This window comes from Gymnoscopelus braueri (genome assembly GCF_963280865.1).
Source record: "Gymnoscopelus braueri genome assembly, chromosome: 10".
In the NCBI taxonomy this organism is placed as follows: Eukaryota; Metazoa; Chordata; class Actinopteri; order Myctophiformes; family Myctophidae; genus Gymnoscopelus; species Gymnoscopelus braueri.
The window spans coordinates 22845729-22917817 of NC_137611.1; the positions used below are offsets into that span (position 1 = coordinate 22845729).

General features: G+C 40.6%; 3 protein-coding genes and 1 pseudogene across 5 annotated transcripts; 1 reads left to right on the top strand and 3 right to left on the bottom strand.

Annotated features, from left to right (window-relative positions):
- Nucleotides 1-5029: 5029 nt before the first annotated feature.
- On the bottom strand, nt 5030-30063 carry LOC308094272 (kinesin-1 heavy chain). The gene is made up of 26 exons (XM_080440819.1): nt 29664-30063; nt 23504-23591; nt 22906-22979; nt 22479-22583; nt 22250-22298; nt 21758-21813; nt 21572-21659; nt 20843-20967; nt 19446-19550; nt 18268-18413; nt 17848-17996; nt 17277-17464; nt 16993-17061; nt 15134-15340; nt 12488-12631; nt 11138-11326; nt 10622-10739; nt 9665-9720; nt 9060-9169; nt 8631-8732; nt 8292-8352; nt 8082-8153; nt 7817-7921; nt 6991-7207; nt 6594-6729; nt 5030-5623 (listed from the first exon to the last, which is right to left on the bottom strand). Exons 1-26 carry the CDS (start codon nt 29790-29792, stop codon nt 5620-5622), a joined length of 2892 nt encoding a protein of 963 aa, XP_080296945.1. The 5' UTR covers nt 29793-30063; the 3' UTR covers nt 5030-5619.
- Nucleotides 30064-33436: 3373 nt separating this feature from the next.
- Nucleotides 33437-42422, bottom strand: LOC308093457 (sodium- and chloride-dependent GABA transporter 3-like; annotated as a pseudogene). The gene is made up of 15 exons: nt 42264-42422; nt 41953-42087; nt 41503-41654; nt 40968-41050; nt 40689-40758; nt 38626-38688; nt 38329-38463; nt 37458-37561; nt 37092-37216; nt 36831-36944; nt 36487-36561; nt 35836-35938; nt 34737-34837; nt 33713-33780; nt 33437-33568 (listed from the first exon to the last, which is right to left on the bottom strand). The product of its transcript is annotated as a sodium- and chloride-dependent GABA transporter 3-like (transcript).
- Nucleotides 42423-43217: 795 nt separating this feature from the next.
- On the bottom strand, nt 43218-51195 carry pold3 (polymerase (DNA-directed), delta 3, accessory subunit). 2 transcript variants are annotated; one of them, XM_080440849.1, is made up of 12 exons: nt 51071-51195; nt 50718-50773; nt 49396-49495; nt 49217-49256; nt 48647-48779; nt 47829-48084; nt 46438-46510; nt 45520-45664; nt 45054-45169; nt 44729-44820; nt 44489-44567; nt 43218-44177 (listed from the first exon to the last, which is right to left on the bottom strand). In XM_080440849.1, the coding sequence occupies exons 1-12, from the start codon at nt 51125-51127 to the stop codon at nt 43969-43971; spliced, it is 1356 nt and encodes a 451-aa protein (XP_080296975.1). In that variant the 5' UTR covers nt 51128-51195; the 3' UTR covers nt 43218-43968. The 2 variants fall into 2 exon arrangements, with proteins under 2 accessions (XP_080296975.1, XP_080296974.1); XM_080440848.1 differs by having other exon boundaries at nt 44489-44570.
- An 11695-nt stretch (nt 51196-62890) lies between these two features.
- On the top strand, nt 62891-63946 carry LOC308093458 (cytosolic 5'-nucleotidase 1A-like; the record flags this gene model as incomplete). Its single annotated transcript, XM_080439795.1, has 1 exon — nt 62891-63946. One exon carries the CDS (start codon nt 62891-62893, stop codon nt 63944-63946), a length of 1056 nt encoding a protein of 351 aa, XP_080295921.1.
- Nucleotides 63947-72089: the final 8143 nt, after the last annotated feature.

The following is a 72089-nucleotide window of genomic DNA, read 5'->3' on the forward strand; positions in this document are numbered from 1 at the left end:
TTTATAATGTAACAGTGAAACAGTCAACCTTGAGTCCATATTTATAACATAATGCAATGTGTTTGATCAGTGACCTATGGAGTGGTGCATATCAGACAAGATAAGATACTGTCTAAATGTATAGGCTCATTTAAAAGTTGATACGGCATTGACGTGGATTGTTTTATGCAAGTAATCTTTTTATTGTAAGGCCAGAGTACACCAGAGTGATACAGTACAGCTGTAAAAAAAAACTGAACATTATTATTGTGAAGACAAGTACCTTATTGTAGTAAGGTAGGCTACTGTCTACCAAATTCATGCAGTTTTAACATAATTCAGCACCATGTGTTTCACGTTTCAATTCAATTGTACAATGTGTGGCACTTCACTCACTTTATCGAAGTCAGTATGAACCCCTGGAAATAAATCTTGCCCACCTGGACTAGTATGATATCATTAGTCAAAGGTGTATAGAATAGTTTACAATATGTTTATATCACATTATGGTCTTAGTGTTACAACAGCAACAACTTTACTGGCACCGGCAAGATCCAGTAAGGTTCACAAGTCTTAGTAATGGAGTCCCAGTACCAGCACAACCTACAGTATTGAAATCTGGGATATTTTGTTGGACGGAGGTTGTCTGATCCAATAGAAGCTGGTCTGAAGCAGTTTTTACATGCTGAATGAATGAATTTGTGTGTGTGTGTGTGTGTGTGTGTGTGTGTGTGTGTGTGTGTGTGTGTGTGTGTGTGTGTGTGTGTGTGTGTGTGTGTGTGTGTGGTGCAGTACTGTATGTATCAGTTATTGCAGAGCTGTTCTGTTGTTGTAGTAACACCAAGACAAATTCCTAGCAACCATTTGTTGTTTAGCAATTACCTTTTCTGATTCTAATTTAAACATATTGTTCAAATTCCATACACCTTTGACTATTATGATAGTGTTCAATGCATGCTGCATTGATGTGCATAGTGTACTGGCTGTTGCTGTATACTTTGGGTTCTATAGTCATATTATATTCAATAAATATTGAATATAATTAATTATCTCATTCCTACAACTACTGTATACACTCAATCTGGATGAAACTTTATGTTACATAACATGTTTGGTATAGTGGCCATATTTGTAATAAGCAAGTCAGAGTGATCTAGATGGATTCAATTATAAATATGAGCATTCCAATGTGTTTCTAATGCTCAAAAAGCATGAAGTAGACACCAAGTTTGCCAAAAATGACAAAGATTAAGGTAAGTAAAACAAATTTTCAAAACTAATATTTCTTTGAAATATGTAAAATAGAGGTCCAGCCACACCCAGTCATAAATATAAGCATTCCAACATGTTTCTAATTGTCAAAAAACATTCTTTATACACCAATTTTTCATTTATAGCTCATCTGGTTCAAAAGTTATAGACACAACCGTTTTTTTTTCAAATTAGAAATATTGCACTTTTCTATGTTTCCCTAAACATAAGTATTCTGGACATTTTGAGCACCTCAGTAAATCTGTAGCTCCAACGGTTTAGCAAATAGAGCCATGTTGGAAGTAGTGCACCAGTTATGGGCATTTTAAAAAGGGCGTGGTCATTTTCTGGTATTTCGTCCCGGATAGAGAATTAGTCAAAGTTCCTAAGTTGTTCCCTGGGGTCATATTAGCCAAGAACAGTTGGCTAATATAACAGATATTCTCTCCTAAATTAAGTGCATACATATCTTAGCCAGGTCCTCTACTAAATAGTAATAATATGTTGCAGGTTTTTTGATTAATACAAAATTATACAGTAATTGTTTTTATTTAACAGGGGTCTCTACAACTCTTCAGTAAATTGAAATACATTTTCAGGTGGGACAACAATTTCATCTAATTAGGAGAAAGAACCCATCATCAGCTTGAATTTTTGTGTTTCCATTTCCAATTTTGTCTGCACATGGCCTAGGAAGGGGGGTGTACCAGGCTACTTTTGCACTGTCCCAAGTCCCAAATAACTATAACGACACTCTTATTTTGAAGTCCCCCACCTGGAAGTGGCATGCTTATGTAGGTAGTTTGACGAGCGAGAAACTGACTTATCACTGTTGCAGGACAGCCTCTTCTATTCGACTCGGTACGCGCTCCCAGTTTCCTTTAATCTACATCATATGTCCCGGAGGAACAATTGCGCTTTGATTCGTTAATTAGTCGTCAGGCAACCAGCAGTCTTGTCTAAACAAACGTTCTACCTCTGTCATTGTAGCTGCTGTGTGGACTGCAGTGTGGGGCACTGTTCAGTGTTTACCAGACAACCATTCACAGTGGGACCATCGCTCCGGGCTATGGGATATACACATTTCACCTGCTTCCAGGTGTTTCCAGCGCCGCCAGGACACCACCACCACCTAGTGGCCAGCGTTTACATTACATTTGTGTTGAACCGAAGAAGGCAAATACTTGTTTAGACAAGAGACAAGTAGATAACACAATCATAAAATTACAAGGCAACTTTGTTCAATGTCGTACAACATAGTGCACGACGGTAGCCTGCAATGAATGTACAAGATAAGATAAGAAGTCAGATTCGTCTGGTCCCAGGCTAATAGTCATGGTGTGTACCAAAGGGTGACAAAAAGGTATCCACATCTATTCACCTGAGCAAAACTCCAATTGTTTGCATCCCTGGCATCTTTGATGCGTCACCACTAGCGCAGGACTATCACGTGATCTTGAAAATGTAAGGTATAATAAAATAACTTAAATTGCAAGATAAAAAGGAATAGTCTTTGTATACATTAAAGTAGAAATTGTAGGAAACATGTTCGAGTCGAGACCAATGTTTATAAAATCCAAGCCTACTCTTGATGGTGCATTGTCACTAACAATTCCATATGGTGCCCATTATGTTTGTATATGGCCTATAGGTTAGTGAAACGCTTGAGATGTTGATTATACATAGCGCTATATAAATTGTTAGTCTATCTGTTATACAAAAAAAATGTTATTCATCGTATGGAGCTGCTGATATGCTACTGTCATGATATAATGGATTCACTTTTCAAATGAAAGAGAAAAAAAAAGACCAAAAAAATACGTTTTCTCATAATTATTTAATCACACATACATTTACATCATGCAGTCAATCCAAAAAGGTGAAATTAACCTTTCCCATTTCCCTCCAAATCAGAGCCCTGCTATTGTGTCCCCGTTCTCTAGGAATGATCCAGTACCTTCGTCCACAGATGGAATCCTTGAAATTGTCCTTTTGTTTGAGTTTTATTTTTTAGAAACTATTACACAGTAATAAAAAGTGGCTATTTTTTTATTTTGAGTTAAAGCAAACAACTTTCAATTTGGATAAACACCATAAACATTTATTTTTATTTTTTGTGTTTTAGTTCATTTCATTATTCTCTTCCCATTTCATATCCAGTATTGGGTAGGAGCTATGGAAAAAAGGTATACATTTTGTAGACCATGCTGTGATGCATCACTTTATCTAAAAGATCCAACAGCAGGAATAACCCTCTTAAGAGACACAATACATTGTCCTGTCATAGTTATGGAGGAGCCACTCCTCCCACAGTGGGAAACTAAAATGCCCATACTAGTCCCAATTTATCAACTGATAACAGCTTTACTAAGTCCATTTGTTTAGCTTTAGAAACGTCTTGTTCCTCATTTAAAGTAGCCACACATATGGAGTGTTTTCTACCACAGGAGAGTATTCTGAAGTGCTATTGACCATAATGTTACTTTTCAGAACAGGTTTACTTTGATGCCTTAATGTGGCAGGACTACAACTAAAAAAACAACAAAAACAACATGTCACCCTGGCCAAACCTAACAGTTATGACTGATATACTGTTATAATTTATTGCACTTGCACAAGTTGTTAGTGTTTACATGCTGGGAGGGGGTTACAGTCTCAGCAAGCTCGCTGCAAATGCTTAAGGAGTTTCAAATGATTAAAAACACAGTGTGGTGAGATAGAACATGGGAAAATATTTTAAAATGGGAAAAAAAGGAAGACAATAAAATAGAATCCTAAACCCCTCAACTACTCTTAAATTACCCTCTCCTCTCAATCATGATATGGGATTTCTTACATATCCAACTTCTGCCTTGCCATAAACCCTGCTCCTCTGATTGGCCGATCAGTGGCAAGGGTCTGGCAACTCAAATGCAGCCCCACCCTGTCACATGACATATGCATCCCAATTTACACTCCAAAGCTATGGAACAATGCAACAAATACAGTACTGTACATACATCCAGCTGAGCACATTGCCATACAGTTGTGCAAGTACAGTTAATAGGCCCAACATCTACTATAACGAATGACAGGGGCACCGTTTAGGGTAAAAAGAATTCGGTCAAAGTGAGGCACCCTTAAAATGATCAATTCATTTACGTTTAATTAACTTGACATGGCGAATCGATGCACTATTCCTAGGCGGGCAAGTTTACATTAAAACTAAATAATGGTTCCAGCCATCCATCAAATATCCAAGCAAATTAAGGGGACACAGCTTGTGAAAGAGCAAGTTACACCAGCCTAGCTAAGACAGGACAAGCATTTGTGGAGGTGCTATCTCAGCCTATACAACCTGCAGTCTATGTGCTCCAATGTGCAGAGATATAAATAGGATCCAGTAACAATGCATATTAAACCACCTAGAGAAGTTAAAACGGTACATATCTACTTGGATAGGATGTGTTCTTTATACCGGATCATTCTCCTCCTACGTTCCTTCCTTGTTCTTTACAATACATCCTTCGTGTGAAGTCACCAATGACGAGTATACATAATTCTTTTTTAATTTAATGATAATAAAAACAATTGGCCTCCACAGGTATTTAGTTAAATACATCTACACTGTCGCACGTCTTGGCATTTATTTGTTTTCCTCCTCTGTATTCTTTCCCTCTTCCATTCCCCAAATCCCGTAGACCTCGCCGGGAAGCGTGTGCAGTAGTGCCAATTTTACATCTGTACAACAAGACCGGACAAAAACAGTAGTGCTTGATGCCATCGAGTCGTTTCAAAACTGGAAAAAAAATTCTCCATCTTGTCCTTAAAGAAGCATGTACAGTAAAATCTATCCAGAGAAAGTGTGGTTAACAACCGATAATAATGACGATGAAATTGTACAGAGGTTAGACTAGACCGAGCTATTCTCGTGGCAGGGTCACATATATATATTTATATGTTTTCGCTTGTTTTTCCAAAACCTCGCTACCGTTACATTCAGCCTGGCACGGTGCAGGAGAAAACGACCACGGACGATGACAGGCCGTGCAATCAAACGAAACCGAAACTCAGCAACAGCGATTTCGCTCGACGAGACAGCGCTCAAGACTGCGTTTGGTTTTCGGTGGATAATGATATCTTAGCGTGTTGTAAATTAAATTTCATTTTTTTTCTTTTTATATCCAGAGATAAGAGATAGGAGATATGAGGAGGTGGGAGGAGTGGGGATAGGGTGGGGGGTGGTGGAGCTGTACAGGTCAGGAATATTTATATATATATTTATATTTATGAGGCTCCTTGGCCGTCTTCTAAAGCTGTGGCCAGGAGCTGTTTGCTGTAATGGAATGACAGGTTGTCGGGGATGATTTCAGCTTCTTCTTCTGTGATGATCAGCTGTCCCTCTGCTCTTTAGCTGCAATGGGGACAAGGTTGGAGTTGTAAAGAGCTTCAAATCTTAAGACTTTCACGACTTGTCACAATTGTCTTCTAAGGTTAACTTCAGAATAATAATTCAAAAATATTTATTTTTACACAATTTTCAGCTCAGTTTCAAATCCATAATGTTGCCATATTGGCACAGTTTTTATTTTCTTTGATACTAAGTGAGTGGCTGCCATGTCTCCTCTTGTCAAAACACATGAACTTTGTGAACAACATGCTGTGTTGGTTGGTTTTGAGGAAAGAGACCAGCTTGTTCATTTATCATTTCAAGTATCTTGGGTTAACTGTAATAGATCATCCCAGCAGTCGCTGGGTTGTCAAATGTATCGATAGTCACGCTTTGTAACAACACGCTGTGTGAGTGTCCGTCTGATCTCCTCCTTGTCGTTACCGGTCGGCTCACTCAGAATCTATAGCAAGCTGCTGTAATACAATATTGCAATAAAATACAACACCACCACAATCGTAAAGTGTAGGGCTATGTGATGTCAATTCCCAAGCCCATTGCATGGCTCAGTTTAAATAATGTTAATCACATTGTCATATTGATTATTACTAATGCAATACAAGATGGATTCGGTCCCTCTGTAAGTAAATACAACAGGTTGTTGTTATAGGCTACTTTTAACTTGCGCGTCTCTGACCTACAGTATACCGGTTCAGTCAGTCTACTAAAATCAAACTGGATTAAGCTTGTCCACAGGTCCAGACCAGGTAAACTTGACCTAACTCTACTCTAGGTGTTATTTTTATTTTTTGCCAGACCCAGGGGGTCGGCCTACAGGAGGCTTTGTCGGTCGGTCGGTCGGTCTGTCCCTCTTTTCCTACCCAGCCATTCAGATTTCAACCACTAGGGGTCTGGCAGAACCAGGTCTCCTGGTCTTGTTTATATAGAAGTAAGCAAGTCACCCTGATGGAGACAGACAGGACAAGAGACTTACATCTTGTCCGGCTTGTTGCCACCCCCTCCCCTGATGGCCACTGTCTGGCTGTTCTGGTAGAAGCCCCCTCCAGTGCGGTTGAAGTTGGGGTGGGTGGGGGAGGCCACTGGTTGCTGTCCGGGCCGGATGGGTTTGGCTGAGAGGAAAAGAGAGGAAGAAGGTAGGAGGGTATAGGAGATGAGTGGTTAAGTTTAAGTAAATGTACAATTATAAAAGTGATTGCTATTTGCAGAGTTTGTGGTTTTGCAGTAAAAATGTTTTCAAAGCAGTTGGCTCTCACAGAATCTTTAAGTTAATTTATGTCAAACAACACAGTGGAATGGAAGTGGAATGACTTTCATGAACTGGTTTGCTGATATATTAGGTTCATTCTGAATCCTGAAGGTCCTCTACTCACCGATCTGGGCAGAGTGCCCCCTCCTGGCCATGTTCTTGGCCCTGACAGCCTCCTTGATGCGGTCCACCTCCTGCTGGTAGCGCTTGCGGTCGCGGGCGGCATTCTCCTTGGCCTCCTTCAGAGCAGACTCCAAGGCTTTGACCCGCTCAGCTGTAGCACGAAGACGTTTCTCCAGTTTAGGAAGCTCACAGCGCAGGTCTGCATTGTCACGAACCAGCTGCACAGAGGAGGAAGACAAGGTTGGATGTGGTTTTAATGATGATCACACTAGTGGTGTGCACATCCAAAACCCACATAGGCCAGGTACTGGATAAAATAAATAGTGGTAATAAAATAGAATTGCTTAGCAACGATGTTAGATTAGTCCATTCGCTAATAAACAAGTAATTATTTACGTTGTGTTGCAACTATGTTAACTGCCGTTTACTTTACTGTTTACTTCGAGAGTTGGGGCCGCTACGTGACCCGAACACGATGCACCACCGATCTGACCAATATGCCCATATATGGAGATCTCTGCATCTGCCAATCCTTGTCCCTTTTATGGCCATATAAGGAGATCCCTGATGTCATCAGTATATGCCCATATATGGGCATTCCCCTGTTTGTGCCCATATATGGAGCTGATTTGTTTGTGCCTGATGCCATGACGACACATTGTGGTTAGACAACACACTACATATTTGGGCACAGCTGCACTGGGAACTCCTTATATGGCTATGGCTGAGTCATAGTGACACGAGCGTGACGACGTGGTCCACCGGCAGACCGGCCAGCCAGTCCTCCCATTGGCCAATTTTAATATAGGCTGTGGATGAAGTCTCACCTGTTTGTGAACTTTGGTAAGCTGCTCAAGGTTGTTCTCAAGAAAGGAGATCTTCTGTTTCTGAGCCGCACTGCCGCCTGTGTCATCAGAGTCCATCTCAGCACTCTGCATGAAGCACATACACACACACACACACACACACACAGGTGATCAAATGCTCAATTTTGATCTCCTTTCTACCAGTTATTGTTCAATGAAATCTTGCCTAAACATCCTCAGAATAGGGACGCCAGGTTGAAAGTGCTTAATAAAGTGCATCTTTTACCTTCTTGACTCTGGTGGCAAGGTCCTGGACAAACAGTTTCCTCAAGTTATGCAGGGTCTGTAGCTCCTTGGCCTGGGATAAGACACAGAACAGACAAACAGAAATACAAACATTTAGGCGGTGAGCAGAGATGCACATTTTTGGGAAGGAGGGAGGGGGGTGGGACAACATGTTTCCTGGTAAAGGCTCTGTTGTTTTCAGTGAACTCACCACTGTTTCCTCCAGTCCCTTCAAGTCCTGTCTGGCCTGCTCTCTCCTGTCCTGCATCACCCTGGACAAACAACAACAGTTAAACTACATCATATGCTGTCAGAGCGTGAGAGTGAAAAGTCATTGCAGAGGTAAATGGATTTGAGGTTATAAACGGAGTGCCAGGTACTTTATTTGATGACTGCAACTAATTAAGCATGAAAAGTTGATAACGTGGCTATTTAGAAATATGGAAATGTATGTTAGAAATAGAACCTTGTTAATAAAGCCTACATATTCCTCTGATTCCGCACTCCAGTTAATATTTTATCATCTGTGTAAGTGCGTGTGGTAACATACGTGAGTTCGTGCAGCTTCCGGGTCTTATCTTGGTCGGTGGATTTGAGTTTTTCGTGTTCCACCCTCAGCCTCTCCTGCTCCAACATAATCTTCTGGTTAAGACTGGAGAGAGCAACAGAACATCACACAATCACTACTGGGAACCATGTGCACTGGTGAGCATTTATTTTTGTTTTAACCTTTTATCTATTGAAGTGTCATAATATCTCTGCCAAAAAAGAAGCCATACAGGAAAAAGTGTGAGACAGACAAAAAGAGAGTGAGACAGGCAAAGAGAGTGAGGGGGGAAAAAAGAGTGACAGAGAAAAAAGGGACAGAGAGTCATAGGACGGCTTGGAACCCATGATTTGATAGACAGGTGTGTGCACCAACTGTTTTAGCCACTAGTTCTTCCAGTAGCACACCACTACAATAGTAAACATGTCTTACTCCTGCAGTTCAGTAATGAGCCTCTCCTTGTTGTCCAGCTCGTCCCGCAGGCTACTAAGCTGTTTCTGGTGGGACTCACGGTGGGAGTGGATTTGTTTCTCTACAGCCTCCTGAAAACGCACGCAAGCGTACACACACACACACACACACACACACACACACACAGGTGAGATGTAACCAACAGGAGAGCACTTCACTGACAAACATTGTCACACAGTAGTTGTCATAACTTGGTATGGAATTACAGGACCATAATCTTCTAAAAACAAGGTGTGTCAGATTTCAGAGGCAAAATAAAACTAAAATAATGGAACTGGAAATAATTGTAAATTGTAATAATACAAATAATTGGAATGTCGTATGAGTACTGCAGGTGCAGGATTAAGTGTTTGTGTATTCTCTTTGTTATAACATTTGTTTAGGATGTACATTTACCACTTTCTGGGTCTCCGATACTTGCCATAAACTCATTCACATAAATAAAAAAACAGGACCTCCAATAACTTATGCTGGATCCCCTTATACTGAATCAAAAGAAATGGAAAGAATTCTGAATATTATATGTATAATCCATTCAGTTCTGTTTTATGTACTGAGGGATGTACCTTGACTTCATTGGCAGTTTGTATCTCGCTCTCCTTCTCCATGGCATGGACTTTTTCTGCAAAGAAAAGGACCTCTGGTCAATACAAATGGTACAATAAGTGCAAGTCTATTTAATAGAACGTCTCTGACAATGAGGTGTAAGGCTGGTAACCAAAAAAAAGTCTGAAATAAAAACCAAAAGGCACAGTGAAACATCACTTCAAAACAAGATGGGTTGGATGACCTCACTCAGGATGGATGACCTCACTCAGGATAAGTCCCAACGGTCATCTGAGTTCTACCCATAGGGGCTACAAGTCAACAGTTCAACACAGTAAATGCAGTGTTGTTTTTTCTAAGATGGAACTGTTCATAGTAGTTCAGGGTGGGGTCTACTGATGAAGAGAAACCATTCAGTAAATGTAAAGTCACGGGTTCAAAGCCCAGCCCCAGTAATAACTAATGTATCCATCTCATCAAGTCCTGCATCCTTGAGCCAAGCACAGCTCACTCTTTTGAAGTTGCTATTTGCTATGAAATTATGAGCATTACCTAAATGCCTATAAGCAGTGAGAGTCTATGGGCCCTATCTTGCGCGCCGCCTTATCCCTAAACTTCTTTGCCATTCTTACTATTTTAAAAAACATTTAAAATAGTTCAAATAGACGATCTACAAGCTCACAACGTGTTGATGTAGATCGGCTAGTTGTATTATTTTAAAATGTTTTTTAAAATAGTAAAATATGGCTAATAAGTTTAGGGATAAGGGGTAAGGCAAGATAGGGCCCCAAGTACTAAAAAAGTAAATCTTAAAGCTAATTTATTGCACTGCCCTTTCGTCACTGTGTCACACTACAAAAATTATATATTTTCAATCGAAAAGTGTTGATTGATTTAAAATGCCTCTCTTAAACTTTACGACGACACATTTTCCAGGGTAGTCTGCCTCCATGCTGTCACTGAGTGATGGTCCATACCTTGGGCGCTGATCTTCACCATCTCCTCATTCAGAGAGTCTATGTTCTCCTCCAAATGTCTCTTCTTCTGCTCCACGTTCTGCAAGTACTCTGACAGGGACTTGATCTTAGCCTCGTGCTGCAAGCAGGAGAAAATACAAAGCGTTAAAATGTTTTAATATAAAGATGGATTATATAGATTTATAGATGATTTTATGGATAGTTAAGTTGCTTGTGCATTTAAACAGAGAAATGACAGACCCACAGGAGAAACAGATGAAAGGCTGTATGTTCAAAGTAAAAATATCTATATTTTTAAACCTTGGGGGGACGACTCAGAGTGTATAGATAACGATTAATCAATGTTAACCTATTTGATAACTTCCACTTTGTTTCACTGCACTGTAAAAGTGTAGTGAGTGATAATATAAGTCTGAGAGGGTTCAATTGTAACCACATGGACCCGTAAGAGTCCATGTGGTTATATTTGTTCAGATCCAGATCAATGCTGTGCGGTGGACGTCCTTCTCCTCCTACCTGGGAGATACGCAGTTGACAGGCGGCCAGCTCCTTCTCGTTCTCGTCCATCTTCTTGTTGCTCTCGGACTGTGTGCCCTCCAGCTGCTTACAGCGTTTCACCATGGTCTTCACCTCCGACTTCATCTTGCTGATGTACAGGCGAGCCACCGTGAACTCCTCGTCTATCAGACCACTGCCCTCGTGTTGCTGAGGGACAAGATGGTAAGAAAAAATTAAGTTGAAGTGTGGGGGAGAAAAGGAGATTAGAGTAAGATTATAGACTCATATTGACATCTTTAACATAAAGCATTAAGTGTTAAAACTACAAAGTGAGTGCAGTATATGGTCTAATGTCTCTAGTATGTCTTACATTGATAACTTGTGCTCCATGTGAGGTCCTGTTGTTCCTGTATGTTATGTGCGTCAATGGGTACTTTGAAACTTGCTAATATTTTTCACTAGACAAGATATTTCTGTTTACTGTACTTTGTGATTACAGGGTTATTGCATGTAGCAAATTACATTTTAAGACACTTTAATACCAGTTAGAATGGAACATTTCACCAGTGAACATTTCACCAGTGAACAAAAACATGAAGAGACTAGAAAAATGTGCTCCTTGGAGGCAGTGGAGCTCAGGTCTCCGCCAGGGCAGGTACCTTATTTTGGGCCAGCAATGTTTCACGGTAATTGGATGCTGTGTTCATGATTTGACGCATTTTGTTCAAAACGGGCCACTTGTGCAAACTGTGGAAGCCAATCAGGATGGAATATGAAAAATCTGACTGATCTGTCTTGATCACATGACTAGAGATAATGTGTACCGATTAGGGTGATGTTTGGACAAAATCAGTAGGTGTAATATCCATTTTCTGTTGTTGTAAAAATCGGCCTCCTGGTGGCGCTATAACAGGCCGATGTGAAACATTTGGCAGAGGTTCTTCCTTGGCCTCCAGGGAGGGTGCATGCAAAGTTTCACGCTGATCGGTCCAACAGTGCCAAAGATTGGCTGCTCACAGAAATCTGCCTGCCAGTGCATCGTTATAATGATGGATGGATGGACGGGGGCGAAAACATAGTTACGGCCACGCCTTCGGCTTGGCGTGGATTTAAAACTAGTAGGGATTCAGTGCATCAAAATCTGAGACTTAATTTAAGACAAATTTGACTGTATAAAAAAAATTTATGAAAATAATTTAAGCCATGAAACTAGTAAATACAATTTAAGACCTCTTATCAGGGCCTGCAGACAACCTAGATTCAAGTGATTTAGGTAGTGACACAATGTAGACAGAGTTTTGATGATATCAAATAGTGCCACAGAGTTATTGTCCCGTCAGTACGTCTGCGGTCGCTAACTCACTATACCTTGATGTCGTTGCTGCCCACGGCGAGGCCAATCTCCGCCAGGTCTTTGAGCAGCGATGACATCATCTCCGTCACCCTCTTCTTATGGTGATTGGACATCTCCTTCAGCTTCTGAAGCTCAGAGTCCAGAGACGACAGGGTGGACTGCAGTGACAAAAGACAACCAAGAGGGAAGGATATCAGTAACATGTACAATATATACATACATGTATATAAAGTACGCACAGAATGGATAATAATAATTTACCATTTATTAGTTTGTACAGATTTGTATTCATTTTCAGTTGACGCATTTAGAGCTGAATTATTAGGTCCCTCAGCATGTTTGCCGTTTCTGCAAGTGTGGCCAGTTTTGCGTATTGGACTTTTATGCCGACTGCAATATCGCACTATTAATTTATAATATTGACCACATCACATGAACGCTTAAATAAGTCTCACTCTTACTATCTGATGAGGATACAGTATGGATGAAATCTAGCTGTACTGTGTCTCTTACTCCATTTCCGATGTAGGACAGTGGATAGGATATGTTCATCCAAAGGACGGATTTCCCCTCAGTAATCAATAAAGGACGGATTTCCCCTCAGTAAACAATAAAGCTCTGATCAAAGATTATCATATATCGGCCGTTTCCAGAATAATCTTTTACCTCGGCAAAGGTGAGCAAGCAATTGTTCAGTAGAAAGGGGCAAGGGCTTATATACTTAATCTTGCCACAGTGTATTGAGGTTAACAGAGCCGATCTACAAGCTCACAAGGCGTCTCATCCGCGGCGCTTGTGGTCTTGTATATCGCCTATGTTATCCGCTCGACACCATCGTGCGATGAAGAATAAACCAAGCTTGAGCTTGCTCTACAGTGGCATGAAACAGGGACTTGGATTTGAATGAATGGATTTATGAACTATGAAGGGTGCACGTCATGCAACCAGCATGAAAGGTGGAGCATATAATGATCAGCAATGATCATAATATATGCAGCAGCTACAATGAAGGAAACGGCGAGCGAATCCTTCATCTTCCAATATACTGTGTAGGCTACTCATCTATCGCAGCTCAAAAGTTGTAAAACACAAAATGACAGCATTCACAATTCATGTAAAAGCCTCAGACTTTGGAACCGACGTGGATATAATACTGTACAAGCATAGTGACACTGTCAATGACATGAAGAGAACGTTTTGTAAAGTGATGGAAGAACACAGGCAAGTGACTATGCTAGCAATCCTGGCATCATGAAATAGGGATGGCCAAATGGAGACATTTTATTAACCAGTTACCGTTAGGCCTTACCGATTAATTAATCGATAACGTTAAGATTTTTTTTTTTCTTTACGATTAACCGTTAGTATTAATCGGTGGCCAATTTCTTAACGGTTAACCGTTGGCCATCCCTATCATGAAACAGTTAACATGACAGTAACAAAAAGAAAGCTTATTATGTACATTACTAGCCTACCTACCCAATCAGCCGTTCATAGTTACAATCTCTTTCAACCTTTAGTTGAACACGGTCGAGATGCATACTGTAGCCTGAAACATGCTAGCCAAGTTGGTTTATTCTCTGTAATATTACAGCAAACGATGCGGTGTAGCTTGTTGACATAGGCTATCACTTGTCCGTCCTGACGCACGTGTCGTGATGTGTATTAAATTATGGTCGACAAATGTAACACCTGGCCAGCCCAGAATAATAAAACATCTTGTCGGCCACGTTGGCCGGCCAGGAAAATGCCTAGCGGAAAGCCTGCTTCACACATACCTACAAGCCTCAGCTGTCCAACGCACCACAGGTTGTTTGGACCGGTCTCCATGCCAACAGTCCACACATTCACTTCTGGTCTGTCTTGTAGACTGTCTTTCTCTCAGTCGGGACAGCCTGACCGTCATGTGAGCAACTAGATCTTTGAACCCCTCACAGCCTCACACTAGAGGATAATTATGCCCAAGATTTGCTGTTTCTGACCCAAAATCACCCCGATTATCTTGAAGTCTGAGTCCAGCTACAAAACCTTTTACACTACAATAATGTCGGTAATTTAAGACAAGCTTAGAGAATGAGGCCAAGAATTCAGTTATAATGAAACAATTGTACACGCCACGGTGTGGTTGTAGTTGGGGCAGGAAGATATATTCTATATTAAATTTGCCTAGTGGGTGGACTTCCGGGTTATCTGCAAAGGGGCGGAGTTTGGGTAGGACTCTTTCTGCTATGTTGTAGCTATGTTCTAGCAGACCACGCGTCCAATTTCCTAAAAATGTAGCCTAACAATCGATCATGGCTGTACTTTGTATACTTTCAATTGTTCAGTATACATTTGTATTCGTTCTTTGGGCCATATTTTGTCTCAGTAGTGCACCACAACAAAGACAAAAGAAATACCAAAAAAATATCACTTACCCTACCTTTAAGTAAATTCCCAAGATTCAGCCACATTTACTATTGAATAGTAGCTAACTGCCAGACTAGTAGACACATTTAATAGCCACAGTATAAAATGTATTATCAACTGACACTGGTGATCATTTCTATAACTTATGTTGTACTGAGCCACCAATATACAGGTTTATTAGTGTTGAGCTCAGTTCTAGGGTCTGTCAGGTTAATCAAGTATACCCTTGACTTTTCACTTCCACAACTCACCGATTTCTGGCTGAGCTCCTCGCTGATAGCCTCAAACTCCTTGGTCTTGTCCTCCACCTCCTGGCTCTTCTGGTCATAGTTGACGGCCAGCTCCTCCAGGGCCTGCAGCACTTCCTTCACCTCCTCCTTGGAGGCCTCGTTCTCTGCCTGCAGACGGTTCAGCTCTGCCTGCAGGTTCTCGTGGTCGCGGCGCGAGGAGGCTAGGAGCTAGCAGAGGAAATAGTCGAGGGTGCAGCTTGGTCAGCTTGGTCAGTTGATCTGATATTTATTTGTTTATTACATTCACAAATATGTAACCTAACATGTTCAGTGGTCATGCAAGGCTATCAAGTACATTTTTGGACTCTGGCAGTGACTGCCAATGACGAGATTTCTCGTCATATTTTGCTAAGGTGTAGTCTGCCAATGACGAGATTGTGTTTTCAGTGGTTTTCCACTAGATGGCGCTGTTCGCTTGCCTATGGGTCACTGTTTGGCTCTCTGTGAAGCAGAGGAGCAGCGGGTCACGTGATCGCAAAAAGAACAGCCCGTTCTCTTCCTTGCTATTCCATTCGGAAGAATGGCTTTTACTCTGTGTTGCTTTTTGGCGAAAACAGCCTATATTCAACTGCCCACAACTATGGAACGGGTGATCGCGGCGGCTCGCTCCCCCCCCCCCCTAATTTGGAGCACCACTGACACATACTCTCTCTCATAAATCAGGTATAGACCTCAACATTTAAGCAACAACAACAAGACAATTAATCTGGTGTATTGACAGATCTCCAGCAGATCCAGGTCAGCCTATGCTACTCAAATCCCCTGTTGGCAACCCTATCCCAGCCATCACAACTACATCCGAGGCCATCTGAGGTGTGAGGAATCACAGGATACTATTTATGTCCCCTCACGTTACACCTCAACCAGCGAGCCTGGACTGACTATGATTATGATCACACTGAGTCATTGGGTTCATAGACTGGAGTGCCACTGGATCCAAAGCACCCTAGTGGTACCAATAAGGAATCAAATTCAGGGGGATGTCAGACAGTAGTAGCATGAATGACTGGGAAATAACACGAAACCCATAATGACGGTCGGTATAATGCACTTTTTGCAGCTTAAATGTCAAATATCATGTACATACGTGCTCTGTTCATGCTGATGCACCTTATGTCTAGCCTCATGTATGTACATACTGTACCAGCTGGATATGCTATGTGTATTTATGTACATATCTTTTGTTGGATTTGTCTTTTTCTCCTTGCTCTCCCTGTCTCACCCTCTTTTCTTTTTCTAAAACAATGGAGCTTGCACAAAAACATTGATTGATTGATTCCGGTTTGTGCGTAAGCGGAAATGTGTCTGAGACAGGGAGGTGCGACTGGAATCCTCCGTCTTTTGCAGCAGTGATGTTTCAAGCAAAAACATCTTTGTTTGGCCGATTCTACAAATGCCTTCTAAATCAGTAGTTCAAGCTTTTTCGTAAATTCAAAATTATTGAACATTTTTCAAACACTTGCAAGATTTTTCAAAGATTTTCAAAAATAGCAAATGTACAAGCTTGCAGCATGGCACAAAGTGACGCGCCGCCGCTGTGAGCTTGTGTATCTGCTATTTTTGAATAGCCAACTCAAAAATCTAAAATCTACACTGTTTCCCGTGTGTATCTTCTGTTCAACTTTGATAGTTATTTTTGATCCTGCATCATTTTTTTAAATATATTAGGACATGCATTGTAATTTTTATCGATTTGTTGATTCATTCATATATGTAAAACATGCATCTCACTTTATATTCATAGTTTTGCCAAAATCTCCATATAAAGTCTTTTAGGCTTCAAATGAAAGGCTTTAAGGTTTGATGTTGGTCCTGCTCACCTCTTCCTGGTCCAACATCTGTTGCTTCAACTTCTCAGCCAGCTGGCTCTGCTGGTTAATCTCATCATCCTGGAGAGACATGGCCACGTTAGTGTTCACATTGGGGCATCAACGCAAGATGGAATATGAGCACAAGCAATGCAGATGTAGCATTTGCTTTGTGACTACAGGGTGCAGGTGAACCTGCCTTATGAAGATACGCATGCAAATACAGAAAACTGAAATAGTTTTTAAATCGACAAAAGCCAAATATAGACCAAGACTCACACACACGACTTCCTCACCTTATCGTCCATCTGCTTGTAGAGTTTGACCAGTTCTGCCCCACACTTGTCCTTCTCCACGTCGGTGAGGCGAACCCCAGGGACGTTGGGCGTGGAGGCTGACTTGTCGTTGAACACATTGTCCAGAGCCAGCACCTCAGCGTTGGCCTTCTCCTTGTCGAACTGCTCCTCCGCCGGCACGCTCTCGCCTGGGGTAAAGGACACACAGGTTTGAATAGGTGATGGCAAGTTTTATGATTAGTGCTGGATGCTGGATTCCATGTGTGTCTTAATGTGGCAACGGTAACAGCTAACGGTAAACGACTAAACAGGGGCGGGCATACTGGTTTAGCCACCGTAACAGCTAGCCAGTAGTATTTCACAGAAATGTCACGTTAATATAGCATCAATATAAACTTGACTCTATAAGATGTGGCAAGATGGAGCAACTCAGGACCCCAAGCCTTTTGAAGATGACAGGCAACGTTGATGATAATTGGAAAACTGTTAAGGAACGGACGGACATAGTTGGGCTTGGTATGGTGCATCCCCGGGAAAAACGCAAGGAGGAGCCAGATTTAAACAGTCTCACCATTCCTCCAGCGATTGAGTTCATTCTCCAGCCAGGTGATGGTGTTCCTTAATGACTTGTTCTTCTCCTTCTCCCTTTCATACTTCTTCTTCCACTGCTCTGCAGTCAGCTCCACATTCACACACACTGTGTTCTTAATGGTCTTTGCTCTGGACGCAGAAAAACAGAAACATTAAATGAGAGCTGTTCAAGGCCGTTTTCAATTCACTAGGATTGAGTTTTTATGATTTGTTTTTCTTTTTTGCCAAAATACAGAGCAGTTTGCATGACCATTGTCTAGACCAAAGGTTATTTTATTATTGACAAGCTGACTTGAATGCTCCCATGTCTTGTTTTTAAATCCAGCTGTTAAGTTTTGAAACTTATTTTTTTGTTTAAACAAAAAAGAAATGGCACAAGCAGCATTTGATTTTGCTTTACCTTTGTCCAAACATAAGGGTGGATTTGGTCTCAGACTCGTTGTAGGAGGACGGAGACGCGCAAATGACGATAGTGGTTCGACAGTTTCCACCAAGAGAATCCTGCAGGATACGGGTCATCTTGCTGTCTCGGTAGGGGATGTAGGCCTAGCGACCGCATGCACACACAATCAGAACAGCATTAAACAAATTATTGAGGGCACAGCTGTAAAGTAATGTGCGTAACTAAAGCTGGTTCATTCAGGGTTACAGCAATTAGCTCACTCTGATATTGATGAAGACATACAGTTTAAATGGCAGAATATAAGGTTTGCAGAACAAACACAGCGCTCCCATTTTGAAACGACACACCACTGAGAACCGTGCCTGAGGTCTCACCTACACTGACTACAGGATGTGGTGCTTTTAATTTACTGTTGACACTATGTAAGTAATACAGACACCACTTAATGTGATGGCTCGGTATGACAACGTTAACTAATGGAACAGAAGCCAGAGGCTAAGCAGAGCACAGTGGCACCATATTTCTCATGGCAGGGTGAGACATTTGAACACAATAGTTCACTTGTCTTCAAAGTAAACTACGGTAGTCTCCAACGTATCGCTGATATATCAGCTGATGTCGGCAGTGCTGCCTGAGGTTGTTTACAGAGCAGATAAAAGTAAACCCATCGTTGGTCAAAGCGAAAGGCATGAAATTGCCGTGAAAGAAGCAGAGTCAGAGTGAAGCATCACTCGGAGCAGAATTTGTATCTGTTAAAAGGAAAACTCCCACAGAGGGTGAGAATACTACTTTCACAGTACAACTACTAACTAACTAAATGAGAAAATAGATATTGGCATTTCGTATTCACACTTATGACAGTAAAGCCTCTCAGGAAGCTAACTGGAAAGTTTTATTAAAGAACACAACATATCCAGAAATCATGACTTCAAGCTCACTTTGTATAATAAATCCAAAGTGAGCTAGAGGATACAGGCTGTGACACTGTTCTACACATATTTACTACTTCAAAAAGTTATTAAATTGGAGGGATTTATGTTTCAAAATACTATATGCGAGTTATCATTTTATAAAACACAAGTATGGCTTTTCAAACAATGCCTCATTCTATTATTTCAGATAAGAGAATAATTTAATGTAAGAGAGAGAAGCTGTGTGAGCCGTGAGTTACTCACCGTTCCTTCAGCCAGGGCAGAGATGACATTCCCCAGGGAGGACAGAGACTTGTTGATGTTCTTGGCTTCATCCAACACAGCGCCCTCGGCTCCAGTTTTACTGACCTGAAAGTCACACACAGACATAATGTACACAAGGCTCTAAGAAGCTCCATAGCAAGAACAGCCAGGTTTAGTGATTTCATTCAATATGTTAGTTACTCTGTGACGCTGATACTGACAGCGCTGGTTCTACATTGGGACAACCACACTAAGAAAGCAGGCAGTCAAGCCACCTTGGATTCAAGCATCTATTAAGTGCTGTGTCTATGTTGTATTGTGGCACTCAGCTGTCTTGACGGTGAAATCAAGTGTGGTATGGTGAACAGTTACTAGGATCATCAAATAATGTGAATAAGGAGCAGTTATTAAACAGCTCTACTCTGACAGCAGTGGTCTCTTCACAAAGGCTACATAAAACAGTCAGTTTGTGGAAAGTGGAATGAGATACTATGGATGTAATGATGATGGCGGCTACGAAACTTAGTGAGGTTGGGAAGGCATATTTTGACTGATGTGGTGGACTTAAAACCTGACATGACAGCCAGTCATGAGATTTCATGTTGCAGTGGTGCTTGAGGTATTTTTAGTTTTGGCTTCTTTTCCCCTGTTTTTGTCCCAGTTGTGGTTCTACTGCAGGTTGCATTTTTGGCCCATGGTTGAAGGTAATCTTGTATGTAGAACCCTCAGTCCTGAACAGGAACTCCTTTTTTCCACGGCACCGCAGACAGCCGTGGGAAAGTCTGCCACTAATCCTTGTGCCCAGTACCGTCGACAGGTAACCAACTTCACTGTAACACCAGTAATGCATGACAGGAATCTTCTTCCATAAATAAGTTAAATTACTGTATTTATTGTGTGTGTGTGTGTGTGTGTATTGTGTTATTTCTGATTCGTGATCTTTTGCCATTTTTCTCCAGAATTTAGTCCTTATGCCAATTCCCAACCGGTTAAACCCTATACTTTTTTTTTAAAGATATTGGGGCTTTTCTGCCTTTAATGGTAGTGTACAGTGTAGATTGACAGGAAACAGGGAGAGACATGCAGTTCAGATCATCGGGAACGGGAGCCTTAGGCTTTAGAGCCTAGGTGCCCTGACCGCTAGGTCAGCGGTCCGGGCCTTAAACCCTATACTTTGTTGACAGTGGTCCCCCAGGGTTCTGTACTTGGTCCCCTCCTTTGTCCCTCAACACCAAATCTATTCAGTCAAAATAGCCAAGCTACAATGTGCTATTTTCAAAATATACAATATCCAGAATAGGGACACTAGCATTCATGTGGTTAAACACCCTGGAAGAATCACCTCTAAATATGGCTGATTATCTGCCTACAGCTATCTTACTAGTTGATGCGTGTACCTTTTCACTGCCAGCCAGGTCTACCAGGTAAAGCTTTCCAGTGAGTTTCTGCTCCGTCGCTGTGTTCTCCTGCTTCACGTTGATCACGAAGATGCTGTGACTCCTGGAGCTGTGCTCGTTCATGTCTAGGAGAAGAATGAATACTTTTGTAAAAGGTTTGTAAAAGGACCACAGCACCCTGGGCTGGCAGGTGTGGTAACGTGATGCAGAATGTTTAATGAAACTTCACTCCACAGAAAACAATATTTCAATTAGGGATGCACCGAATGGGAAATTCTTGGCCGAAACCGAATACCGAATATATGAAACAGTTGGCCGAATAACCGAATAAGATTATATAATTTTTATATATATATATATATATTATTTTTAAACAATCTTTTGTACCATTGCTGTTGTAGAGCTACATGACAAAACTTATAATCACTATGGGTCCATATTGAGATCAGTTATAAATATATATATATATTCGGTATTCGGTATTCAACGCTAAAATCTATTCGGCCGAATACCGAACATGCTTTTTTTGGCCATATTCGGCCGAATATATTCGGTGCATCCCTAATTTCAATAATTTAATTTAACTTCATGGTTGGTGGATCCTACTAACAGAGGTTCACATAAAACATCTGCTCAAAACTCACACACACACACACACACACACACCTGAGTGAGTGAGTCACATATATAAAATTAGTATACAATACAAAAATGTGTGTAATAACTTACTTGTCACTGCTACATGTCTGTTAGATTTGCCTTCATCAATGGTGTCCATCACCTCCTCTGGGCTGCAGACAAATCTCTCAGTGCAACCCTGTAAAATGTACGGTAGAACATTAGCACATTGTACGCAGATGTATCTCACAAAGTGGCTTTGATTACACATTCCTGCACAGCAACTTGTTTTCTCACCTTGACGTAGGGTACTCTGTTTTTGTCTTCATGGACCGATAGGTTGGTCTTTGACACTGGAGAGGAGACAGAAGCACATCCTGTCAGTGTATTCAGTCGAGGGAATTCTGTTTTCAACCACACTAAGCTATACCACTCCACTGATTCAATTCACTTAAACTCTCTAAGGGCAAATAGTAGACAAAGAGCTTTTTTTTTACTTCTAGGCTCCTGTGAAATGCGTCATTAGTTTTATCCCTAAACATGACATTGTAAGGCTAGGACACGTGAAGCTCTAATCAGGGAGAGTCTGGTGATATTCAACAGTTGCCTTAAGGATCAAGACCAAATTATACAATAATAACATACTTATTACACAAGCATTCTATCAGCACCTACATTTCATTTATTTGTTCTGCAGCTCGTAATGTAAACAAACCAATTAGCCACGTGTGGTACAGTAAGGAGATGAGAGAACAGAGGGACTCAGCATTCATCAGCCTTGTCACTTACCATCCAGAAGGTCCCGGATTTTGTCCAAGTAAATTTCATAATATGACACCTGTGAGAGGAGGATATTATTTTATTATGTCAGCATCCAGTTATGAAGTAAATTCTGGCAATGTGATTTCAAAATGACATTGCTACATTCAATGAAGTTATCCGTCAGAAAATACTAAAAACAGAAAGATGAAGGAACGGACAGGTAGAGTGAGAGAAGGACAGCTTCCTGTCTACGTGCCTTGATATGGAACTCCAAGTTCTCATCCATGGAATAGATGTAGTTGAAGATATCCTGCACTATCCTGGGGATGATCCCCATGCCATCTGTGTCATGGAGGTTCCCCTATAGACAGAGAACACACGTCAGCATGTCATGGTTAAGTCCTCTAACTGCTGGAAACATGAGGCTGAACAGGGAGGATGGACAAACAATCAGGAATAAAACTGTAGAGACTTGTGTATGATAACATGCTGTTAAAGAAAGTACAGTAAGTGACACATTTCAAATATTCTGAATTGTTCAAGTTTGGGATAAAATAATGTTTGTCTTGAGATTTTCTGTATGTGCTTATATTGACTTAAGTACGGTTGAAAACATTTCCCTCATTCAGCGACTAATATAAGATACTGTACTTTATTGTTAACGGCACACAGAAAGCCCTTACCTCCATGGTGTGTGTTTTGCCAGATGATGTCTGTCCATATGCAAAAATTGTTCCGTTGTATCCATCCAGGACATCTGTAAGAGACCACACAACAACATGGCCGGTTAGGTTTGGCCTACAGTGTATAAATTCCACAATTCTCTGTCAGTAAGTCTGTCGTTCGCATATCTCAAGAACTGCTCAACCAATTACCCACATATTTGTCATGTGTATTAGAGGTGTGGAAATAAATCTATTCTAAGATGCATCATGCAGTGAACATGGAGGATACAGCATCGATGCGGTGTCATTATATAATATTATAATTAATATGTATTTGACTGTATTAACTGATGAAAAAGTAGCCATTAGCAGTAACGTAATTAGTAATGTAAGAAAAACATAAAATTGAGATGCATCGTAGAATTGAATCGTAACGGCTAAGTCGTAATGAAATCAAATCGTGAAGCCAATTAAGATTCAGAACTCTAGTGTATTGCTGACACCCGGAATAAGAGCAGTGTAGATAAATAAATAAATACACGTGACATGAATGACGGGCACTCATGGACTTACATATCTCTTAGACAAGTTGGCCAAAACACAACAGAGACCTCACCTTTGACAATTTTCTGGGCACAGGCATTGTACACTTGCTCTTGTGTTGTATTAGACTGGAACACTCTGTCAAACCCGTACGGTTTTCCCTGGAATAGTGAGAAAGAGGAATTATTTATAATGCCATTATGATACTCATCTTTTCAAAGGCCCTTTAAAATGGCCTACAGTCATGTGTATTGCACAGTATTAAGAGAATATCTGCCCATACATCTTCCCCAATAAAGCCCGATTATCCAAAAGACAGCATGTTCCACTGAAAAGCAATCTCCCGCATTCTACTGATGCTCTCAACTTAATGAACTACTGAAACCAGGTAGCCCTATACAGCTTATCTCATCTTCACACTTAACAGTCTACTCTCTACATAGTCTGATAATGAAATCAACTGTTCCAGACTCTTTACCCCTGGCTAGTGGCTGAGGAGTTAGGCTAATGCAAAACAAAGAAGAGAGCTCCTGCTGATAACCTATAATTTACACTGATACGCTGTAAGGGCTAGCAAGTGAGCTGAGAAATTACTCGAAAATGATGCATATAATTTATAAAATGTAGTGGATATAATTGGTCAGTACAGTTATATCCACAAGAGGACGCTTGCCGCCAATTGTAGAGAAGCTTGCAAAAGGTTATGCGAGGTGTGAACAAATATTTATTTCATGTCTTTGAGTCTATTGCAGAGTGACATTACTTAACCTGAGTTACAGTCTGACTCTGAGAGTTCTACTTTAATCAAGAATCAATAATGTTTATGTATCACTACTCATACAAGTACAGGCAGCCACACCTACTAATCAAATGCATGTTTTTAGAATTCAATTGCACATTTTACCCCACAAACTTGAGACAAACTTGCTAATATTAGAAGCTACAGGAGCAAGAGTAGCACGGAATTAGATTTGAGTCTTTGACCAGATATCTCTCTCATTTAAGTCAAGCCAAGGCTTGATTATTCATTTGGCCCTATACAACATTATAGTGAAATATCAAATGGCACAGTTCTAACGAGAAAGCAATCAATGGGTATATTCAAAGGGAGCCAACTGCAGGGTAATAACATTGAAGCGATTTGACCGACATGGCGTGCCGTCTGCACAGGGTTAGAGACTTATCTGACTCATCTTGTCTTCTGTTGTGTGTGGTGTGTAATCAAGTACAAAGGGATAGCTCTTCCCAGCGGGAGCCCTCAATGTTTCAAAAATATACATGCCTTAGTAGCAGAGGGTGGTAATTGTCAGGTTGGATGACAACACCTATATGAATTAGTAAAGCCCCACCAGGGAGCAGAATGTTGACACTGCTCTCTCCTTAGGTCACCATGGACACCACACACTTTGATCACGACTTCCTGGTTTGTGTACAAATCCTGAACAGGAGCTTCAATCATTAATCGTGAAAACACATATTTGATTGTGATGGATCGTAGTAGAACTACAATAGCTGAGAGGGGTTTTAATGTGTCCACATATCACCACCACCAGGCATTAATGCAACCATAGAAAGAAAACCAGGGACCAGTTGTGTCTATTAACGTCACAAATCTATTACAGTTCACTATTGCTAGCCACAACCTACCCAACAGAGCAGTGCTGAACCAGTATCCACCCTGTCTAGCCGAAGTTCAAAGTACTCACTGTCACTGGTGCTACTGGTCGCATTACCTACTATTCAATGTCATGGGATTACTCATTTCAACTGTATATTGCACAGTGAAAAGCATTTGTTATAGTATTCACAAAATATGTGTTTATTATTCTTCTCAGTTTCCTGGCCCACAACGGCCCCATCATGAAATTACTCAGACAAGGCAATTCAATTACTAGTGTAAAGCAAAGTCCAACATAGTTCTGCCCCATCCACATGATCCCAATAAAGCAGTGCATGACTTCCACCAATTACATTTGTGTTACTAGGCGAAATTAGGCCACCGTTCCAAACTTTAACCAATCTGGTGTTGATGTTTACCTTGCTAATATTAGAAGCTACAGGAGCAACAGTAGCACGGAACTAGATTTGAGTCTTTGACCAGATATCGCTCTCATTTAAGTCATCACTCTATTCCCCATCATTCTGCTTTCATCCTCTCCTCTGTGGTTAGACCAACCTAAAAGTAGCACAGCTGTGTCCTGGCAAGGCATCTGAATGCCAATATGTGATGTGAAAGTATAGCCTGGGAGGATGATGTGCTCTTTTTCTGTACATGAGTGACAGGGCAAGAAATGGGGGCATGAATAATTCACCCACAGCAGAGACACACACTTGCTATGCCGGCAAAACCTAGCCGGCAAACGCACTTGTACCACCTCATCTCATTCCCTTGTTCACTTCTTCCCCTTCCTTCCTCCTCCCTCCCTCCCTGGCACAGGCCTGGCCAAGCAGGCATTTGAAGTGAGCCATGGCTGAGAGAACAGGCACTGCAGGAACAGAGTGAGGAAAAAGCCAAAAATACCAAAGACTCAGCATCAGCACAACAAAAAACATCCAAACATTATAGCACATGTAGCTAACCCAAGAGGCCCAAGCCAGAGACTTTTTTTAAAGGCAAGCTGGTTGGCTGCATCGCAGGCCTAGACGTAAAATCACGACTGCTTAGGCTTAAGCCTTAATACAAGGCCCACGCCCTAGATTGTTTCAAAAATAGATATGAATAAATATGAGGCATCCAGGATAAGAGCATCTGCAAAATAACACGCATCATAATAATCACCCAGTCGCCGGGCTTGTTTCCTGCTCTGATTGGTAGAACAGCTGGTTGCCAGGAGAGAGGACACGGGGGGATTACCCAAGAGGTTTGTACTGCTGCCTCTGCTGCTTATGAGTACCGTCAGTGTTGTAGCAGTTCATAGGACAGCAGCTGCACTGCTAGAAACTACTAAGCCCCATAACACTTGCGTCTTTCACAATGTGCGCTGGCATTCTGGCACCATGACTGGCACGTCGAAACGGGCTGGGCACCATGACTGGCACTTCGACGAAAGGGGCTGGGCAGCATGACTGGCACTTTGATTTGGGCCGGGGAGCATCGTGCTTGGCTGGCACGTAGGAAACAGTGAGCTTTCTAATGGAGATGGCTCAGACAGGTCCAATGTCTGCATCACCAAAAGCTACTCACCATAGCTAAAATGGCCTTATTTATTTTATACACAACCTACAACCAGACAATCGCGAGAACACACATGAAGCTAGACAGTTACGGTAGTCTAGACCTTGTAAAAAGCTTTTGGCATTTCATTCCTTCTCCTCACTTCCTGAGGTGTGTCGACTGTGTAGGTGGGCACCAAAGTCCATGAAAGACAGGACAGTTAAGTTTATTGTTACAGAAACAATGTTTAACCATATTTTCATGTAAAGTCTATTTCTTTCAAGCGCCGTCAGACAAAGGTTTATGCACAGCTGCTGCAGTATGCTTCATTGCTAAAATTACTACAGTGATTAGACAACTGAACTAAAAAAAAAAAACCAGCCTATTTCAAACTTTATAATGAAGCTACGGATAAAGAAGGCGCACATTCATTTACAGTGATGCTCGTGCATTTGTGCGACATGTACGAAATAACAGAGCAACTCCTCAGGTGCAGGACGTGATCAGACTGTCAGTGAGAACAACAGGTTACTTACTACATAGCGAGGGATGTTAGAGGGATGAAAGAAAAAAGTTATGGTCAGATAAGTCATCTACAACATCTACATATATTTTCAACTAGTGGGACGAGTGCACGTGTGTCACACGCAAAGATAACGGCACAGGCCTGAATGCTTGACACCGACAGTGATGCAGGTCCAGTGTTTTACTGTTGGGGGGGGGGGGGGGGGGTTTTCCTGGCAGGGTTTGGGACAGTTATTTTATCCTATTATGAAACACTTCTATCCTGAAAGGGATTGGTATCTTCCAGGATAAATATGCACAGGGCACGAGGGGTCACTGAAAATTATGCTAATCATCATATGCTATGGCTCTCACACCAGATCTCACCCCAATTGAACACCTATGGGAGAATTTGGACATGTTAGACAATACCTCTCCACCGCCATCATCAAAACACCAAATGAGGCAATCTCTTTTGATAGAATGGTCAATAGTGTTACATGATTCTTCTAGTAGAGTTCCAGAAACTTGTACAATCTATGCCAAGGCACATTGAAGCTGTTCTGCTGGCTTGTGGTGGCCCAACATAGTTTTTCCCTTTAATTTGTCACCTGTCTCTATGCTCAAATGGCATGGCCATGAAATGTCATGAGACTAACTTCTACACAGGGCCCTTGAGCAACTGGCAAGTGTAATGATAAGCAATCTGCAAGCAGCATCTGGACAACAACAACAACAACAATCTAAACTGATGTTGTACACAACTAAGGGCATTTCCTCCTTTTGTCATAGTGTAGTGTAATCGTGCCCAACGCATTAGCATTATCAAGTGTTGAGGGGTCTGTTTCACAAGAGGACTAATTAGGCCAAAAGAAAACAAACAGTAAACGGATAGGATCAGTAATGGCTCGGGTGTGCATTGTTGTCAGGAAATTGATCTTGAACTGGCCAGTGTCCAGCGTCCAGCTTGATGGAAACAAAACATTATTCACTGAAATCAAATCTCCACCATTGCACTCTACAAAGAGAAGGTTGTTTAAAATAGCTAATGACAAATGTCACTTTAAACCCGTATTAATGATGACAATCAACCAAGAAGGACCAATGACAATCGACAAAAATGTCGACTCTTTGCAGTGGCACATATCTACGTCATTTTTGTCGACGCTTTCAGTTGAATATACGTCATTTTTTTGGGCCAAGCAACTCGTATTTGCCTTCAGTTCGCTCTTTGCTTGCCATTGAATATTAGTGCATATACGCTTATAATTGTTTTAATATGAATTATGAATAGATTGCGTCAGCATACAACATACACTTTATAATGCTGAAACCAGGCTTGGATTGAATAACAGCTGCTTAAGTCAACTGTTAGCTATCGTGCAAGCTAGGCCAGCTGACAGATTAGCTGGCCTTGGCTAGGTAGTAGCTATAGCCTTGAGCAAGCTACTGCTAGCTAGCTGACCAGCCCAGTGGAGACTAGCAAAGCTTCCTGCAACCTAACCTAGACACATTCACACATACTGCACCCCACATTGGGGCCATGGTTTTGATCAGCATTCATTGTCAGAATGTATATCTTGGTAATAAATGACAGCAACGTTAAACACCATGAATTCAGAGGGTTTTCCCCAAAAAGTCGCAATACAGGCGAGCAACCGGTCCTCCTGTAGCCCCGTTTGGAAGCTCACTCCACGACAGTTCCGAGATGAGGTCCCGTAGTCTCGGGTCCTGGCAGAGGTAGATTCCGACCAAATGGAGCGAATATCACCTTTTTAGCAACATCGTATCCAAAAAGTGAAGTTAGTCCGAGACACCTAGAAATGTTTGCAATTTCGCCGGATTGTAAAATGTATCCGACGGGATTGAAAAACCCGTTTAAAACGTTTCTTTAGTCCGCCTGTGCCATGTTTTCCCATTGTAGCCGAATCGGGAGCAGTACAGGCACCTGACGTCGGGGGGTCCACCCGGGATGAATGGGAAAACATGGCACAGGCTGACTAACTACGCGTTTTGAAAGTATTTTTCTACCCCGTCGGTTACATTTTACTTTCCGACGAAATTGCAAACATCTGTAGGTGTCTCGGACTACCTTTACTTTTTGGATACGATGTTGCGAAAAGGTTGATCTTCACTGCATTTGGACGGAATCTACCTCTGCCAGGACCCGAGACAACGGGACCTCATCTCGGAGCTGTCGTGGAGAGTGAGCTTCCAAACGGGGCTAGCCTAGTCCTCTTGTGGCTTTGTGCTGAATGACAGCTCAACCACACAGCCTGTCATGTCGCTCTTGCCTTCATTTTATGACACATAAACGCCACGTCTAAATGAACCCCCCACCGGCTATATAGGTTTTGAAGGGCTAATATGGGTTTGCAGCCGATGAGGGTCAGCAGGACAACAACAACAACGCAGCGACGGACAGGTCAGTCAGTGCAGGGCTATCTTAACGTTAGCCAACACGCTAACATGCTAACCGCCCCGAGACAATCACAAATGGCGTACTGGATGACGGTCGGTCACACCACCGACAAAACGGGTTAAATATCCAACAACCGGGAGCAAATAAACTCACCGCGATGATCACGTTCTCTTCCCCTTGAAACTTGGGAATGTACTTGTCCCCTCTGGTCACCTCTGAGCTGTTCAGGGGCCTAAAACGGCACATCACTTTGATGGTGCACTCCGCCGGGACGTCGGCCATCTTCCACCAAGATGGAAATAATTCACACAATAAAAAATAAAATTAGATCCTAGGATCCTAAGGGGCGGCCTGTTGGGGAGGGGGAGGGGGGGAGGCCGAGCCCCTCGATCGGTCCCGCTCTCTCGACGTCTGGAAAGTGCAATAATATGTCTGTTCTTCGACAAAAATAAGCTATTTCGCCCTAAATCACTTCCTCTCCTGTGTGGGAGCCATGATGCCGGTGGATCAGTGCTGCTGCTGGGCTGGTGGCCACCTCACCCCTCCCTCCTGCTGTGTATGTGGATCACAATGACGTCACCCTCAGCACTATAGCACTGCCACTGACAAATACCAAAACGCTCGCCCCAAAACACAGTCGCCCCCGGGCAAATCCGGCGGTGTTCAGCTGGTATTCCTAAACGTAACCTCAGTAAACTATGCCTAAACGCTAAACCTAACCTTATTCCTAAACGTACGTAACCTCAGTAAAACGGTGCCAAAACCTAACCTTATTCCTAAACTTAACTTCAGTGAAACTATGCCTAACCCTAAACTTATTTCTAACCTTATCCTGATTCCTCAGTAAAACAAATATACAAGAACCGCTGGTCCGCGAAAGAAATGGGGGTGAGCGTGTTTTGGGGTGAGTCTTCCGGTTACCCTATCAATGGCAGTGGTGGAAAAATTACTATTTTTGTTTTACTTAACTTAAGCAAAAGTATCAATACTGCAACGTAGATACCCTGTTACAAGTATTTGTCCCGTATTTAAAAGTAGCGGTATCAAATATACTTAAAGTACCCAAAGTAAAAGTAGTCATTGTGCAGAATGTCCCATTTCTCAAGTTCATGTATAAAAAAGCATTTAGAAAATAGCCAATCTACAAGCTGTGAGCTTGTAGATCTATTTTCAAATGGTCGAAATATATAGGGCTGAGGTGGTTAGTGTGTTTTGTAAAAATAATCAAAATCTACTAAGTAACTAGTAACTAAAGCTTTCATAAAATTGTTGTGGAGTAAAAGTACAATCTTTTCCTCTGAGATGTAGTGTGGGGTATTGAAAATTGTAAATACTGAAGAAAGTAAAAAATACCTCAAAATTGTACTTAGTTACTTTACGCCACTGATCAATGGTAATAACAATAAAGCCAAGGTAATTAGAAACATCAGAATAAATGCATTAGTTTCTAAGATCCACCACATCTGAATCTTTTGAACAGACTTATTTGTAGGACCACATTATGAACGAATGTCATTTTTACTGACAATTATATTACACTACACAATACAACACAGGACACTATTATAACAGCATAGAAGTGGATATAATAGAATCATCAGTGTTGATCCACTTGGTGAATTTGTTTGTTTATATAATCATAATCTCTTGTTCTGCTGTCTTGAAGAATATTCTTCAAGACAGATATACATCCCCTTATACTTAACAGTATAGTCCTATAGCCTATAGGACAATCTTAAGAATACTTGTTTTCAGCCATGAAACTTATTCCTAGAGGAAAATTAATAGTGCATGACCTCACTGAATAGATGTTAGAATGAAGTAATGCCAGACTAAAACGCAAGTGGCAGAACAGATTGGCCACTCCCTGAAACAGGGGATATCCTTTTTCCATTGCTTCTACTTCTACTTACTTAGTTCATCCAAATACCAGTTTGACTGGCCTGCTTGTGTTTTCTCTGGGAGTGGATGATGGGTGTGGCTCTGCTGTGTAGGCTGTCTGGCTAGCCTTGTTGTCAATGAGCAACACGTCCCAAGACATTGTGTTCACTGGGCTCACAGGGCTGGTGGCATGCAGTGGTGTAAAGTAACTAAGTACATTTACTCAAGTACTGTACTTAAGTACACTTTTGAGGAATTCTTACTTTACTGGAGTGTTTCCAAATTTCAATATTTGTACTTCTATTCCACTACATCTCAGAGGCAAACATTGTATACTTTTTACTCCACTACAATTATTTGACAACTTTAGTTACTAGTTACTTTGATTATTATTACAAAATATGCATTAACCACTTCAGCCCTATGCAAACTTAGGCTATTTGAAAATAGCCGATCTACAAGCACACAACGCGTCGCTTTGCGACGCGTTGTGAGATTGTAGATCTGTTATTTTCAAAGCATTTTTATACATTTGGAAACTTGTGAAATGGGACATTCTGCAAAATGAGTACTTATACTTTCAGTACTTAAGTATATTTTAATGCGAATACTTTTGTACTTTTACTCAAGTACATTTTTAATACTGGACCTTTATTTGTAATAGAGTATTTCTACATTGTGGTATTGGTACTTTTACTTAAGTACAAAATGTGATTACTTCTTCCACCACTGGTGGCATGCATGGATGACAAGCATGGTGGATTAATAATATTTAGTTACTGTTGGGTAAACCAAAAAAGTCAAATCTGAATTTAAAAAGCTGCTCCTGTCTTGTTCTGCTTTGGATTATGAGCAAATGTTTTTTTTTTTTTTTACATGTAAGTTAACAGGCTATGACAGCAACTTACCAAATTAAGTCTCTCTTAGGAGGGGGCTAAGGCACCATATAAGCTTGTCGGGGTCCAGCTGTCACTTTGATCAATTAATCTCATTTTGTTCCATGGAATGTGGTGTGTAGCTGCTGTTTTATTGTCAATGGACGGAACAGGCTTCAGTGCTGAATAACATTGTGAATAATAGCAATAATATAATTTACACTTACAGTACAGTACGCTTGTAAAGTTCATAACATGTAAATGTACATAACACAATAATGAAAATGGAGGACAAAGATGTGAAAGTCTTTTCCCACTTTTGTATTTTGCCACATTATCTAAAATGTTAGACCAATGTTAGAACCGCAATGGATTTAAAAAATAATAATTTTAGCCTAAGTGTTTTACTGTACTTCCGTGCTGTTTCCATTTTTAACTAATAAAGTATTCAAAGACTAGAACTATGCTTTTGAAGGAAGGCTAGATGTGGATGAACTGCTGTCCAAGCTTATATCAGAGAAATGTATAACTGCCTTTGGCAGCAATTCAAAGAATTTCAACACCAAAATGTGTAGGTATTCAGTGTTAACTTGTTTGAAATTCAGAGAAACTTTTTTTTCTTTCATATTAGGCAACCTTAAAGCTACAATCTGGGAATTAGCTCTGACTGAATAAAACATAATTTTAACCAATCTGTATGGTAGAGTATTAATACATTATAACTAATACAGCTGCAGTGGTTGGTGATGGTCTCCATACTCTTCCATTGAAAAATGCAGTCCCTGGTGTCGGTTAGGACACCGACTGGTTGACAATATCAATTGGGTCAATAAGGTTAATTTTAGAGATGTCCGATAATATTGGCAATATACGAGAAAATATCATAAAATCGGGGGGAAGAAGCCAATATCGGACATCCCTAGTTATTTGAAGCAGACAATTGCACCCCAATGTGCCACAATCTTTATTGTAGATCAGATATTCTTGCAGTTAGAGACCATGGACATTTTGGATTTTAGTTTTAAATAACAAGAGATTGCTGTACACACCTGCATGCTTTAACAGTAGTCTTCATTTTGCATTTTAAAATATGTATATTAAAAAATCCCTGTCCACAATCCAAGCCTCATTTGGTGATTGTGGACTATAATGCTGCTTTTCTAACTGGGTTGCTAAGTTGATCCTGGTGCCAGTAACAAACTTCTATATAGTTGATGTCAACTCCAGTGTTGTCTCAGGTTCTTCTGGTTTCCTTTCCTGCCAGGCTGAATATTTTGCGGGGCGACAAAGGACGGACAATCGCTGTTTGAGGGAAAAACATAGAGAGTTGCTATGGTTTTATGGCAGTAGATAGGCTCTAATAGTGACACTTAACCTTAAAGAGCCTGTCCCAAAACAAATCTGTCCAATTCCCCACAGGGGCACCATGATAACAGATGAGAGTACCATGGCCCAGCCGAGTCCATAAGCCCAGTCAGGGTAAATGTAGTCGTTCATCATGAGCTGGTTGCCATCTGACATATACAGGAGAAAGGAACACTGGAAATGTATGGAAAGGTTATTTAAAAGTATTATGTTTGTCAATCAAACAAGTGAGTCAACTGTCAAAATTGAAATTCTATAAAAGTAATTTATGATACATGGCATTCATTTGTCATAATGGATAATAATTATAATAACAGATGTGTATTTTGTTACTACATGCTGTATTCTTGTATTGGTCGTGTCTGTACTCTTTACATTGGTTTCTTCTATTTTGTGTTTCTAACCAAAGAGTTCCAGAGCAGTAATCCAACACACAAAGCTAAAAGCTGCACTCTCCACAAATGTAATTTCACCAATTTATTGGCCACAGTGAGAATAGGGGAAGCCAATAAATTGGTCAAGTTGTACAGTTGATGGGCAACTTTTCACCTTAGGGTGTTGGATTCCAAAATTCCAAAATGTATTTAACTTAAAAAAATCACACCCTGTGTGAAGTGGGCGGTGTCTTGCTAGCTAATCACAATACTGAATGGAGTCAACCAATCATGTACAAAGGATAAATACATTTATTGAAACACTCTTTATGATGGACGAAACCATAACTTGAAAAAAACATTTTTTTGGTTTTTTTCAAGTTATGGTTTCTTATATAGGGCTATGCACATGTGTCATGTGACACTGGCCAATCACAGTCCTGAATAGACTGTGATTGGCCAATCACAGCGCAGGATAATTGTACAAATTTCCTGGGCCCAGATCACAGCGCAGGAAAATGTACATTTTTCCAAATCTCACTTATAGGGGCGGTTTCACCGCCCAAAAAAGAAGAGAATATCATGATAGCTAAACTCAAGACATGAAAAGCTGTGTGGGTATTGGGAGCTGGGTATTTCTGGCATCGAAAATGTTGTTGGGGGAGAGGAGTTGTTGGACAACAAATAATTCTGGTTTAAATCTGAACAGGATATAAACCTGGCCAACTCACCAGAGACAGCAGAGGAATTAAATACCTCCAGCACACGTTGAAAAAAGAACAAGGTTGTTGTCCGGTCATTTTCTTAGTAATATCATTAAAATGATCAACCCCTGTGGAGAAATAAAATGGTCTGTCAGTTCTAATACTCAAGTGTGTATTCATCATACGGATGTCTGAGTAAAACACCACATACAGTAGTTAATGTCATACATTTGTCACTGTGATAAACACCCTCCAAACAATCCTTCTCTTCAGCACATTTGAGTTATTGAAGCACCACTATTTAAAAAATGTAGATAGATACCTTCTATCTTGGCTTACTATAGGAGTGTGTGTGTAAAGTTTCACGCCAATCGGTCCAGTGGTGCCTGAGATTAGCTACTCACAGACCCTACCTGCTCTATCCAACTTCTATCCTCTATCTTCTCTCGAAAACTACAAATGATGGAGTGCACGCAAAAAAGATGTTAACCTGTGATGTGACAATAAAGATGATTCTGATTCTGATTCTGATTCTGATTCAGACATGGACATGGACATGGACAGGTGGACAGGCAGGGGCAAAAACATAGCGGAGACAAAAATCAAGACTGCAACTGAGTGGCTCAGTTAAAGACGGGGTGCCGTTATTTTCAGTGATCCCCCCCCCCCCCTAAAACATAATCATCAGGTATTATGGTTATACTAGGAGGAAGATTGTTTTCAAAAAAGTGCACAGAAATTGTTAAAATTATGTTTTTATGTGGACACGCCTCCAGTTCATTAAGTATACCTGGTTCTCACCTTAGCACCTCCTCCACCACCTTAGCACCACCCACCTGTCCTAGTCCCTCCTCCTCCTCATGCCCACACCTGTTGTGTTATGATAATGAGGGGGAGGGTATATTTTTACTATGTCACTAAAGGGCTGTTTTTCTATTGGCACGTTTGACCCTCAATGTTTCAGCCTCCAGGTAGAAACTCAAAATAGTCAGAGAAGATATAAAACACCATAAAAACACCACCAGGGGGCTTAATGAAGTTCTATCAACCTCATAGACACATGAAAAACAGAAAAAGTGCAAAACCATGGCACCACCTCTTTAAAATATCAAAAAGCTTTGCTTACCAAAAATCCAGCCCACCACCAGACATTCTAACGCAGCCATGACATCCAGGCAAGCTCTACAGCAACCATAATAATCAATGAGCAGAAATATATAGATCCCTCCCTATGAAGGAGAAAACATTTCACTATTGAACATCACTTTCACAAGAACAGTTACAGTAATCAAATGTTATTAAGTATTTAGGCCATTATTTGAATTTTTTTATGTCATCAGTATCTGCAATTATGCAGCCGATTTTGTATCAATTTTCATCCTCAAGTCATTAGGCAAACATTTTCAAATGTTTTCAAAATATAATAAAAAATAGCAGATGTACAAGCTTACTATGTGTTGCATTGCAATGCATTGTGAGCATGTTTATCTGCTCTTTATCTTAGAAATTGTTTGAATAAGGATAAATAAAATGCTATTCAGTATATGTTTTTTTTATCTATCAAAGGTATTTGCATTTCATTAAATACATTTTTTGATTAATAGTTAAATGCAAGTTAAATGTTCTAAAATATAATCAAATCTTTAATTTTTTCAAATTAATTAGATGTTTTGACAAAATATCAGTCAAAACATCTGTGGTCTAGGTCTCTCCAAAATCCTGATCGGCATCGGACCCAAAAATCTGGCATCGCCCGATTAGTCAGTATACTATTCACCTCAGTAACCAAGGTCAGTTGTATGAGGAAGCTGAAGGAACAGATGATGAGGACAAAGCTCTGCCGTCTTCCTGGCTTGCAAAACAGTGTAGGGAACATGTCACTCACTGAGGTGACCAAGCACTCCACGATCCCAAACAAATGAAACAAAAGAACAGTTCAGCTTTTAAGGCTGATTTATACTTAGTTGCCCATGGTGTCGCACCTAAAATAGCCGATCTACAAGCTTACGAGGTGTGAGCTTGTAGACGCACATAACCAAGTATAAATCAGGCATTACAGTATGTGCCTGATTGGTAATGGACTGATTCATAATCAATGAGCAGTGCAATGATTAACCTTACATGTGTGTCGACACATAATAAAAGTAGCATTAGGAAAAAGCAGATGTTCCAGAACTGAGGTAAACGGCATCATGGCTGCTGCCTGAGGGTAAGCAATGAACGCCAGACCAGGTCCTGTGTTAAGAATACAAGGAGAAGGAAAAAAGTTTGAGTCACCAAAATGATTAGGTTTAAAATGCATGTAAAATGGTGGTCTGGTCTTTGCACAGCAAAATCAGTTACTTTAACATACAAGCAGGTAATGTTATAGATAAACAGTACCTGAATCAGCCACCATCTCATTAGGAACCCCCTGTTTCAGAGCCATGAAGCCAAGCACAGAGAAGACAACGAATCCAGCAACAAAACTGGTTCCGCTGTTCAGCAGACACAGCCAAAAGCAGTCCCTAGAATTAATTGTGAGAGTGATTCATTACACTTCACTTATTTTTAAGGGATGTTCACACCAAGCACGATAACTATAATTATACCATAGGTGAGCGTCCACATTGAGGTTGTCCTTATAGTTTTGTGAGGACTCTGCCATGCACTTAGATTTTTTTTAAATCATTGTTATTTTACTGTTTAACTTTTGAAGACAACTTTGTAGGGACAAATAAAAATAAGTAATGAGTGAGTCATGCTTACTTGTAACAGTTGTTGTTAAGGTCATTATAACTACCCAAAACAATCAGAGTTCCAGCAGCCAAACTATAAGAGAAGAGTATTTGAGATCCGGCCTCGACCCAGACCTGCAGTGGAAAAACAAGAACAAAGCAATATAAATGTCGTCTTGTTAATATTTGCATATTATTGCACACTTTGTACAGTATTTGCCAAGTTACATTTCTGTAACTAACATACAACCATTTTGGCCATTAAAGGTGGTGTAAGTGATATTTTTTAATTTTCTAAGTGATGAGAATGAATATTCTGATTGGATACAATTTCTATCCTGATATAAAAATGTATGTTCTGTTTACTAAAGGGCAGATGGGGAGACCTCTATTACTGAAAAAAAAAACACTCTAGTGGTTCTCAAATTGGGGTCCGAGGACCTCCAGGGGTCCTTGAGGAGTTATGGGTCTGTGTATAAATGGGACCAAATGGACCCGATTCCATTATTACACTCACAGATTTTACAGAGTTGATTGGGGTCCCAGAGATAGAAAATTGTCTTCCTCTGCCTCATGCGTAACAAAGAGATTGACTGCTCTAGAGCTATGATTACAAGAGATTTGAACAAAATATTTGTATTTTAATGGAAACACGGCACTTTCATATAATATTGCAGTGACTTTCATTGTAGTTAATAAATACTGGTTAATATTTCATATTCTGGATGTTTGTATGGTGTAACTAATCAGATTTGTATGCACATCGCTGAATGTTTACAGATAAATGGAAACGGTTGAGTGGGGACACAATTTACAATGTCAGTTGTACTTTGCATACAGTATGTACATACTGCCAGGCTAATTGTACAATGTTGGCAATGTGTAAAAAAAAGTTACTGTACCTCAGGGTCAGACACGTGGCTCAGGTCTGGATACAGGTAGAACTTAACCCCTTCCCAAGCTCCAGGAAGCGTCAAACCCCTGACTAGCAGGACTAGGAGCATTATATAGGGGAAAGTAGCTGTGAAATACACTACCTAAACAGAACAAATTGAGAGAACAATATATGAGATGAATTATCCCATGAAACCTATGATGGAAAATAATTATGTAATATGCCTTCATGTATTAACATCTCTGTGTTGTATGTCTATGCAGTGTGTGCACAGGTTTTTGCTTATCAATTATTATCACAGGACCTTTCCTGAGGATTTGACACCCTTCCAGATACTGAAGTAGCAAAACACCCAGCAAGCCAGAAGACACACAGGTAGCCAGGGCTGTTAGTGACCCGATCGTTCACTTTGTGATACAAGCGCCAAATTTTCCACAAAGTTTCTTCTGGACCTACTTTTTCCCAAAAGCCCGTTAGCCAAGCAAAAAGAAACAATATGGCTGCCATTTTCCAAAATGGCTGCCGGCGAAAGACATGCTATGTGGTTTTTGACCTGGATTGTGATTGGATAATCCAATTTGGATTATTTTGGCATCAGAATATAGTTTTGACTTCCCCGCACCCCTTCCCCCCGTTAGCCACCCAAATAAACCCCAATATAGCTGCCATTTTCCAAAATGGCTGCCAGTGAAAGACATTTTATGTGTTTCTTTTACCTGGATTGAAATTATTTTGGCATCAGAATGCCAAAGTTTTGACTACCCCCCGCCCCACAGTACTGTACTGTACTGTACTGTACTGTACTGTGCTGTGCTGTGCTGTGCTGTGCTGTGCTGTGCTGTACTGTACTGTACTGTGCTGTATTGCTATTGTACAGTACTGTACTGTACTGTACTGTGCTGTATTGCTATTGTACAGCACAGTACTGTACTGTACTGTACTGTACTGTACTGTACTGTACTGTACTGTACTGTACTGTACTGTACTGTACTGTACTGTACTGTACTGTACTTTGCTGTACTCTACTGTACTGTGCTGTATTGCTATTGTACAGCACAGCACAGTACTGTACTGTACTGTACTGTACTGTACTGTACTGTACTGTACTGTACTGTACTGTACTGTACTGTACTGTACTGTACTGTACTGTATTGTTATTGAACAGCACTGTACTGTACTGTACTGTATTGTTGTTGGTTACCAGTTCACGATTTAGTGAAGAATCTAGGCCCTGAAGAATCTCATATAAAAAAAAAAAAATCATATTGGCATCCTTTTCTTTCACGCTTTCACTGGATGTGATGTCATGTTAGCCTTTCGTGGGAAAAGGCAAAAAGACAGCATGGCAAACCCGGCAAGTGGCCTGAAGTGTCTCATGTCTTCCAGAAGCTCAGTCAATACCCAACAGTAACAGTGCATGACAAGAACAGCACTGCTGATGGGGTTGATGATGCAATATTTTACCTGTTTGCATGGAAGCAGAGGTCCTATGATGCCATTCCACCTACAAGGGCATCTCTTGCACATCATGTGAAGCATGCCACTTATCAAGTTGCCCGTGTCTGAAGCCAGGCAACTGTATGTCAAATGCATACAGAGAGCCCTGCCAGCTGGGGATGGCGAGCAGAAGATGATATTTGGCAAGTAGCGTGGAGGACACTCTACCAATTGCCCAGATTTGTGAACAACTGACAAAATGCCGGTGCAAGACTGAATGTCGTGGTAGATGCAGTGCTACCGCTTTGGCCTTCAGTGCACACAGCTGAGTGCCAGCAAATGTGACGATTAGAACCATTTGTGATCCAGGGGGGGGGGGGTAAAAACTCATATGTTGATACCAAAATAATCTAAATCCAATCACAATCCAGGTCAAAATACACATAAAATGTCTTTCCCCAGCAGCCATTTTGGAAAGTGGCAGCCATATATATATTTTTTTGCGTGGCTAACGGGGGAGGGGCGGGGGGGAGTCAAAACTATATTCTGATGCCAAAATAATCAAAATTGGATAATCCAATCACAATCCAGATCAAAATACACATAAAATGCCTTTTGCCTGAAGCCATTTTGGAAAATGGCAGCCATATTGTTTTTTTTTTCACGTGGCTAACGGGGGGAGGGGGCAGGGGAGTCAAAACTATATGTTGATACCAAAATAATCAAAATTCAATCACAATCCAGGTCAAAATACACATAAAATGTCTTTCGCCAGCAGCCATTTTGGAAAATGGCAGCCATATTGGATATTTTTGCGTGGCTAACGGGCTTTTCTGCAAAAGTAGGTCCTAGGCATTGTTCATGCCACATTTGGCGCTTGTATCACAAAGTGAACGATTGTAACATAAAAATGGACTTAACAGCCCTGACTATTAGGGTCAAATCCCATCTGATGCTGCCCAGCTCCCCAATACCTCCAGAGATGGACAACACTCGATGTCTGATGTAAGGAGGAATTTAAAGGGAGACCAAATGTGAGCTTACTCAGCTTAGTATATAGAGAAATGTAATGATGATTATGACGCAAATTGTAATGGATTATGTGTTTTGGTTCTGTAACTCTCTTGTTCTATTAAACATTAAAACATGTTTACAAAAAAGTACTTATGCAAAGTTGAATTTGTGTGATAGCAAATACAGGAGACTTACTCCCAAAATTCACTAGCAGCAGAGGTGGCATTGGTTAACAAGGTTGAGTTTGTTGTCAGGTTTGGAGACTGGGAATGCCAAATCTGATCATCCACAGTCAGCTGTATGGATTATTAGACAAAATGAATGAAATTACGTAATCAAAGTATTCATGGGAAAGAGACATAGACTATTTTTCTGATGCTAAAACTGTTAGAACAAATTAACTATTTTCATTTAAACAAAATAACAACTCTAAACCATTAAAATACTCAAATGAAATATTACTGATGTGCAAAAGGTGGGAATCATTTACCATCATCTAGTGTCTAGATGAAGAATTACAGGAAGCCACAAAGGTCTCTCTCTCTCACACACACACACACACACACACACACACACACACACACACACACACACACACACACACACACACACACACACACACACACACACACACACACACACACACCCCCACACACACACACACACACACACACACACACACACACACACACAGAGCTACAGGTGCGGCACTCATTGAAATGAAGTCCACAATGTAAACTTTACCTGTGTTCCAGGTGTTTTCACAGCTGGCCCAGGGGAGCTGGGATTTGAAGGAGAATATCAGATAGAGGAGAGCCCAGGCCTGGATTACGATATAGATGAAGTCATAAAGTTTTATCAGCAGATGTCCATATCCAATTCCCAAGGTGCAGATTCAAAAGTTATCATTTCAATACACATTGCTTCATAAAATGAAATGCTCAAATCAGCAGAATGTTTTCAAGTCATGAAGTGGGTGTCAGACGCGTGGTAGCCACCATGCTATTACTGCAGTATAACATGACTTCAAAGGGCCCTAATAATTCCTTGCATTCCAACAGGGCTTTGCACTGGTGCAGTGCTCAGGCTCTAATAATAATAATAAAACATTACTTCCCTTGATATTAAGTGCCATGTGTATAATGCAATTAAGTTTTGTCTTTTGCCTTAAAATTCTCACCCTTTGCCAATGGGCAAATCTTTGTCCAGCAGGTGACCATTCCTTCCTGGGTGTACTGACCAATCACATTCTCCAGCAGGAAGAGAGGTATCCCATACACCACGGCTAACAGACCGTATGGCAACAGAAAGGCTCCTATGTAGAAAATGGCACGCATACTCTAGACATACATTTCCAAAACCATCTAAATACATAATAATCATTCAAAAGAAAAATCCCATGGATCTAATACTCACAACTCATGATAATTATTAGGCTATACCCACAACGATTATCTATTAAAGAACCTAATATCTTTCAATAATATTCACCTACACCATTCTTGTAACAACAAGGTATGGGAATCGCCACACATTTCCCAGTCCAACCACATTTCCTGCAACGACCAGAAGATACTCTGTTTTACTCGCCCACAGTCCTCTGCCGTCAATAATTGTTTCCTTTTTCTCTCGCCTTCTTTCTCTACTCATCTCTTCCAAATATGTCTCTCGTAGTACAACACCTATGTTGCTTGTGATTCCAGAATGCAGGTGAGTTCCTTTTTATTGGAATTGTTGCACATTGACAAACAAACTGTCACTTCCTGAAGTGAACAGAAAAAGCCTGTAGTACCAGTATCCCCCCCTTCACTACTACCATTAGATCCTGGGGCCTCTGAGTCACCAACAGGCCCATCTAGAATTTACTTAAATATAAATATTTAAATACATAAAATATATTTAAATATAGATTAATTCTCAAGTGGGCCCCTCAGGCTGCAGTACAAGTAATATATGCTGTGGCCGTTTGACTAACAGGAATAACGTCTAACACAGGTTAAGTATTTTCTATTTATTTTACATGCAAATAAATAGGTACAAATAAGTAATAATACTGTTGGTTATAGACTAAATCCTAAATAAAATGTCTACGGGTGATTTGTTGACCTGCATGCCATACAACTTTAGGGTTTTTGCATGCCACTGTTGCTGCCCCTCACATTTGCTACATGTATAATTCTCCACACCTCTAATTGATAGATTATTTAAACTGAGGTTAGAAAAGCCATTAGTTTCAGTTATCTGGTCACACATTAAGTATGACAATTAAATTGTACATTATTAATGAGGTCCTACCACATCACAAAGGCATTCTGTTCATTGTCAGTAATTCACATGTCTAGCCGTGTAAGGGTCTATGGAAATCGTAGAATAAGTTAGAAGTAAGAAAAATAAACTAAAACTGACATTTGCTATAGAAAACACAAAAAAACTATATCTTTTTTTTAGAAAAGAACAACTTTAATACATTTCATCTGAGCATTGTTTTCACAAAAAGACAAAGATGTGCAGATACAAGACTCAAGACCTAAACTCACTGAAGCAGCACATCACATCCTTTATGCCTCGAGGTATTGTTAAGGAGTTTTAGTGCTACTTTCCATACAACCATCTTTTGAATAAGCATTGAACATGCCAATACATCATTGGCATTGGTATTGACATGACAAACAGTGATTCATTAGGCTAAAACAATACCTTGCAGTGCCATTAGGAGACAAATAGCCGGTCAGAAACCTCTTTTTTTACTCAACCACCATGTATTCAAATGATACTGTTGATATTCAAACTGGTGTCCAAGACCAAAAGGTTATTACTAAGGTCACTCAACAAACAAACAAGTGTATTCAAGCCATACAGAAAATGTGTGGATCTGTGAGTTTTCCTTGACGCCCATCGAAGGAAGCAACCAAAGGTGTTGCATCCTCTTGCTATATTTATTGTATGATGTTGTATGTTTAACCAAAGTGATGTTTACCAACAGAGCCAGGCTACACAAAAGACCCTGAAGTCCCCTAAGCCTGAGTTATACTTAGTTGCGTGCAGGTGTTCTGCATTAAGAATAGCTGATCTAAAAGCTCACAACGCATTGCAGTACAACACATTGTGAGCTTGTAGATCAGCAATTTTCTAAGTAAAAGTAAGTTTTAATATTTGTTATTCCTCCATCCAGATAAAGAACTCCCTCCATCTTCCATCATTTCTTTTGGAAGAATCCCATAATTGAAGCTTGCTTAGTTCCTTTGCTTGCGTTCGCAGCACTTTTCTTTTCTTTCTTTTTCTTGTCATCGTCTTTCTTGCTTGTTGGTAGTTTAGCCTGGACGGGATGCTTTGATGCCACTTTGCTGGAAGGAGCCTCCTCTTCAGTCTCAGAGTACGACTCACTCTCGTAGCCTTTCTCTGTTACTATGGGCAGCAGAACACATCTGGATTCAATATTCAGCGCCAAACTTTTACCTGTTTCGATACTTTTATCAACAAAAACATAAGCATGTATGACCTATGAACCCTGGTGTTATTCCCTTGTTAACATCTGTTAAATATCTTTTATTTGTGCAGTACGTGAATTTAATTCCTTTAGGCTTGTTCTTTACTGTATTTCATGGCTGCAGTCACAGGAACAATTTGTAGTAGAGATATGCCGTTTTGAATTTGAGATAACTGGTATATTAAATATCGAAGTTGTGTGTTACTTTAATGGAGGCTGATGCACCTACCCATGCACCCATCTTCATCCAGAAACATACGAGATTTCATGACTCGCCTCCTCTTCCTCCTTTTCCCATCGGAATGCTGCTGCTGTGGAAATACACAGATAAACATGCTGAGGGAGAGACATTTTGGTAAAATATCACAACACTAAGTAAATCTACATGCTGTCATTAACCATATTCCAGAATGATGCAAGAGCAAAATAGTTTCTGCCAGAACATGGTCACAACAGTTAGTCTGCTTACATTTGCATGTGAAAGTGACTCCTCCTTCACGTCCTTTTCAGGACATGGTGATGGCTCTCTCCTTTTCTGTGGCTGTGGAGAATCTGGAATCACTGGGGAAGCAAACAGTTACCATTATTTAACATTTGTTAACCACTTAGGCCCTATATACTTCGTCGTATGACAAATAGCGAAAATAGCAGATTGGCTATTTTTGCCATTTGTAATATTTTTTGTCAATTTTCGCCTATAATGACATGCCCAAAATAGAGAGGCCAGGTTGGGTTTAGTTTGAACATGCCGACCGTCTGGGGGATTTAAAGGACAATGGATCCAGAAAACTCACCTTCCTCCTCCTCATCATCGTCACTACTCTCTGACACAGGCCTTTTAATCCTGCGTCGTTTCTTCTTATCCATTTTTTCTTCTTCACTGTCAGATTCCTGTATGCGTTTGGTTTTACTTCAGAGGATCAAAATAAGGAATAAAAATAACACTTAAGTGTTAATTTACCCATATTTGAGCAAAATATTTCACTGACCTAAAAATTGTATATGGAAGCACTAACGATTTATCCGTATAGTGCTTCATAACTTAATACTCAGACACATGGGATACAAACTCCCTTTCTCTCTCTCTCTCACACACACACACACACACACACACACACACACACACACACACACACACACACACACACACACACACACACACACACACACACACACACACACACACACACACACACACACACACACACACACACACACACACACACACACACACACACACACACACACACACACACACACCTCCTAATATCTTTCTTGGTGTCCTTGGCTTGTTCCTGTGGTACATCGATCTGTTTGTCCTCGGGCCGTGATGCTGAAGGTCTCGGCTCCTCTGAAGACAGTGGCTGGACCTCCTCTTCCTTCTTCTCAATCTTCTCAGGTCTCTCTGGCGGGCCAGGACACACGTTTATTTAGGAAACATTCAAAATACTTTGAATTCCGTGTTTACCTGACACATTCAAGTTAAACCAAGTGACATCGTTTTTATTTATTTTTTTGGTTTATTTGGTAAGATTTCACTGATGCAGAAAGGCAAATAAACATCTATGTAAAAAAAAAAAGAGTGCCAAATACTGACTTTTAATTTTGTACGACTAAAGCACCTTAGTGCAGGTTGAGAGTAAAGGGCCATCCAGCCCAACAATGATAACTACAAAGAGAACTATATAACAATACCGTACTGATGTGAGCATCCACACTGATCAAAGATAACGTTCTATAAATGTTTTGAACACAACACCAGTGTAAGCGTTTCTATTGTTCATCAAATCTGAGCCAAATGACATTGGTCGTTCCGTTATACAGTAGTTGTGGTGTGGACTCCACCATCCATTTGAGTTAAAACAACAAAAAAATGATATTCACTTATTGTTATCTTTCTTGGTGTGGACGACCCTTAACCCATTAAGGCCTGAGTTTGATTCTTAAAATGTTTTCTAAATCCTAGCAGATTCTTGAAAAAAAATGTTTTTAACGATTTTTCAAAAATAGCAGATCTACAAGCTCATAGCACGGCACTCGGTGCCGCGCTATGAGCTTGTATATCTGCTATTTTTGAATAGCCAAAGAAATCTAAAGTGACACAGATGCGTTCCAGGTCTTGGGTTAAAGGCAGTGAGGTCAGGTTGGTGTGAAGGACTGCAGCTTTGAAACACTCACTTGCTGCTTGGTTCCCAAAGAAGTTGCTCATAGGATTGGTCTTTCCCGCTGGTTTGCTTTTGGGGGCCTCAACCTAGAATACATAAGTGAAAGTATTTCATTGAATTCTTCATAACAAAGGATCAAATTAATCAATGAAACTGTGATTTCCAAATACTCCTACATTCAAACACAAACCCACACAAACACTTCAGCCCTTATGACAGGCTCTGCTACATCTATATCTATAGATGCATGGAATATATGTGTGTGTGTGTGTGTGTGTGTGTGTGTGTGTGTGTGTGTGACACATACGTTCTCTTTATCATACTGTCTTTTTGTCTATGCCTTCCCTATGGTACCATATTTGTGTACTCGTTCACTTATTTGATCTGTGCATCTAGGCCTTGAGTGATGTCTATTTGGAGCTGCTAAACTATTGCTCTATTCCTAATGTGTCTTTTTTGGGATCCCAAAAACACCCATGTACTGCCTATAATTAGTCCATTGGCTTTTTTGCCTCTTAAAACTGTATTGTGTTGCATTATGTCATTACATTATGTCACACAAATGAATGAATTTCGATTTTTCTAAAGATGTATTGAATTTCTATTTTTCTAAAAATGAATTAGAATGAATGAATCTCTATATTTCTATTTTTCTAAAGATTAATTGGATTTCTATTTTTCTAAAAGATGAATTGAATTTCTATTTTTCTAAGAATTAAATGAATTTCTATTTTTCTAAAAATGAACTGTTTTTTCTAAAAATGAACTGATTTTCTGTTTCTCTACTCATTATACTGTTTGTTAGCCTGGTAAACCCTCCCTCCGGAAATCTCATTTCTATTTATGAGATTTCCGGAGGGAGGGTTTACCAGGCTAACTGTTTGTAGCCTGTCCCCTTAAGATGGGGGGGGGGGGGGGTGTGTCCATTATCCCCGACACAGCTGGGACTTGATTGTTTGCTCCCTATTTTAACCTGCCTATGTCTGCACTCCTCATACCTGATGAAGACCCGAAGGGGTCGAAACGTTGTGTGCTGTGAGCCTTAAATAAAATTGTGGTCGCTGGAGCGTCAACAGTGTGCAGACTTCCTTTTCTTTCTATGGTGTGTATTTTTGAGTCCAGCACCTGCACATTTTTATGGAGATGTGCATGCATCCCTTTTTGTTCTGTGTGTGTGTGAGACACTGTCTTGCGCATAACCTGAGGACCGTCTGACCGATCGCCTAGAAAACAAGTATGTGTTACAAATTGTGTAACAATTGTTCTAACATGTTCTAAGTGGTATGCGCACAAACTTAGTAAATGAGATATTCCTAATTTTCCAAGCCAAATGAGTTTGCTCTTACAGGTCAGCTGAGTCAAAGAATCCAGCTCCCAGAATGCCCATCACTAATGAAAACATACCACAGGTGCCTCTTCTTTGGGCTCTGGCTTGATCTCTTTGCCAGCTTCCTGCTTCTTGGAGGCGGGCTTACTGGCAAACATTCCCATGATGCCTTTAGGGGGCTTTGTTGTAGGTTTGGAGGTCAAGCTAGCATGGCCATTCACAGTGGGTTTGACACGTTGAGGCTCTGTTGTAGGAGCCTGCATCACATCCTGAGCCTGCTGCACCTCTGCTCTAGACATGGGCACCGCACTGGCACACTGGATAGCACTGTATCTGGAAACAGATACAGTGTCAAATAATTCACCAAATAGGGTTTTACTCGTCATACAATATAATTCATTTAAAAAAGACAACATCTGCAATATTTTTTAATCACTATTTGCATTCCTATTCAGCATCAGCAAACACTGTACTGTATGCACTAAAGCATATCGTCGCTTCTATACAATGTACTTTCTTTTAATTTTCATTAACTTTTCAGGAAATGGAAAAAAAAACTATATTCCAATGAAGTTACAGTATTATTCTAGTCACAAGCTCTTGTTACTACTTTTGATTTGTTAAAACATTTATAAAATCCAGACAGACTTAACCACTGGCATCATTATTTTGGGCGTGTTATTATTGGGGGAAATTGTAAAAACTTAGAAATTCTAAAAAAAAAAAGAGGAAAATAGATCTACAAGCTCACAACATTACAATGCATTGTGAGCTCATACAGTAGGTCGACTATTTTCTCTACTTTAGTGATAAAATAGGGCATTAATTTATGAAAAAACACAAAAGGAGTAAATATGGGGCTACAAGGTTTCTGCCAGACAGAATATAGACATACTTGCTGCAGTTCTTCATATTGTCTTTCACAGCGTCATAGTCAACACTGTACAGAGGACCACTGTCCTTCAGGACAGCTTTCTGGACACTGTACACATGGACACTAACAGTAACGCTCATCTTGGACTTCACGTCTGCAAAAGATGACATTTGTAAGTCTGGGACCAGAAGATGTACATCACATCAATGTACAGTGTTTCCTTCCTCAACAGTTACTCAGCAGTAGTAAGGTGGCAACATAGCAAGGAAAAATAATGACCATAATTTAGGGATTTCAGGAATACTGTATGTATAAATAGAACATTTTACAATGTAGGCGTCCAGAACGATTTACAAAAAGCAAGGTAAATAATCACATACATAGAAAGGTAAATAATCACATACATAGAATGCAGAGAGACAGTGTAGTGCCTCAAGAAACTAGGATACCAGGAAAACAATGAACTAGCATCTGTCTAAACAAAACAAAACAAAAATCTAAGAGACAAAACTGAAAACAATTCAATTTCAAACTATTTCAAACCACTGTATCAAAACATGACACGGCCACTTAGGAGTATCCTTAACTCACCTTCCAGCTGGTCTTCTCGCACCACTGACACCTTGTGACACTGACAAACAAAGACAAACAGCAAGCATGAGACAAAATATGATCAGAGTTGAGGTTGGATCACTGACATGTCAAAGCAGGATGAAAACCGAAAATCGATCAGAGGGAATCATCAGGAGTTCCTTTTCGCCGTTCCTTACCGTAAGGCCATTTTCAACCAATTTTCCGGACACAAGATATGTAGCATGAAGTGGTTCTGAGCTTTCTTTTCTCTTGTGATCCAGGTAATGGTAAAGCATTCTGGAATGAATACAAAGCATTTATTCTGGAATATTAAGACAATAGACATATGACTGTGATAATATACCACAGTTTATTATTCATATTCATGATTAGAAAGCAAGGTAAACTGGTGGTGGTGTGGTCACTAGGTTATCAGCAAGTTAATTTCTGAATTAGAAAAAGGTCAGTAAAGTGTATGCGTGTTCAGACAAGGAAGTGCTGATGAGATATTGGCACAAACCCTTTCAGCCAATCACAATGCGGAGTCAGAACTAGCTGAGGTAAATACAATAGTAATTTGTTTAAAGTTAATGATGTTTACTCCATAGGTGGTGAGATACATTCTGCAGTATCAGTATAATTTGCAGATGTTATTATATAATCATGTGGACCTTTTCAAACTTGAACATCATATACAATTTAATTGGTCCAAGTTTATTTCCTAAACTTGGACCGAAGCTGTTCCCTAGCAAAGCAATTCCACTGACAAGGTCTGTGCCGTGGTTAGGCCTGTCATAATTATTACATAATCGCAATTATTTAAGATAATTGCAATTCTTTTTGCATAATCGTTTCCATGTTAAAAAATTGCCTATTTTTGCTCTTTTTAAATTGTTTTGAAAGTATAAAATTATGTCAGTAATTTCTTTGTATATTTAAGTTATTTGACATATCTGCCCTGTGCATTTTGAGTACAAAACCTAAAAGGCAAACAGGAAATTACATTTGTATTCATATGTTCCAATGTTCAATGCCAAAAACACAATTACGGTAAATCATTAATAGCTATTATTTGTATATTTGTACAATTAATCGTCAACTTATATTTTGTAACAGTGACAGCCCTAACTGTGGTCTACATTGTCTGTCAGTGAGTGGTTCTCAAAGTGGGGTCCAGGGACCCTCAGGGTTCCTTGAGAGGGTTTCAAATGGACCCTTAAAAAAAGGTCTGTAACTCTGAGAGTGCACAAGTGTAACCAATTGGACCCGGACCCATTTGTACACTCAAGAGTTATGGGGGTTTATGTGGATCATTAAAGTCAAATCACACTCACTGCATGTGTCTTCAGTATTTTGCACTGTGCCTTTAAGGCAATGGGTGTTGTCGGGTATTAGAGAATATGTATAACTTGCAGTCAAAGTGATTCTGGTCAGTATAAACACATTGCTTAGTTATTTGTTTAAGCATTAATCTGTGGTATTCACATTCACACAGCATGTAGGTCAGGATATCACTCACTGTTTTGCTGTGTTGACATGGACCCCGAGAGTGAGACTCAGCCATTTGTAGGTCACCTGTTAGGTCCATACAGCATGAGCTACTGTTAGTTAGCTGGATTACACCAAGTTAGCTTATAAACACAGAGAATCAGCCAAATCACTGTAAATTATATGGCACAATGCAACATAAACGAGAGGCTGTTAGAGTTCAGTTTCTTGAGTAAAGTAGCCATCGTTAAAGCTGAAATGTTGACGTTACTTAGCACGGCTACCCCAGTGAGCAGCGTCAGTAAATCAATGATAACATGTAATAAACAATAGCTTGTCTATAAATTAGCAGCAAAATGAGGGCGTGTGTCGGATTCCACTTACTATCTTGTTGTGATCGTTCACAAACTCATCGATATTATCTAAATAAAGTTCGTCCATTGTGTTTCCTTGTTGACAGGAGGAAAATGTTGCCTCAGCGCGGGAATACAGTGAAGCGCTTTATTTACTTCCGGTCTAAGCTCACGTGTGCTCCTCTGTTTCCGACATCCATTTGTGGGGCACTGCTGCCATCTAGCGGTAAGAAACAGGACAACAGACAGCGTTAAAGGTTGCCTGGTTTGGTTTAAACGTTTATTGTTAAGAAGTTAAACCGAAGGTAGACCTATATTCTGATAGTAACAGCGGTGTAAAGTAACAAGGTAGGCTACTACTTAAGTACAATGTTGAGGTACGTTTTACTTTACTGGAGTATTTCCAATTTCCAATAATTTTTTTTCCTACTCCACTACATCTCAGAGGCAAATGTTGTACTTTTACTCCACTACAATTATTTCAAAACGTAATAGTTAATTGCTTTGTAGATTTTGATTACTATTACAAAACATACATTAACCACATTCAGCCCTACATTTTGACCATTTGAAAATAGCCGATCTACAAGCTCAAAATGCATCACGAGGCATTGTGAGCTTGTAGATCTGCTATTTTCAAAAGAATTTTTTATACATTTTATACATTTGAAAACTTGTGAGTGAAATGGGACATTCTGCATAATGAGTACTTTCTACTTTTGGTACTTCAAGTACATTTTGATACTGGTACTTTTGTACTTTTACTTTTACTTTTTTTAAAAACTTTTTAAAGTAAATGTTGAATTCCGGACTTCTACTTGTAACAGAGCATTTCTACATTGCAGTATTGATACTTTTACATAAGTTAAAAAAATATGTACTTTTCCCACCACTGGTTAAAGGTCTATACTCTGATATAGTAGCCTTGATCAAGACTATCATAGATGTATTTTATAGATTTTGACATTTGCATATCTATGAAGTAAAGGTCAGACGATAAAATACATCTATGATAGGTTTGATCCAAGGCTAATTCTGCTAGAAATATTTAGTGTTTGTTCAGTAACAGCTGGTCTCCCCGTCTCCATAGCACTTTAATGAAAAGAAAATACATTTTCAGGTGGGTCACACATTTCATTCAATCTTGAGAGAGAAACCAAGTATCAGCTATGTTTATGTACAATCATAATATAAAGTGGCGTGCACTGTGCCTGTGTAAATGTGGCAACAATGGTAATTAAGTACATTTACTAAAGTATTGCACTCAAGCAGGCTAAACTTTTGAGGTACTTTTACTTTACTTTGAGTAGGCTATTTCCATTTTGCAATACTTTATAATTCTACTCCACTACATCGCAGAAGCAAATATTGAACTTTTTACTCCACAAAATGATTTGACACACTTTGTTAGTACTGGTAGTTACTTTGCAGATTTAGATTATTATTACAAAACATAATTTTACATCAACCTCTAATCCAAAATGTTTAGTACGGCTATTTTCAAGCATTAAAAGAAAAAAAATGTGAAATGGACCATTCATAATAATTACTAGGCTACTGCAAGTATATTATGATGCCAACATTCTGTACTTTTACTCAGTTAAAAGTATTGCTACTTTTACTGAAAATAAAATCAGAATACTTCTTCCACCATTGATAGTTGGTGTGTGTAGGTCCTGCCATAATACATGTAAGTTGTTTACTGTTTATTAAGTTTATAGATAGATAAAGGAATTGGTTTTGGTTGGGTATAAAAATATGAAACATTGGACAGTAACAATTAGCAAGACAAACAACAATGTGCAAACAGCACAGCCAGGATGCGTAAATATGCAGTATAGTACAAATTAAATATGCAGTGTTAGTGCAAAAACAGGCATAGAGGGATAAAGCAGTCAAGTCAACAGTCTTTCCCCCCCCTGCGCAAATAAGTTAATGTGTCGATATAGCATTGTGATAAATCTGCTAACATTGTCAACTTTAACAGATTACATTAGGGCTAATTAACAGCCTCTGACAACCATATTCCCCATAGTTCATACTAATCCCAAACCACAGGCTTGGAAACACTCTCATCATCACCCCTCATCATCTCTGGAGCCAATCAAAAGTCCTTGGTATCTAATCCCTCTGATTGTGCTTTTTATTTAAAAGAAAGATTAGCCCATACTTACATATTGACATTACGATAGCCAATCTCACATCAAACTGGTTCAAATGTGAGTTATAGTATTTAGTTGTCAACTAACAAGGCAAATGTCAAACTGCCTGGGTTGCCCTTGTCAAAGTGTTTTTCAGAAAGTAAACAACAATTCAACAATTTAGCTTTTTCTAAAACATTGTGGCCTGTGTTATATCACTATGAACACACACTACAATGATGTAGATGCTATAGAAGAACACATTGGACAGACTGCTGAGAACAACCAAAGGCCTATAGGCTATATGGGCACCAGTTCTAACCCATTATCTAAAGGACAAAATATGTCAACAGTTATAGATTGACGCTGTTAAGCAGAAGTAGCAGCCTGCAAGGCAGCAATAACCTGTAGACCTATGACTCAAGCCTCACAGGCTGACAAATATTAGTAGTGAGATTCCAGACAGCGTAAAGAAAGCACAGTCAGCTCGACACCTCAAGACTCCAAAGTGCTGTGACAGTGTATTTTTTTTTATATCGCAGTCACCCTCCTTTAATACACAGTCTCACTTGTTCAGCACTACATATCCACTAAATAAATCCTCCTTTTCTCTAGTTTGCTGCCTGTCTTCCTGGAGGCCTTATGCCCCCTTGTATACAGTAAAAATCCTCAGTGTTAATTTACATTGAGGATTTCACCTTTATCTCACACACTCCATGCAGCGGAATGAATCTGTCCCATCCCTTGGGCCTGTTCAATTCTGAATGGAGTTGCTTTGGAATTAAATCAGGCTATCATATCCTGGTTCAAAAGTTCAAAAAGTTCCCATCGGACCTGACTGTTTGTTAAGCGCCTATGGAGACACAGAGGGCTGAATCATGTGATGCTGGATTGACGGGCTGAACAGTGACTCCCTTCTAAAAGGTATCGATTGTTAAAAGAGAGAAGGTTCTTCCTCCATGCCTCCATGCCACAGAATGGAAGAGTCCTGGAGGGAAGGAAGACGGCTGCCGGACTGGCGGAGAGCCAAACCCACAAGAAAGATGTCTCACTGGAGGACAGAAGAAATGAAAGCTCCTCTCGCTTTTTCTTTGCTCTGTCTCACTATCATCACTTTCACATCATCCTCAGGGCTATGTCTGTGGAACATTTGGTATTCTCTTTATTTCATTATTTTTCTCTGTTTCTCATTCATTTTTTGCAGCCACTTCTTGCCTGCTCCTCTCTCTCTCTCTCTCTCTCTCTCTCTCTCTCTCTCTCTCTCTCTCTCTCTCTCTCTCTCTCTCTCTCTCTCTCTCTCCCCCCAATTAGACCCACTCTCACTGCCACATTGGATTTATTTGACTGAAAATTAGTACATTGCTTCTTGGGATTAACCATTTTAAGGAAAGCATTAGAAATATGAGTAATATTGCATAAACAACATAAAAACGGAAACAGACAGAATCATAATAATTGTAACTCCATAAGCAGCCACACAGTTGTAATAAATGGAGGGGAAAAAAGGACTTTCATTTCTGAGTTCACCTACAGGCTACAGGGATTAGATCATCACCAGTTAATAGTGCATGAGACCGCAGCCAATATGAATGTTGATTTGGGATATTTATTTGAATGAGCTGCCAGGACAGAGATGAGAGCAGATGTCCAGAAATGAAGCACGGTCTCCCTTCCAAATCTATCATTAGTTTATAGGGAGTGAGTACTCTCAGATCCACTTCCTAATAAAAAAACAATACTGGTGTATCTCCTCGCTCCTGTTTCACCTGCTGCTATAAATCCAGTCCAGTTTATTAACCACTTAAAGCCTACACCCAACAGTATATTGTTCCCTTCTACACTAAATTTCTGCACTGAAAATAGCTATTTTCTTGGAATGTTCACCTTGAAATTTTATTTTCTTGGAATGTTCAGAGAGAGAGGGAGAGAAACACCAGCTGCATAGTAATGAGAAATAAACAAGGCTGTGTTGTATCTCCAACAGTTACATGCCAAATTGCAATAAAGAAAAAAAAGGAAATAATATTTCAGTTCACCTGTAGGCAACTGGGAATGAATGTTAATTTGGGATTTTAATTTAAGTACAGTAGGCCTAGCTCATAATTACAGTAACATGAAGACCTTCCGAATGAATCATTAGTCTATGGGGTAAGTAGATAACACCAACAGCGTCGCATTGGAGTAGTACATTTATATAATTCTGGAAGAACAAGACACTTATGATATTGTTATTGATTATAGGAAATATATCATTTCTTATAGTCAATAACATCTGTCCTCTAGTTTTTATATACTGTAGCTCTCTGACTCTGGGACATACGGCGATGGGCCCATAAGCATGCACATTAGTATCCTTTATTCCTCTACAACATAAACTACCTCCATGTGAGAGCCTGTGAGTCGAGTCCTTTTAGCTCATTCATGTTGTGGGCGCAAATTTGCAGTAGGCCTACAAGAATTGGCCACTTGTCACCATTTGCTTCAACCCGTCCTCCCGGTCCTGGAGGCTTGGCAAAAACTGAAGTGACAATATCCTACCTTGACCTGATTGGACAAAAATCAGGGTTCTGGGTTCAGGCCTTTACACACCAGTGGGTCAAGTGATGAATAAATGATGCAATCTTTTTTTATATTCCCCGGCAAATGAAACATTTCATATACTTGATGCCTCATTCATTCTGGTGATGATTTTACGGTGAGCAAGCAAAGAAAAATCAACCTGGTTCTGAATAAATATTCTGTGTGAATTTACACATAACATAAGCAACAGTTCAAAAATATATATTTTCAGGTGAATTCATTGCACAAAAAAAGAAACCTGTACCCGGTGTGTAAGGACCTTTCACCTGTGTGCGTGGCCAACATGAATGTTGATTTGACCAAGACAGAATTTTAATGTACTGCTGAAATGCTGCAGGAAAAGCAGTAGTAGCAAAGTAAATATTAGATGGATGTGGGCAGGAAAGCTCCATGATACACACGATAGCACAATCACGAGAGGGAAATGTCTTCAGTAACCTGCATGCCAATTATTGGGTGGCTGCTGCTGTGACCAGCAGCTGCAGTTGCTGTGGGTGCTGAAGGGACTTTAATTACCTGGTAAAAAGTTCCTTTAAACAATGTCCAGTGCTGCTAAATAAACAGGATATTTAATCTGTATCCATGTCTAAATACTGTATAAATTTTTTATCTGTTTCCTCAATTGGATCACTGTCATGAATACTAATAGGCTAATTGCTGACACCAGTCCATGACCCTGTCAGAACATCTAACCCAAGTGGGTTAGATGTTCTGACAGGGTCATATAGAAGGACTTCAATAAAGGAGTATTCATTATTTAATATACTGGCTCCTTAAGTAATACACAGGTCAACCGCTGGTCGAGGTAGCTTTTGTGATCCGATGATTGTCAGTTTCTTAGGCTTCCTAAGTTTAAACCTGTCACCCTTCACAGCAACATCCTCAGTTTGATTGATTGATTTATTTATTAGACAGAAATGAAAACAGCACAAGGTACAGTCAGACATTTGGGCTAAAAGGATAACACAAAAAAGTCCTGGGGACTTGTTTCCATTGTGGTCCTACGTATAGCCTATGTGATGTGTGGATGTAAAAAACGATGTGTGGATGTAAAAAATTATGTGTGGATGTATGGATGTAAAAAAAAACGACCGATAAGGGTAATACTTTAAGCCTAATTTATACTATCCTGTTGCTTACCGATTTTCTATTGTACGATAAAATAGGCTTTAGTCTTAGTTGCAGTTTTGAATACAAACAGCCAATTGTACCCCCAAAACTCAGTGTTTCCCACATGCTAAAGGACACAGGAACCTTTTTAACACGGTGAAGGAGTAGCTAATTAATTCTGTGTGAGTCTCAGGGAAGCCTAGTGAGACTCTGGCTGTGTGTCTCTCAAAATACTTAATGAAAAACAAATGACTCAAGAATTGATGACAATTTTGAAAACATTTCAGTGCGAGACTTTAAGGGAAAAAAAGACAAATCTTCCCAACCCCCTACAGTTATAATGTACATAGACTGACATTACCACCTCACACATCAGCTGGCCTTTTTAACATGCCAAACGGTACCTTTGAATAACTATGGGATGCTGACTACATAGACTAAGGCTGTCCCTCAGCTGCCATTCACTGTGTAAATTACATGATTAATTCAGCTTTGTTCTACGTGTGTTTCAGTACACAGAGGGCCCCATACAATATTTACACTGAATCTGCTGTTCATCATCTGCCAGCTCTGCTGTCGAGGCGACCCTAGTCCATTACGCCTGATCTGCATGTAATGAGACAGGTCAGACCCCTGCAAGACTACTGCAAGAAAGAGAAAGGCTCCATCACACAGGAGAAATATGTGAGAAATATTCCTTTAATTGTGGTATAAGCAAGTGAACCTGTTCTTGTTTATATCTCAGTGGGACTGCATGGGTAAATAAAGGTCAGGAAAGGAACCAGAAACGTGCGAGAATTCTGTAACCCAACACCCCCCCCCCCCACCCCACCCACACACACACACACACACACACACACACGTCTGTCTTAATGGCCGTAGCAGAAACTCCTGGGGGTATCACAGGGATAAGACAGCAGTGTCTGAGGTAACCATGTGTCTGATGTGGAAATCGTAAGGCACATTATTGTGAAAACGGCCTTCACTAACAGCCCCAATGAATGCCAATGAGAAAGCTGGTTAAGACTGTGTGGACTCTCAGGACGTTGAGGATGTTTCCCAAGTTTAGGCCAATGTTGCTTTAAAGCATTTGACTTGGAGCCCAAAACGTGAGTCATGGGACAGATACAAATTTAAAAGAGGAATGTTCATTTTAGAAATGGTGGGTTGTGACTTAAAGGCCAAAACCACACCAGTCTGTTACCTACCAAATACTAGCCTGACCAGTATTTGTCAGTAACTTCTGTTATTAAATTATGCATGTCTAAGCCTATAGTGTATTCCACACATACTCCAATACCGGTTTCATGGCCGTGTTATACGTCTAACATCAGTCTAAGGTTAATGAAGTTTTAAAGAACAGAATAATTGACCTTTGTGGAAAAACAGTACAATACTATCTAAATGGCAACCACGGAGAGAGAGAGAGAGAGAGAGAGAGAGAGAGAGAGAGAAAGAGGAAGAGAACATGAACAGCCCACACGCACATGTGCACGCACGCGCACGCGCACGCGCACACGCACACACACACACACACACACACACACACACACACACACACACACACACACACACACACACACACACACACACACACACACACACGGTGTGACAACAGCAGTGACATAAATGTGTAGCCTGTTGTGTTGTTGTAGTTGTTGTAGTTGTTGTTGTTGTTGTTGTAGGTTGGTAGTGAAGGGCCATGACCATTTTGTTGGGTTTAATCAGCCAATCTGAAAACTTAATTGATTCATTACAAGCCCCCTGATTTCAAACTCTCTTATCATCTTAATCTGATGAAATCCTGGACATGTGCTCTGGGTTAATCATTGATTCTCTAATCCCTGCAGACCGCAAATATGTTTTAACCACTTTAACCCTGGAATCCAATTTTGGGCTATTTGTAAAAAAACGTTAAAATAGCTGATCTACAAGCTAAACAAGATCTACAAGTTGCATCGCGACTCGTTGTGAACTTGTAGATCTGTTTTTTTCTGCAGGACACCACCGTATGATGAAGTATAACATATCAGAGAACCGGGGTTACGAAAATAATAAGGGATTAAGTGGTTAAAAGGTTTTTCATTCGTTTTCCTGTGGAGAGATAACTAGGTGGGTAGAAGAGATACACCGACCCCAGTGGATTGACATTCCTCCTCGTCGTTTGACTCCTCCTACTGTAAATGTCAGACTAACACAACAGATTTTTTTATTTTTTATTCCCTCTGTCTGCCTCTCTCTCTCTCTCTTTCTCTCTCTCTCTCTGCAAGTTCTCACAGCTGACAATTCTGATTAGTTTTGTGGTTTAAAACCTCCACGGTACTCCAGCTCTGAGGGCCGTATACGTTTACAGAGTTTAGCTGATGCTCCTTTAGAGTATCACTGTGTCTTCCGAGGTCCCTGATCATCTGCCGATGTGTTGACATGCACACTAATATCCTGAAGGATGAGGTTATGGCAATAATTTCATAGACATACGTTTACATGCATAGCGTTGGTTATTTTGGCTATACGTATTCAGACCTATGCATATCAAGAAAGCCAGAAAAAAAAAATCTAAGCTTTTACATGCCCAAATATATCGACAGATCAAGAGTCTTAATCAGGCTTTTTGTTACCAATTAAAATCTTACCTCAATTTTGGAAATCAGATAATGACCGTTTAAATAACCAGAATATAATAACTGGGTTAAGATTAGCGTGTATGTAAACACATCAGGGTGTCGCCTACAAAGACATGCAGAAAATATGGACGGCAGGTTGAAAGTGATTAACTGGTTAACTTTGCTGCACATGCCTGTCGATACAACAGAGGGAGGAAAGAGGCAAAACAAAAAGTAAAGAGGCACAAACTCTCACATCAATACTTTTATTTATGTAGGTGCATAAATGTCCAGCACACACACAATTACATAGTAGCTGTAGGTAACAAAAGGGTTTAAGGCTTCAGTTCTAGAGAGTGTCCAAAATTTGGCCACACCACCAAAACAAAACAGAGGCAGGCGTGTACAGTCAGCTTTTATTACACAACCAATAAAAAAGAGCAGAGGGAGTATGAGGGAAGGAGGGGAGTGTAGGAGGCAACCAGTTCAATGTCTCTTTTGGGGGGAAGATGGAGGAGGGGTCGGATTTCAGAACAGTCCGGGGTCAAAATCCATTTAAAGAAATCATTAGTGTACCACAGGTTCCAGCACGACCTGGTGAAATGATTTTTCCTTCTCATACTTTTACAGCATATCCGTGGTCATAATATGAACATACTTATTACCACACATGGGTTTTCAAATTTTGTTTTGGCATCTATTATTATATGCCCATATGATGACCACTCTAAAATTGTGAAAAACGTATTTTTCATTTCACTAGACCTTTAAATTTCACATAGAATCATAGGGACGTCAACTCTTATCTTGCATTAAAGGGATAAATCCCTTTCCAGTGGGGGTCCAGGCTTACAGTTGCTCCTGTGTCGAGGAACAACTGCCTCCTTTCTCCTGCAGTGTTGCAGTGGCCCTTAAATAGGAAGAGACGTCAAGCCCAGCACCAATTGGAGCTTCTCATAATTGAGAGCCTCCTATTGGTCCTATTCAGCTCATCCACTGCACCTGTTCACTACAATTGCTCAATTGGGTGTTGTTAATAAGGAAATAGTAAATAAAATAATACATGCACAGTACACAAAATCTGTAAAATATCAAAAGGAATAAAACAACACAAGGCCAGCTGTGAAGCAAATAAATGATTAGCAATCTGTCAGCATGACACATGCATGCACAACTATAGAAAATTGTATATACAGAATGAAGCCTGATCCATTTAAATTCATTTACAAGTGTCATTCCATTGGTTCACGGTAAACACTAATAACTGGTAGCTGACATGTGAAAGGGGACAGTGTGTGTGTGTGTGTGTGTGTGTGTGTGTGTGTGTGTGTGTGTGTGTGTGTGTGTGTGTGTGTGTGTGTGTGTGTGTGTGTGTGTGTGTGACTTCAAAGACTTCTGGTGATTAGTAGTTTTCATTCCCTACCTATGTTGAATACACTTATTGTAAGTCGCTTTGGATAAAAGCGTCTGCTAAATGACTGTAATGTAATGTAATGTAATGTAATGTGTGTGTGTGTGTGTGTGTGTGTGTGTGTGTGTGTGTGTGTGTGTGTGTGTGTGTGTGTGTGTGTGTGTGTGTGTGTGTGTGTGTGTGAGATATTATACACACCATACCTTTGGTCTTATCTCAGATACTGAGCAGGTCTCTAAATCCCAAAGACATTTTGAAGATATTGTTTTCCTGTGTCTGAGCAGGGAAAAGGCAACACTCTTCAAACTGTACAGCTGGTTCTATGGAAACTTTGAGCAAGATGCTGAAATACCATTTGATCCTGTGACAGTGTGAATATGAGTAATTTTTCTATTATTATTATAATGGACAAATAGTGGTTTTAAAACACATAGGCATCTGTCTGTCTGTCTGTCTGTCTGTCTGTCTGTCTGTCTGTCTGTGAACAAAACATCCACTACATTGTTTGACCAGACTGAGTCACTGTTGACCTTTTACTGTAATTATGTTGCAAGGCTGTGTCTGACCTGTCACTCTAAGCTCTGTTTGCAGCTATAGGGCAAACTGGTGAATTAGGCCCCAGTGAGGCACCACTGATGTCTCCAGCCAGTCTGTCGGGCTCTGGCACTCTGCTGGAAAAATTAAAGGCCTGTTCATGTTTGTTGGCATTTAAATGACCATACAGACAGTGTGGTATTTTCAGCCCATTGACTTCGACTTAACAGTTTTAACGGCATGGCTCTGTAGGAGGCAAGCCGTCTAGGAGAGGGTTTGTCAGTCTGTGTGTGTGTGTGCGTGTGTGTGTGTGTGTGTGTGTGTGTGTGTGTGTGTGTGTGTGTGTGTGTGTGTGTGTGTGTGTGTGTGTGTGTGTGTGTGTGTGTGTGTGTGTGTGTGTGTGTGTGTGTGTGTGTGTGTGTGTGTGTGTGTGTTTGTTTGTGTGTGTGTCCGGGGCTAATATCACAAGCCGCTTGTCCAATCATTGCCAAAGTTCTTGTGTGTGCTTTGGGGAGGAAGTAACTCCCCAAATTATTTTTCACATATATAGGTTTTGTGCTATTTATAAAACCCAAATTAGTCAGTATAACATATATATATATTAGTATATACCAAAACAAAATATGTTAACAGCAATAGCAATAGCAATAGCAGATCAACAAGCTCATTGCGTCGCGCTGTGAGCTTGTCAATCGGCTATTCAGCGAAAGCTTTCCCCACAATAACAGAAAACAGAAAATAGTATACTAGTATTGAGCCCTGAGGGACTCCGGTTACCCATATGGGGTTTAAGTGGTCAAAGCAAATCTCTTCAAGTGATACACATGCACATGAACAATAAGCAGAGTTGTTTTTGTCTCTGACATTACAGCAACAGAAACGGAACAGGTATGTTCCTTTCTCTCTGAACACAATTACAGCAACAGAAGCGTCCCTCTTAATATTCAAGTAACATTTTCTTTGAGCCAAGCTGGCTGTTTCCTATCTTGCTTGTATCTCGCTGTCACTTGTAACAGGCTCCGTAGGCCTCTGCTCCTCTGCTGGATGAGTGAAGGCTTCCAGCTTAAAGACAGGTGTGAAGCGTGCCAAGTCTTTCCATCAGTCAGTGTATAGCTGTGAGGTAACTTTGCTGCCATTTGATTGCTTTTTCTTTTTCACAGATCATTGTCTAATGGTCTTTGTTGGTTCAGCTCAGATGTAGGTTAGTCTCACATGACGTCAGATAGATCATTACCATCGCTGGAATTGATGACGTAAGATTGATGGATCTGACCACACGAGTAGATGTCTTGCCCCTTGTGACGTAGAGGTGATGTTGTGGTGTTGTTGTGCTGTTGCTGAATTTTGTCCTTAAAAGGCACACCACAGCCTTAAAGTTATCAGTGTTCAAACCAGTGTGTAATCGACAGAGGAGTGAATACTAGAAAAGTAGCATACAACACCTTCAAGTTATTCAAAGCTTTGTAAAAAAAATGATTGAGGAAAAAGAATGGGCTGCGAGAAAAGCCCACTTTGGTGTAACAACATCACCTTTACCACCCGACCCAAAACTTGCTGTTACTGTAGCCATCTCCCCTCGCACCTTGTTCGACATGGTAGCAGAGAACAACATTTATGTGAGTAAAGGAGTCGAACAATACATAGCCTATCAGGTGGAGCACGAAGATGAGATTCTGATGCCAGGACATTCTTTTCCATTTGTTAAGGCATTGATGACAGTCAACTCGAGGCTGAGGGAACACTACCCAGACAGTGAGGAGTTGTTTGACATTGTCCTGATGACTAACAGCCATGCCGAAGTTGCAGTCCGACTCATAAGAAGCATTAATCATTACAATTTGACCATTGAGAGATTCTGCATGACTGGAGGGCAGAGTCCCATCGGCTACCTGAAAGCTTATGATACCAACCTTTACCTCTCCAAGGACCCTGAGAAAGTCACAGAGGCAGTTGAAGTGGGCATTGCCGCTGCCACAATGTATTCACCTGACTATGAGACTGAGTTTAGTGACACCCAGCTGAGAGTGGCCTTTGACGGAGATGCTATGATCTTCTCGGATGAGTCTGAGATTATCATGAAACAAGGTGGCTTGGACATGTTCTTTGAACATGAGAAGAAAAACGAGGACATTCTACTTGCCCAGGCTCCACTGAAGGGATTTCTCGACGTCCTGGGGAAACTCCAAAAAAAGTTCTATACCAAGGGTGAGCGTATTGACTGTCCCATCCGCACTTTCCTGATCACAGCCCGCAGTGCAGCCTCCTCAGGGGTCCGTGTCATTAAAACACTAAAGAAGTGGGGCCTGGAGATTGACGAGGCTTTTATCGCAGCTGGAGCTCCCAAAGAGCCGCTCCTGAAGAAGATAAAACCCCACATCCTCTTCGATGACCAAATGTTCAACATTCAGGCGGGCAAGGCGTTTGGAACCACCACCACCTCTGCCAACACCTCTGCACACTATAGCAAGGGCGGAGCTACGGGGTGGCGTCTTGGACTGCAGCCCCAGATGTTTTCTCAAAAGCCCTGAATCTTTTACGTTTTAAAATAAAACAACTTCAACCGTGCCATTTCTCCTCAGTCTCTCTGACTGCAACAGATTGTCTGTTATTGTGTAGTAGTACTCCTAGTGACAGTGAGAGGCAGCCAGTGGTGCCCCCGTTCATTGATTGTGCTCATATTTTTGATGAACAGTGATCTTAATGCATCCGTTTGCAACTAATGAACTTGAACATGGAGATAACGATGCTCACGTTGTGATGCAAGTTGTGAATAAAGACAAAAGATGCTAGTCAGATTATCAGTCAGACAGTTTTTAAGAATGCAAAGAACGGACCATGAGAAGAATGTAGGGGAGAACAGGGTAAGATTTGTATGTTGACCAACCCCCTGTATCTCGAAAACTGTGCACGTGTTGTGTTGACCTTAGCAAGCATCAATCATTTCTAACTGGCTGTGAAGTTTGGAAGCACATGTGTGAAGTGGAAAGCATTCTTTTACACACAAAGAAATGTTTTTCACCTGTCAAATTACATTTTCTACATGTCAGGTATAAGGACTGTTGTATCAAAGCAAATGTATCCAGGTCTAAAAATATATATCATACATATTGGTGATTTTCCAGTGTATAAAAACATCATTTATTAAAAAAAAATCTGCCTGAAGTATTAGACTATAATGGTGGCTGAAGGGCAAAGTGAACCAACTGCTGCGTTAAATTGAGCCAATGGTTCAACTTACCCCTAATATTAATCACTTCATATATTATTATTTTTTATTTTTTATTTGATTTTGCTACTCAAATTATGCCCACTGACCTTTTACTTGCATGAATACCCTCATTTAAGAAAAGTTTTCAATATTATTTTACCACTTGCAAATATTAAAAGGTTAAATATCAAACTAATTGGTTTGGTTTTATATTGCTAAAGTTCTTAAAGTTACCTTTAAGAAAATAAACAAGACTAGTTGGAAAAGTCTTATATTATATATATTATATTATTAATGTATCATTACATTTTTGAAATTATGTTTGATAAATGAGTACATTATTTAGTTTTTTTGTTTAAACCTGAAAGTGTTATTATTAGATGGGTCAACTTACCCCTAACCTGGGGCAAGATGAGCCAGGGACCACTTTTTTTTTGTTTAGAAGTCACATTATGGCCTTTTGTCATGGATGTATATCATTTCAATTGAATGACAGAAGACATCCTGAAATAAGGGTAGATGTTTAGATTTTACTTTTGTTTTTGCCCCACCTCAAGGATAACATAAGTAAAAAGGGGCTTATCTTACCCCACGCTCCCCTACTCAAGTACAAGACTATATTCTATCAATCAAGAGACACTTCCTTCACCTACCGGCAGCATGCATAAGAAAGTTACCAGTGATTGGTCCAGCAGTTTGCGAGATTAGCCCTGGACAGACAGATACAGTAGACCTATTTGTAGACTTGCCCTCTTTCAGCGGATGCCGTAAAAAGCCAAAAAGGTAACGTCTAAAGCCATTCCGTGACATCATTTGGGCAAGGTTCAAGGCCTGATCCCACTTCCATTGACTTCCATTATAAAATGTAAGTTAAATAATTCCAAAAATATAAAACACTTGTTACTCCTAAATCTTGCCAGGAACAAAAGCAATATGTTGGGTCTATGACTGGCCAGTTTGTACCTTGAAGAACAGGCAACGAACAGCTGGCAAACTGGCATATTGATAACTAAAAAAAACATCAAACAAGCAAAAAAATAAATAAAAAAATCTCCACTGGGGCCAATGTTGGATCATACAGTCAAGGTTTGCAATGTTGGATCCAAACGGCAAGAGAGATCAAACAGGAGCTCAGGCAAAACAAGGCAGCAGGAACAGGCACAGACACGAGAACAACTGAACGGACAAACAGATTACAGGCTTTCTTCACAAGGGTAACAAAGAACTGGCTTACCAAAATAGGCAAACTGTTTCAATTTCCGGGGGTTAAGCGGGTGAGTGAGCAAGTGAGCAGAGAGTGAGCAAGTATTGATTTAGGTATTGGAATTTTGCTATTGAGACAGAAGCTGCATCCCAAAGTCTCTTGATGTTTCCTTGCTCCTCTATCCTCACTTCAACCAAAATTCCACTGTCCGCCATTTTGATGGTCGTGCAAAGTCTTATTCCTGCTCCAAGGAGCAAGGACTGCGACTTAGGAGCTCTCTGAGGATCTATGAGCGAGGAAACATGACCGGACAAACTGACCGGCATGTTAATGACTCCGCCCCATACACCATGGCAATGTTATGTTACATGTCCATTTGTGCGTGCACCTCGGTGTCACGGGGTATGCTGATGGGAAACTGTAGTGGGGCAAATTAAGCGGTGGCATAACTAATGGTTGTCCTTTCATTGCCATCAATGTGCAGGTTTTTTGTGTCTAAACAGAGTCATCAAGGTGGCGGTTGGTGAGGCTCAGCTGTATTGTTGTAATATAATCAGAAATTGACGTTGTTTAACAAGACTTTTGAAATGCCACTTCTCTGTCTATTGTCTTCGTTTCCTCTCTGCTCTGCTCGGCTCGTTTCCTCCATGCATCCTCGGTGGGAGGGACTAAGATCCAAGGAAAGGACACAAGTGAGGGAAACAAGGATTTAGTTAAAGAGACCTGGGATGCAGCCGAACTGAGAGACAGTAAGAAAGAGAGAGTAAAACAGAAAGACGAGACACAGGACCTTTTTAAATCTGAGATCCGCCACTGCCATATGGGATTGGAAGAGTAGTACTACAAGGTTCCCCTTGAGCCCTTGTAGACTAAGTACTACTGTACAAGAAGACTAAGCGAGAGAAGTGATCTTGCATTGGAGTGACTGTATCACCTGATGAAACCTAGCTGCTAATCTTTTTTGCCAGACCCAAGGGGTCGGCCTACATGAGGCTTTGTCGGTCGGTCTGTCCCTCTTTTCCTGTCCTGTCCCTCTTTTCCTCTGCACACACGTCATGCGAAGTCCGGCCATTCAGATTTCAACCACTAGGGGTCTGGCGGTACCAGGTCTCCTGGTTCCCTTGTTTATGTACACATTTCATAGATTAAAAAATATATATTATTATTCAGAAGGGAAATGCGAAGGAGAAATCCTGGTTCAGAAATCCTGGTTCAATTCAATATAAGGTTTCAGTCAAACACAGTCAGAAAATATGCTTGAACAACAGCAAAATAATACCGCAAATAACCGTAGTTACACGATTACCTTTTTTTTTAAAAGCCTATCTTTATTTATTTTTTATTTCTGTATGCTTTTAAAATGCCCTTTATGTCATTAAATAACTTGTTATGCCTTATATAAAGCACTTTGGATTGCCTTTGTGTATGAAATGGGCTACACAAATAAACTTGCCTTGCCTTGTAAGGTTACAAGAGAGAGAAACGAGAGACCTATTAGGGTAGCCGACTTTCTGCTCAGCAGATTTTCAATGGAACTCTTGCATTGGATTTTGGATCAATTACAAAAACAGGCTCTATATAGCAAACAAAGGCTCACGATATTAACACGTTTAGTATATATCTAGTATATACTGTATGTACAGTATATATATACACACACACATACATTATATACCATCATACCACTAAGTATAAGCCAGGATTCAGAAGGGCTGGGAAGGTTTCGTTGAGGCTAGACTTTTGCTATTGGCATCTGAATTGTGTGTGGGTATGTCTTTGTTGTCTGTGTGGACGTCTCCCCTACAGACAGGCTGTCCTTGCAGTGCACCAGGCCCAGTGGCAGGCCTCCTTGCGATCCATTCCGTCTGCACCATCAGCTCCATACCACCCCCAGACCTTTGTGCCTCTCCCTGATAAGACAAGAATAATATCAGCTCAGCCCAATGCACTTGGCTGCATGTTTATTAGATGATAATCACACTTTGTGCTGCCCTCCACTCTATCAGGCCACTGGAACCCAGCCCTGAGCCTATTGTTATTGTTAGAATGGCACAAGGAGGCTATGCACACACATCCAAGCCCCTCTCCAACACCACAATAAAAAAATACAGTTACCTATGCAGTGTATTGACACTGTATTCAACAGTCCCAACTGGTCCTCATGAAAACTCCTGCAACAATAGTTACTGTACCTAGTCATACTCTACCATTTGTTGTTAATTACTTAAGCTCAATTTAAAAAGAAAATAGCCTCTCTGCAAGCTCACAAAGAATTGTGACCTTGCTGAGTGTCTATTTTTGAAAATGATAATGTTTGAAAAATTGCAAATGACCAAAAATGGGACATCAGTGAAAGTGGTTTATATACCTTTGAGCAAGGCACTTTCAAGCCTTGTACGGGACCTCAATAGTGGACATTCTGAAATGTTTCTTACCACTGAGGTTCACTGTACAGTACACCCAGAATCACAGATATACTCAACAAGTCTGTGTGTGGATAAAATGTGCTCAAGCAATTTAATTTAGTTCACATGGATTAACGAGTCCATACAGCTTGACATAATTAAGTAAAAACAAAACATGTTTTTGTTTTTACATTGTAGCCTACACTATGAATAGGAAAATGACACAAACTTGCTATCTAATATACTTTATTATTTTCTGTTGAGACAATGAGTTTGAATATTTGTTTCCAAGTCAAGCCATTTAATTGATGTACTGTGTATTGCATTTGAGTTGATATCAGCTTGGTTTGTTTGTGTGTCAAAAAAAAGCAATCTGTTTGCAAATGAAATTGATTTATTGTCACAAACACAGCTATGAAAACACACACACACACACACACACACACACACACACACACACACACACACTGACACACACACAAACACACACACACACAGAGAGAGAGAGAGAGAGAGAGAGAGAGAGAGAGAGAGAGAGAGAGAGAGAGAGAGAGAGAGAGAGAGAGAGAGAGAGAGAGAGAGAGAGAGAGAGAGAGAGAGAGAGAGAGAGAGAGTGTGTGTGTGTGTGTGTGTGTGTGTGTGTGTGTGTGTGTGTGTGTGTGTGTGTGTGTGTGTGTGTGTGTGTGTGTGTGTGTGTGTGTGTACTGGTCTTGGCACTAAAATGATGGCGATGGGGGGTGATGATTTATAATTCTGTCCCAATCGGGACGTAACTAGAACGGCGCTGAGTTGGCTGAAGCAGACGTTTGGCACGCCGACCCGCTCGCCTGAGGTCGCTCGCGGTGGCCATCGTGGCTCAAGTCTGCTTCAGACAGCACGCCTCCGTCGTTTTGACAGTTTTTGCCTAACTAGTTCCTAACTTAATATAAGGGCCTGTAGTCTGTTCTCACCAAGCGGGCAGAGTGTTCCGCCTATAGCTGATACCGACTGTTCTCACCAAGTGGTCCGCTTGTACCGAGCGTTCACCGTTTGAACCATACTCTCAGTATGTTTCATGTTAGTAGTGGGGCTAAAATAAAAGCGTATTGTTGTTGCCAGGGTGGCACTGGAGTCATCAGATTCAGTATGGTTATCTTGCGTCCTGACTGATGCACCCCACCACTGACACAGCCCTGGTCAGGCGGGCAGGACTGGCGGGAGGAGCGCACTTCTCTAGTTTTAGCCTGTTGTTACCGTAATCAAACTGCAGACTGCAGAGGTACCCTGTGTCCTCACTCCTCAGTTGGGATCTAAAAACTCGTCTTTTTAAGAATCTCTCCACGTTCTCTCTGTTCCACCCTGTATCTGTCCTCCTATTACAGCCAGGAGCCAAGGCCCCAACTGTTCCATTTCATTTATTTAAACTTTATTAAACCCAGGGAGAATTTGCTGAACTTGCACAATCTTTTTCAGCAACACTGAGTCTAGTGCACATTCATGTGATACATTCACACATGTCACAGTCTCTTACTGTTGGTCACTGAGTAACCTCACTAAAGCCACTGCAGAGTAGGTGCCTCGGTCAAAGATACTTTGACTATACGTACATGTTGAGGATGTGTAGGTAGGTTGTCAGTCATTCACTTTCACTGCACAGATTTTCCTCTGAGTGCCGGTCGTCGCCAGGCTGGGTGGCCTACCCAGGGCTGTGTCAGTCATGGGTCGTAGCCGGCAGGACACGAGGAAGCTGCAGGGGGAAATACCGCTTATAGAAGCGGTATAGGACCACAACTTTTTTAGCCTAAATGTCTGACTTTAACTTTAACTACCTCGTGCTGTTTACATTTCTGACTAATAAAGTATTCAATCAATCAATCAATCAAACTACATATGGTTCAACTTTTGCGCATTTGTGGTGCAGAATATGAGCAGAAGAGAAAGTGCTTTTGGAGGTGTGCCCTATAGACGAATCCATAGACGCGCTCCCTGTAGGCAGCCATAGCTGCGGTGTCAACGCTCCGCACCGTGACACCGCAGCAATGGCCGCCTACAGGCAGCTACAGGCAGCTACAGGCAGCTACAGGCAACTACAGGCAGCGCGTCTGTGGATTCGTCTATAGACCGTCATCATGACATCACCACAACCAAAAATATATTTCCAGGTAGATAACGCCACATTGGAGCATTATTATTCATTAAACTTATTTCTGGAAGAACAGGACACTTGTGATATTGTTATTGACTATTCGAACTATAGTCTTTTGTTCTAAATTTCCACAGGTTGACAAACTAGACATACCTAATGTTATGGACATGTGTGTGTGTGTGACATGGATGATGTGTGTGACATGATGGAACCATTTACCTAATAATGTGACTGATTGATGTATGTTAAAACTTAATTTAACACTAAATAGACACACTAATAGACCATGCTGAACAGACAAGGCCTATTGTGATGTAAAACTACTCAACTAACAAAAAGTGATGTCCTTGTGAAAACGGTCCTAAATTAATCAAAAAGTTTCAGACTTTTAAAGGTTTAATTGGCTCATTTGAATTCTTGCTGGACTGCCCAAAAGGCACCCATTTCCTCTGACATTTTGGCCTGCTGATTGACAGGAGAGTGTCGTGTTACTAATGAGAATTAATGAGATTCATCCAGAGAAGGCCTGTATGCTGATGGACAAACAGACTGCTGACATTTCTTACCCCTTGACATTGATCAATACATGGCAATAGCAGGGCATGCCACACAGGCTGAGCAGTAAGAGAACAGATGACTAGCTGTAACCTTCAGCCCAATTAATTCTCCTTCAGGAGATTGAATTATTCCTTCTCACAGGTAGATTCACAACCAGGTTTTGAAATAGAGTGCACTTTCAAAATGTGTTTATCCAGGGGTCTGACATGAAAATATTTCATTATTAACTAGAAAATTGTGCTCCTCGGAGCGCAGGTCTCTGCCAGGCCAGGTAGCTTGTGGGCCAGCAATGTTTGGAATCCAGTCACAGGTTCAAATGGACGTGGATTTGGGGAGTTACGTAATAATCCAAGGAATCCAAGGGGAAAATAAATTTGATTGTATGACCTACGGTTCAAGGCTATGGGCCAAAACGTGAATCTGCCTGTTATAGCGCCACCATGAGGCCGATTAGAAAAAAGGTGGGTTGCATTTCTTCCATGTTCTATTGGAAATGTGCGTGCAAAGTTTCACAGCAATCATGATTTGAGGCATTTTGTTCAAAACGGGCCACTCAAACTTTGAAAGTCAATCTTAGCCAATCAGGATGTGATTGTTTGGACACAATCTGTAGGTAATAATATAAAAAATGGTGTTTTGCAAAGATTGGCCTCCTGGTGGCGCTATAACAGGCCGATGTGAAACATTTTGGGCAGAGGTTCTGCTCTGGCCTGCAGGGAGTGCGCATTCACAGTTCACGCCGATCTGTCAAACGGTGCTGGAGATTAGCTGCTCACGGATGGACGGACGGACGGACGGACGGACGGACGGACGGACGGACGGATGGAAAGGGGAGAAAACATAGTCTCGCCCCCGACTGTGTGTGTGTGGCCTTGTGGAGACAGTGAATATGTATGGTACCTGTGTGTGAGTATTTGTGTATGTGTGTGCGTGGATTTGAAGACACCTGATATGTTGTACATTAATCCACTCGCTGTGTCACCAACAGGCCTGAGGGCTCCGCTGTCTCCACCAAGGCCAAACACAGATAATATTATAGTACATTAGCATAGGAAGTACCAAGATTCAGCCAAGCCAATTTGCCTGCAAAATACTGTTAGATAGTGTACTGCATAAAAAGACACTAATATAGGATCTTCTAGGATGAAATACTGGTTAGGATGGAACTCCT

What these genes read in the sequence shown, in the direction of transcription:
- LOC308094272 (XM_080440819.1), bottom strand. Translation starts at nt 29,792, where the DNA reads ATGGCCGACGTCCCGGCGGAGTGCACCATCAAAGTGATGTGCCGTTTT. An exon ending in GCAAAACACACACCATGGAG is followed by an intron (nt 22,584 to 22,905) that starts GTAAGGGCTTTC and finishes CTCTGTCTATAG; the next exon opens with GGGAACCTCCATGACACAGA. An exon ending in TTGCCACCAGAGTCAAGAAG is followed by an intron (nt 7,922 to 8,081) that starts GTAAAAGATGCA and finishes TGCTTCATGCAG; the next exon opens with AGTGCTGAGATGGACTCTGA.
- pold3 (XM_080440848.1), bottom strand. Translation starts at nt 51,127, where the DNA reads ATGGACGAACTTTATTTAGATAATATCGATGAGTTTGTGAACGATCAC. An exon ending in AATATGAAGAACTGCAGCAA is followed by an intron (nt 48,085 to 48,646) that starts GTATGTCTATAT and finishes ATCTGTTTCCAG; the next exon opens with ATACAGTGCTATCCAGTGTG. An exon ending in CTTTGGGAACCAAGCAGCAA is followed by an intron (nt 45,665 to 46,437) that starts GTGAGTGTTTCA and finishes CTGGCCCGCCAG; the next exon opens with AGAGACCTGAGAAGATTGAG.